Raw genomic sequence first — 65,755 nt, forward strand, 5'->3', positions numbered from 1 at the left:
GCTCTTTCAGGGCAGAATTTGAAATAAGTGGAGCTGATTAAGTAGAGAGAGCATCTAGGAGTCAAGAGTTCTAGCATGACTAGGCCAGCACTCAAATTTGTCAATTTGTTATACTGTAGTGGCTTTGGTGCTGTTGAGATGCTGGAAGCTATTCCATCAGTATTTCAAATACCAGCAATTGTCACCCCCAGTGGACAGCGTTAGTAGATCTTTCAGACTAAAACAGACTAGAAAGAAACTATAGACAACTGTTGGCAGCAGCACATCAACAGATGATTGCTAGAAATTCAAGCCTGATTCAGAAGCGAATGTGGAATAAGCAATATCACTGCTGATATCAGAAGAATCTTGGCTAAAAGCAGAGAACACCAGAGAGATGTTTAGTTGTGTTTTATAGACTAAGCAAAGCTATCTGGCTATATGGATCATGGATAATAACAAAGTATAGATAACATTATTAAAGAATGGGAATTCCAGACTACTTAATTGTATTCAAGTACAAACGTTACATAGCTAAAGAAGCAGTTCTCCAAACAGAACAAAGGGATACTGATGGTTTAAACTCAGGAAAGGTGTGCATTCAGGTTGTTCCCCTTGACCATACTTGTCAATCTATAGGATGATAAAACACATGAGAAAATGGGCTATCTGAAGAGGAACATGGCGGCGAGATTAGAGGAAGACTTACCACAGCCTTCAATATGCGGGCGATAGAACCTTGATGAAAGAGAAGAGGACTTGAGCACTTACTGGTGATCAAAACTGAGGACGATCAAGGACACTCGCCTTCCTTATGGATTACCTTCAACATCAAGAAAGGCAAAATCCTCACAACTGGACCAAGAAGCAACGATAAACGGAGAAAAGATTGAAGTTGTCAAGGATTTCATCCTGCTTACATTCACAATCCAAGCCCTTGAACACAACAGAAAAGAAATAAAATTATGGACTCAATTGGACAGATATGCCGCAAGAGATTTCTTTAAAGCAAAGGGGTCACCGATTTACCATGATGTCTTCAATTGTCTCAAATGCATATGAAAACTGGACAATGAAAAAGAAGGATCAAAGAAGAAATTGATGTCTTTGACGTAAGGTGTTGGCGAAGAATAAATTGTGGGGTGCAAGAAGAATGAACAGATCTATTGAGGAAGAAATACACCCAGAGTACTCCTTAGAAGCCATGATGGTGAGTTCTCATTTTTCTTACATACTTTGGACATGTTATTAGGAGGGGTCAGTCCTTGAAAGAAGACGTGCTTGGTAAAGTAGAGGTTCATGGAAAGGTTCAGGAAGACACTCAGCAAGAAGGGCTGACATGGTGGCTACAGTAGTGTGATAAACATGGCGATGCTTGTGAGGATCGTGCAAAGGCAATGATATTTCATTCTATTGTACAGGGTAACTATGAGTTGAAGCTCACACGAGACACGCAACAACAACCGCAACAACAAAAATGTCACTAGTGGAAGAATCCTAATCTTACTGGTTGCACATTTGTGCCACACTCCCCAATAAAGAGGCTGGCAGCAGATTCCTAGTGCGTGCCACAACGGATCCTGATGAAAGAGGGGCAAACCCAAGCCGCAGTCACATTAACCAGCCACTGATTCGCAGAAAGGGCGGTAAGCCCGACCTGCGCTGTTGCCACAGCTTCATGTTAACCCTAAGCCCTTGCCTTTCTTCTTCTTTTTTCTTATAGACGAGGTGGCGTGGAAAATGATTTCCTTCCTTAGACTGCGCTATTATTCTCACAAAAACAGTCAGTATTTAATTCCCAGAGGGTACATATGTTTGTAATTCCATTTATTCAGCAGTTCTGGGAAAAGTGAGAACTTTGCGTTTCATATATTACACTGTAACATCCAATATACATACACATGGAACCAAACCAGAACTGCTGTGATTTCATTTTCTCCAACTATTTCTCCTACAATGAAAGAATACGTTTATCCTTTACTTAATTTGCATCCTTTTCTCCTTCAATCCTGTTAAATAATTCATCAGAAGGCAATAACTTCGTGGTAAACAACATACCGTTTCCCCTTGTTGGTACTTAGTAAACTTTAGCTTCTGCAATCTGTTCTCATAAAGTGAAGCCTGTAATTCCTGTAATCATTTTAGTCACTCTTCCCTGGCTCCATTCAATTAGATTACATCTTTTTGGCAGGAGAAGCACTTGAGTTTCAACAGTTCTCCCATATGTTGTCTCAAAAGAGTGACATGGGGAAGACTTGACTCTGAGATTCATGGCTCAATGACTAGAATAATTTTGACTTATAAAGTCCTCTAAACAGAGTAGGTATTAAACAAATGCTTGTGAATAGAAAGTATTAATATGAACTTTTGGACAATTTATTATGTTTTCTATTTCTTAAATCCTTTATTAACATTTCATTTCTCCTCTGAAAAAAACCTGATTTTAATAGTCGGATTTTCAATGTTTCTGACCCTAATATTATGATTGATTACATCTTGCATCCAAGTACAATAAGTGACCACTGTAGTTACCTTCATAGTTAACCTGTGATACAACTGCAGCCAGGTTTAGCCTCGTTTTCGGTGATACTTTATTTCAGTGCTGAAATGTATTTCACATGTTGAAGACCAGGACATGCATAAAGAATGGCTAAACAAACACAAAGAAAGAAATGAGTAGGGGAATTAACAAAGCACCAAAACTTTCCAAAAGGACAATAAAATAACATGCACAAAGATATACAAGAGAATAATTTCATTATAGATACCATTCATTTTAAAAATTTATTTCAGTACCGATGAATTATTCTAGGAAATGTATTAATTTCTTAGGCTCTGTGAAAATTAAGATTTATTGTGCCAACCTGACTGATAAACACATGTGGGATTATCATACATACTCGAGTATAAGCCGAGTTTTTCAATACATTTTAATGTAGTGTTTTTGGTAAAATTAGGTGCCTCGGCGGATATTTGGGTTAGCTTACACTTGTGTATATAGCCTCTCCTTTCTAGTGCTCTTGTCTCTTGCTCTCACACTGGTCAGACAGTGTGTGGCTACCTTAGCTAGTTCTCAGCCTCAGCTGGCTAGGCTCACTTCCCGAGAGACATCCCTGAGGAGAAGCCACATGGACCTACCCTGATGCAGCCATGGGTGCTGGAGAAGACCCATGGAGACCCCTACCAGCACTGAGATGCTTACACCGCTACTGGATTCAAAGACTTTCTACGCACTGGCCTGGGGTCCTCCTGCATTCGGCGTCAATGAGTGTGTTTTGTGAATTTGAGGAGGACTTTATAGATCGGTGTCGGGCACACGGGCTGTTGTACTTATGGGTTTGAATTAGACAGGGTTGGGATGCTTTCTGAATGTATACTTACCCTTTATATAAAATAGTCTCTTCTACATATATGGGATTCTTTGGATTTGTTTCCCTAGTTTACCCAGACTAATACAGGCTCTAAATGATATATTTTCAATTTATATATAAGTCACCTTGAAGAAAAAGTATACTTCCTAAAGACAGAACATACAAGAGAAGTGAAATCTTATTAAACTAATAGTATTTGTTTGGGCCTTTGCTGACACTAACCAGACTAGGAGACAATGTGCTAAATAATGCGACCAGGTATGCATATCTGATGAAAGAAGAGTTTCCAAAAGCAAAATAACTTATTTGCTCATATGCTTTTTCTAAATGTTTTACATTTCTTTTTAAAAGTTATGTAATAGACATAAATGGCTTTTTAAATTTGTTTTTTCATGGAAAAAAATCAGAAAATCTCTCAAGGGATTAACAAAGGATAAATGCATGTATTTATTCATCAAATTCTCTTGATCAGAGGTCACTAAGCCTATGCTAATCAAGAAGCCTGTGACCTGATTTTGTCAATAAAGTTTCACTGAAACACCCAAATAAAACAAATCCACTCCTATCGAGTCCATTCTGACTCGTGGTGATCCTGTAGGACTGAGCAGAACTGCCCCTGCGGGTTTCTGAGGTTATAACTCTTTACTCGAGTAGACAGCCATGCTGTCCTCCCTTGGCTTGGGTGGTGCCCAACACAAAACCAGTATGTTCCCAGGGCTACTCACTGAAATACAGCCATGGCCATTGGTTTGCCTACTGTCTAAGGCTGTTTTTGTGCTGCAATAGCAGAGCAGTGTAGCTATAACAAGGATGATAGAATACACATAGTCTAAAATATTTATTTTCTGGTCCTCTACAGAAAAGTTCACTGCATTATTCTTTATTAAAAATGCAAGGGTACTCTTTAAGTGTGTGCATATCTGTTGACTGTTGTCCAATCGTTGAAGTATTTCTTATCTTCAAAAATGTCTCCTTTTGTTGATGCGTTGAGAAAAAAATTAAAAACACAGTTTCTGACAGAAGAGACACAAAAATATGTGAATATGTTATTTTCAAATTATTTATATATGTCATTCTAATCTCCTCCCCTAGCCCTTCAACTAAACTTATTATCACTCACCTTCTACAAGTGAAAGAAGCACCTGTTTTTCTCTGAAGACTAAGACCATCTGGATTCTTTAAAATCTAGGAATGCTATTACATCGGGCATCAAACATCAATCCTGGAAAGGAAAATGTTTCATTGAATCCCCTATGTCTTCCTAAAATGGATTAACAGCTTGATTCTTGTTTTAAGTGGCCAATTAAATAAGATTCCCTCAAGTGAGATAAATTAAGTTCAAATAAGGGCTTTCAACCACATTTTATTTAACCAGTACACTACCATCTAGCTTCTCAAAAGTGTGAAGTTAGTGAAATACCATCCCTTTGACATTTCTGAGTTTATCTATGCTTCCTCATGTGCTACATGTGAAAAAGGAGTTCTTTCCCATCTTATCCTGGTGGTTGAGTGTGGTTTAGGGATTCAGGTCCTGGTTGGCCACTTACTAGCGATGGAGCATTTGGTAACATGCTTACGATTTCTGCATCTCAGTTGTCCTATCTATAAAGTGGACGGATTAATGCTTCATTGGGTGTACTACCTCACTCGTTGTTGGGGAAGTGAGTACTTGTACACACTTAGAAGTGTACCTGTACACACTCAGAGCAATATGATACATGCTGTTATTCAGCTCTTATAAACTATACTAGTACAACAGTGGTAAATTGTAGTTCAATTCCTGAGGGTTTTATTGCAACCACAGAATTTTACAGATGGAGTAGAATAGCCTGTGTGAACACTTAAGTTCAAGTGGGTCACAATTCCAATGCAAAATAACTAAAGTACACAGTGTAGAGACTGAGATTTTTATTGAGAAACTCAATTAATGAACCTATGGAGAAAGAAATCTTTTGTTTTTGTTTTGAAGAAAGGTATCTTTGGTAGATTTTATTTTGTTTCTTTTAGTAAAGTATGTTTTTTGTATAAAAATGTATTATTTATGATTATGCAATTCTTCTCGACATGTTTGAACTATTGAATTGTATGATGTCGATATGTGCCAATAAAACTGGAAAAAATGATTTACTTTAAAATTATGACATCTTCAAAAATTCACTTATTTTTTACTAAAACACAATGGGTGTAAAATATACACACTAATTGATCATCACATACTATCCTTTATAATAGTCCAGTACACTTGGTAACTATATTATTTTCCCCTAAATCAGTGGTTTTTAATCTGCCTAATGCCATGGCCCTTTTATACAGTTTCTCATGCTGTGGTGACCCCAACCATAAAATTATTTTTGTTGATTCTTTATAATTGTAATTTTGCTCCTGTTGTGAATTGTGCAACCACTGTGAAAGGGTCGTGTGACCCCCAAAGGTGTTGCAACACACAGGTTGAGAACTGCTGCCCTAAGTGATATTAAGTTTCAATATTTTTGAGTTAAGTATCTTTGTTTTTCTTTTTGTAGGTTTTTTTTGGTATATAGATCTTAATTTTCTCTGTGTTGCAGAAAATCTTTTCCCAAATTATTTGGCTTCAAGTAGAAACAAATTATCTTTAACTTCGTCAACACATATAAGAAGCAATGTCTGGGAACACTGTGTTCAGTGTGTGAATCAGATTTAGTGGAGTGGAACCCTCGACAAACTTGAAACAGGAGCAAATAATAGAGACTACGTTTTCAACTCAATAAGCGAGGTCTTTGTAATCAGCATCCTAAGGTACACTTAAATGTTTGGGATATAAATTATGTGGCAGGCTCTGACTTTGCCTAAAAAAAATCATGACTATAAATTGTTACTTATGGGTGAAGTGTTAGATACCAGATTTTCTCGGTTTTCTATGGAACAGAAAGAAAGCACTCATGGTAACTTCATGGCTACTGTGAATCATGGGAGCATAGAGGATGTTATTTGAATCCAAGTCATTCTAGAATTTGATTTAGAACGACTCAAGAGACTATTTGCTCTTTGGTAATGTATACCTGATACTCATTATATGAGAGAGAAATATTTTTCCCTCAGATAAATTCAATCCCATGTATCATCCACTCATTCATTCAGTGAAAATATATTGATCTCCTATTGTAAACAGGCAGTGTTCCTGGTGATCCAGTTACAATGTGGAATCTAAGCCCTCTAGGAATTCACAGATTAAGTGGAATATATAAAGGTGGCAAAATATAGGATAATATAATAAGCCCTAACTAACAGGCACCAGAAGACCCCAAACAAACCAACAAAAACATATTGTTGAGAACGTAGAGGTTGGAGCAGAGATCCCAAAATAGGGCACCCCCTCACAGAAGGGTCTCAAAGAAGAGATGAGGTAACCAGGGAGCAGTATAGCATCAATGAAACAAACAATATTCCTCTAGTTCTTTGAGGCTTCCTCACCCCCCACTATCATGACCCCAGTCCTACCTTTCAGTTCTAGCTAGTGTGGAACATATACAGCGGTACAGATAAGAGCTCAGGACACACAGCATCCAGGTCAGATAAACCGCTCAGGAACAGAAATGGGAGTAGTGACACCAGGAGGGTAGGGGAAGGTGGCGGGAGGAGGGGAGGAAGGGGGGAACAGAGGGAAATGATGGAAGCATAACCCTCCCCCACTCCCATGCCCAGGGTATGAACAACAGAAATGTGGGTAAGGGAGACAGCGTTCTGTGTAAGATATGAAAGCAATAATAATTTATAATTTATTAAGGGGTCATGAGGGTGGGAGGGGGAAGTGAAAAAAGAGGAGCTGATATCCAGGGCTCAAATAGAAAGTAAATGTTTAGAAAATGATGATGGCAACATATGTACAAATATGCTTGATACAATTGATGTATGGAATGTTATAAAAGCTGTAAGAGCCCTAATAAAATTATTTTTTAAAAAAAGAGTTGGGTAAAGAGTCACCCACTGGGCTAAATGCCACGAGGAAAACACATAAAATAAAAGGCATCTATAAACATAGAAATCCCAAGGATTGCCACCAGCTACTAGATGCTGACATATAAAATTGTGGCTTTTTCTTTTATCCATTTTATTTTATTTTGTCGTGTACTCACAGCATCTCTCGCCTCTCCTCTGCTCTCCTTTCCCTGGCAGGTCACAGGATAAATTAAAAATAAAATCTACAAGGAAAATTATTGAGAAAAGCACAGCCCCACTTTAGCTAGCCTTCTGGCCTGGCCGCAAGCGGAGCTTCCCCTCACCAACTCCTGCTGCTCTTCGGCCCAGTCTTCCCAGGCCAGGGCCAGGCAGGGCCGGAGAGGTTATACATTTACATACACTATCCCTGGAACCAGCTAGCAAGCTTGGAGCTCCCTCCTGCTCCCACCCCACCAACCCACTGTCCCCAAGGTGGAGGCGCCTGTTGCTGTGCACCTGGAGGCGCCTGGAGGTGGGGTGCTCTCATTCTTTAAGAAAGAAACCCAGAAAAGAGAGCAGAGCAAGACCTTGGACAGAGGAGAAAAACCCTGTGTTCACATAGTTATACGGAGTCTTTATGGCAAAGAGAACATTTAGCCAGGTTGAATATTGGGGCATCTCCTGTTTAACGCAGCACAAGCATTCTAGACCCTATCCGTGAAAAAGGACTCATTGACTCATGACCCTACAAAAACCAAAGTGCCACATGATGAGCCACATGGCTCAGATGCAGTGTAATCAACTCCGTAATGGAATCTGCGTTGACTAGGTAAACAGTTGTGAGAGATTTGGGGTGTAGTGAAATCCCCTTGTGCAGGTCACAATACTGATACAATTGAATGAAACCTTCATCAGGGGTGTGGGCTACTACCTAGCAAAATACAGAGCCAGCTTATAGCATATAACTCTTCAAAATCCTCTTCCCAAAGAGAACTGGGCATAAGGACGTCCTCTGCATGCCCCCGTACAATCAGGTGAAAATTAATTTAGGTTTCTAAAATGTTCTGCAGGGCTTTGGAAGTCCCCTTTTGTAATTCAGAATCTTAAAGCCATCAAGTCGATTTGAACTCTTAGCGTTTCTGTAGAACAGAGCAGAACGGCTCCTGTGAGTTTCTGAGGCGGTTTCTCTTCACGGGACTAGAAAATCCATCTTTGTCCCCAGGAGTGGCTGGTCATTCAAGTGCTCATCTTGTGGTTGGCAGCCCAACTCGTAACCAAGCACAGAGAAAAACGTCTGTCAGCAAATTAGTAACTATTGTAGACATGTTTGAATTGTATATTTTCGTTTGAGAAATAGACGAAGTGCCACTAAAATGATATTGTATATAAAGTAGAAAAGAGGGAAATTTGAAAAAGAAACAAAGGAAAATAGGGAGTTAATTATACAAATGAAGATGGAATTACAGGAAAATTATTTCAAGATACAAAAACCACAAAGCTTTGAGTTTGTTAAAGCTCTTAAATACTTATGTAAAAGGGGTCATAGGTAGTAGTATATTGATATGAAATCAAGGATATAGAAAGGATACTAGAGGAAACCCATATATTGAGAAGATAAGACTGTCAACATAAGATGAAGACAATCAAATATCATATCCAATAGTGGTAAAAGTTTGCCCACTGCCAGCAAGTCAATCGGACAGAGTAAAACTTCCTCTTTGGGTTTCTGAGATTCTAAGGGGGCAGACAGCTTCGTCTTTCTCCTGCAAAGCAGCTGGTGGGTTCAAACCACTGACTTTGTGGTTACTTCTGGGATGGCCCCATTATTTCAGCAGGGCTCCTTAAAATTTTGTTAGGCAGCATTATGAAGTATTAGCACTTGTCTGTCAGTTTGTCACACTGCGATGGCTGTGTGTTGCTGTGACGCTGGAAGCCAACCACGGGCATAAGAAGTACTGTAACAGCAAGGTACTCAGTGGTGAGCAGATTTCCGTTAGCAACTAGACTAACAGACTGGAAGGGAGAAAGAAGCTGAACACTCCTAAGAGATTAGTCACGACAACCTTATGCGGAACAACTGAAAAAGGGTCACTTACAGCACTAGAGTATACGCTCTCATTTTGGAAGACCCTCAATATCTGCCTGGAGAAGTGCTGACTCCTTGGAGTATGTTGCTGTTGGTAGGTGCCGTGGAGTTGCTTCTGACCCATCCCAAGCCTCTGCACAACAGCATGAAACACTGCCGGGCCCTGCGCCATCCTCCCCACTGTAGCTATGATTGAGCCCATGGTTGCAGCCACTGTGTCAATCCATCTTGCCAAGGATGTTCCTCTTTTTCACTGTCCTGCTATTTTAACTGCCAAGGAATTTGACGGTGTGAACTGGAGGAAAGCTTGCTAACCACTTGTGATATACAGATGACACAGCCTTGCTTGCTGAAAGTGGGGAGCGCTTGAAGCACTTGCTGAGGAAGATCAAGGACTGCAACCTCCTGTATGGACTACAACTCCATGTAAAGAAGATCCAAATCCTCACGACTGAACCAATAAGTAACATCATGACAAATGGAGAAAATGTTGACATTGTCAAAGACTTCCTCTCTCTTGAATTCACAACAAATACTCAAGCAAGCAGCAGTCAAAAGATCAAATGATGCTTTGCATTGGGTAAATCTGCTGCAAAAGACTTCTTAGAATACTGAAAATCAAGGATGTTATTTCTAGGATTAAGATTTGTCTGACCCCTGTCATGATACTTTCAGTTGCTTCATGTATATGTGAAAGTTGGACATTGAATAAAGGAGACTGAAGAAGAATTGATGCATTAAATTTTGGTGCTAGTGAAGAATATTGAAAGGACTGCCAAAAGGACACGGAATCTATTTGGCCCTGGTGCTCCTTAGAGGCAAGAATGGGGAGACTTTGTCTTACCTACTTTGGACAAGTTGTCAGAGACAACAGTCCCTGGAGAAGGACACCATGTTTGGTAAAGTAGAGGGTATGTGGAGGACAGGAAGACACTCTAGGAGATGGATTGACATCATAGCTGGAACAAAGGGCTTAAACTTAGGAACAACTGTTAAGCTGGCACAAGACTTGGCAGTATTTCATTCTGTTGTGCACAGGGTCACTGTGGTTCAGAACCAACTTAATGGCACCGAACAACATCATTACTCAATCTTATATTTTAGGCCTTATGCACTTGCTTTAATTTTCTTTAGCTTCAAACTGAACTTACATATGAGCAATTGACAATTTGTTTTACAGTTGGCCCCTGACCTGATTTTAGTTTCTGATATTGGGTTTCTCCATAACGGATATAATCAATTTGACTTCTGTATGTTCCACCTGGAGAAGTCCAACATGTATAACCGCCATTGTGTTACTGAAAAATATTTGTGATGAAGTGGTTGGCCTTGCAAAATCCTATCATATGTTCTCCAGCTTCATTTCTATCACCAAGACTGTATTTTCGAACTACTGTTCCTTACTATTTGTTTCAAACGTTTGCATTCCAATTTCCAATAATTATTGATACATTTTGATTGATTAATTTCAGACAGAAAAAGTAGAATTCTTCAATATCTGCATATCTAACTTTTGTTGTTGGTACATTCATTTGAATAGTTGTATTGTTTGAATATCTTTGAATATGGATAGATATAATCCTATCACAGATAGCAATATACATCAAGAAAGATCTTGAGACATCCTTCTTGATGAATTCAAAACCAGTCCTCTAATATCTGTCATTCCTGGAAAATAAACCATATAATTTTCTAATTTAAAATTGCCAATCCCATTTAATTTCATCCAACTAATATCTAGGATATTGATCTTTATGCCTTCCATTTAAATTTTGATAACTTCCAATTTACCTAGATTCATACTTTGTACATCCCATCTTCTGATTATTGATTGGTATTTGTGGCTGTTTATTTTTCCTTTTGAATGGCGTCCCATCACAATTGAAGGGTCCTGACGCTTGTACTCCTACAGGTCTTATTTCATTCACATCAGTATAGTTAACTCTACTTTGAGGAGGCAGCTCTTAGTCATATTTTGAGTGCTTTCTGTCTTGAGGAGTTGATATTCTATCACTAACTCTGACAGTGTTTTGCTTCTATTCATGAAATTTTTAGTATCTGACAATGTTTTGGTACATCTATAAGGTTTTCAGTGGCTATTTACTCAAAAGTAAATAGCACAGTAAACCTTAATAACATTTAGAGGCAGTGAATGATCGAATATGACTCTTTTAGTCAAAAACTCTAAACTTTCACCAAAGTACCTTTTCTTGCACAGGTCTGAGTAGGAAAATGAGAGAAGAATTATTGTTAATGGTGTGATTTGAGTGCTATATTTGGGCATAAAAGCAGGAGGGGTGGAGTATAATCTTACTCCCAGCAAGAGCCAGGAGTGGGAAACATCCTCTGGAACCCAAAGTCTATGCATAGTGAACCTTCTTGATTCAGAAGAGAACTTTGAAATATGAGAGTGGCAGAAGCAGTTACTAGAGCATGAGACAGAGGTGAACTTCCCAACCCAAAGAACAAGTAAAGAGGAGTGCTTTGGGACTGGGTGCCTCCGGGCACTTAATAGGGGAAGCTGGGCTTGCTGACCCACAGAGGTGGATCTTAGTGCCTTCAGGTTGAAGCTTACTGGAGTGGTGAGGTAGTTAGTTTATTGTGCCAACCTGGCCAATAAATACATATGGCTTTAATTGAAGGACAGAGGGATAAATGACTCAGTAAGTCTCACATTTCTTGTTCTCGGTCTCTTGCTTTGTGATGGTCGGGCCAGGGTGCAGCTGCCTTAGCCAGTTCCCTGCTTCAGCTGGCAAGGCTCACTTCCTGCAAGGCATCCCCAAAGAGAAGGCACATGGACCTACCCTGATGAAGCCCTGGGTGTTGGAGCAGTTGTGTAGAGACCCCTGCAGTGCTGAGATGCTTACACACTTATTGATTCGGCTTTCCTCCTATAGTCGGATCATTGTGTGTGCTCTGTGAGATGGAGGACTTTGTGGATTGGTGTCAGACATATGGATTAATGTTGGATTTGTGGGCTTGGGAAGCACTGGATTGGGATGTTTTCTTGATGTGCACTTAACCTTTAAATAAAACTCTATCTTATACATGAGTTTTTGTGGATTTGTTTCTCTAAAGTACGCAGACTAACACAAGTGGGGTGCCTATGGGCACATAATTTGGGGAGCTGGGTTTGCTGATACTCAGAATGTGAGCTGAATGACTTCAAGATGAGGTTTACAGAGGAGTGTCCTGCCTTTTAGGCATTTATGCTGTCTGTGATAGGAGAATATTTATATGACTACAAGGAAGTCCAGCTAGCACAACAATTCTTAAAATTTATATCCAGTCAAGTAAATCTAGTGATGAAGAAATTGAAGACCTCTACCAAATTCTTCTGTCTGAAATTGATCTAACATTCTATCTTTACCCATTGATAAACATTAACAATTGGAATGAAAAAACTAGAAACAGTAGCTGGAAATTATGGTTTTGGTGAGAGAAATTAATCTGGCTATCATGTGATGGAATTTTGAAAACCCTATAACTTTTTCATTTCAATTACCCTTATTTAACAAATAAACAAGTATGCACCAGGACCTTACTAGACAGAACATACAGGAATCAAACTTACTACTTATGTGGGAAGAAAAAATGGTGAAAAAACTCAATATCATCAGCCCAACGAGACCAAAACCCAACTGTGGAACAGACCATCAATAACTTGTATGAAAGTTTACGTTGAAGTTGAAGAAAATGAAAAAGTGTCATGACAGCCAAAAGTTAGCCATGAGTATATTCCACCTGAATATAAAGAATATCTCAAGAACAGATTGGACAAATTGAATACTAATGACAGAACTGAAAAGTTATGAGAAAACATCAAGTATATGATTCATGAGGAAACCTAATGGTAATTAAAAAGACACAAAAAAAAGTAAAGTCCAAAGTGAATATCATAAGGCACTCTGAAACTTGCTTTTGAACACAGAGTAGCTGAAGAAAATGGGGGGGAAATTAAGAAAAAGAATTGATTAGAAAATTTCAAAAAATGGGGACTTCTGGGAAGATGGTAACTGAGCATCCCAGAGGGACTCCACAGATATCAGCCCAGGAGAGTTACTAAGAGGTAAATTACACACTGCCGTGTTATAGGGAGAGCATCATCAAGATAAGTAGGCACAGATCCACTAGGTTTTGAGGAGCTGGGGGCTTTGGTCTTAGCACAGTGGAGGCCAGCTATGTTTGACCTTAGGCCCACCACTGTCTCAGCTGGAGCTGAGATTATTTGGAGCCGGTGCAGGGGCTTTATCTCAATAGAGCCACAGCTTGCCACCACCTTGAGACAGGGTTTAAATCCCTCCACTCCCACTGTTTGGGATTAGGGCTCAGCTATATTGTTACTGTTGTTTCCCTTTCTTCTTTCTGTCCCTCCCAATCTTAGTGGGCTTAGTTTTTATCTGATTTTGCTTTCTTTTCTTTGTCTCTTCCCTTTTTTCTCACACGCCACTGCTGACCTTCAGACCACTCCCCTTAGTCTAGGGCTTTTATGCCTGACTTCCACCCAGATGGGAGAACTCCATACTTCAGCATAACCTGAGGCTGTGGAAAGCCCACCCACCCTCCACATTTTCGGGGAAAATTCTGCCCGCATGCCCCCTGCAGTGCTTAACATGTGGGTGGGCAAATCACGTCCACCTTCTTCAGGTGACATCCTGCCTGCATGGTTCGGGGAGCTCCTACCTGTCCTCTGTGGTCCCATGTGACTGAGGAAACTTCTTCCCACCTGCCATAGTGCCTCACACAGCCCAAGACGGCTCTGCCAACACTCGCCAAAGCTTCATGCTGCTGTGGGAAGCTCTTGCCAACCTCCATAATGATCTACTAGACCAGGACAATTCTGCCCACCATTTGCAGTACTCTACACTAAATAGGGCAACCCACCAGCCTTCTGTGGCACTCCCATTACAGCAGGAACCCCTGAACATCCTCTGCAGTACCCCTAGCTGCTGTGGGCCACACCATCACGGTTTCTTGTGAGATCACCCAGTACAGCACCATCCTCGTGGGTCCACAACCACCTAATCAGCATCCCCTGAGAGGAACATGCAACTTGCCCTCCAATTAACAGAATACTGGTTGACTAGGGAAGGAGTGAAGCCATAGGAGGATAAAGTGTTAAAAACCAATTCCATAGTGAGATTAACTACTGACAATTTGAAGAAGCATTCCTACAAGTCTCCCACAGAAAGCCAGTACTCTTTGACTCCCTAGAAAATGGTACCTGACTCCTCTAAAACAATGCAATGCAAACAGCAATCAGACCCAATGACCTCAACAAAAAACCAGGAAAAACAAAAAGAAATGGCAGAAGATGTCCTCAATGTAACAACATGCATAGAAGAAGCAGACATTTATCTGCCACGGAAAGAAATTTTCAGAATTCTGCTTGGAGTCAGACAGTATATGAGGGAAACAATACAGAAAAAGGAAAATACAAGAGCTTAGAGATGAGATAGCAAAATCTAGTGGCAGACTTATGGACTTCGCCAATTGACTGGAGGAGGCAGAGAACTGCATCAGTAACCTAGAGGACAGACAAGAAGACTTTAACAAACATGAACAAAATTTTAATAAGATCATCAGAGAAGCTGAAGAAAATCTATGTCTGATGCTATGCTTGACGCTATGTCTGAAGCTATACTATAGCTATGTCTGATGTTACGAGGAGGACAAACATCAGAATAATTGGATTACTGGAGGAAGACATGGCAAGGAAGACATCTGCAATAATAGTGAGAGAATTCTTGAAGGAAAACTTCCCCAGCATAATGAAGGAAAACCAGGCAACCATTCAGGAGGCTGAAAGAACATCAGCTAGAGTGAATCTCAAGAAGAAGTCACCATGGCACATAATAGTTCAACTATCCAACTATGAGGAAAGGGGGAAAATCATGAGAGCAGGTAGGGAAAAGCAAGCAATCACATATAAAGGTTCCCAAATAAGAATGTGCTCAGACCTATCAGTAGACAGTATGAAGAAGAGAAAGGAGTGGAGTAACATATTTTAAAAATTGAAGGAAAATAACACAAACCCAAGAATACTCTATCCAGCCAAATTATCTATCAAGATAGATGGAGAAATAAGAGTCTTCCCAGACAAGGAAAAATTCAAAGAATATGTCAGAAGAAACCAGCCCTACAAAAGATCTTTGCCGACCCATTATGGGAAGAATAGCACTCACCAAGAATAAATAAGAGACCACCACTTAGAACAACCCCAATCAAAGGGCAATAAAGATAAAACAGTCCCTAAGATAGCATTGGCTTAAGGGCTGAAAAAGTCAATAAAGAACCACATACACACATGAACCACATACCTGTAAGAAAAAGATGTAGGAAAACATCCAGCACCAAAGATATAAGACGACATCACAGACTCCACAGATGGAGATAATAACCCAGAATATCAATGGACTGAATTCATGCATTAAAAGAGTGAGGCTAGTAGACTGGCTTAGAAAACACAACAATCAATCTGTTGCCTCTGGGAGACCCATCTCAATACTACAGACAAAAATAGGATGAGAATCAAAGACTGGAAAAAAACATATCAAGCAAATAGCAATTAAAAAAAAAGCAGGGGTTACAATCCTAATCTCCGATAAAATTGACTTCAATGTAAAAACCATAAAAATTAAGGAGGGGCTCTGTATAATGCTGAAGGGAATGGTAGACAAAGAACCACTTTGCATTTTAAACATATATTCCCTGAACGAGAGACCTGCAGAATACGTTAACCAAACACTCCAAAAGATGAAACAAGAAATCACAGACTCAACAATTATAGATGGTGACTTCAATATACCGCTCTCTAAGAAAGATAGATCACAGGGAAAGAAATTCAACAAGGAGGCTAGAGATTTAAACACTGCAATTAGACAATTTGATCTGATAGATATTTACAGAGCTCTTCGTGAAAATACCAAAAAATTCATATTCTTTTCAAGACCATATGGCTCATATTCAAAGATAGATTGCATGTTGGGGCTTAAAGTGAATCTACATAAATTTAAGCACATTGATATCATACAGACTTCCCTCTTTGACCACTGTGCCATAAGGCTGGAAATCAACAGAAGGGAGATGTAGAAAACAAGGGAAAACAATTGGGGGATAAATAACTCTATTGCAAAAGGAGTGTGTACTGGGCCAGATCAGAGATGAAATTGGGAAATTTCTTGAAACAAATGAGAATGTGAACATGACATACCATAACTTATGGGGCACAGCAAAGGAAGTTACCATAGGAAGCTTCATAGCAATGCATGCACATATGAAAAAGGTAGAGAGACTTGTGATTGATATGCTGGCACAAAATTTTCAGCAACTAGAGCAGAGTCACAGGACAATCCTACTAAGAGCAAAAGAAAAGAAATAATAAAAATAATGGCTGAGATTCAGGAGAGGGAAAATAAAACTGTGGAGTATATGGGAGAGAAGGAGGCGGGGGTGGGGGGTGGGGTGGAGGAAGTGGGTGTTAACAAACATAGGGTAAAGGGAATAACAAGTGATCCACAACTGGTGGAGGGTGTAGGATGCCTGGTAGGGCTTGATCAAGGACAATGTAACTGTGAGAAATTACTGAAACCCAAATGAAGGTTGAACATGATAGTGGGACAAGAGGAAAGTAAAAGGAAATAGAGGAAAGACTAGGAGAAAAAAAGGCATTTATAGAGGTCTAAAAAAGGCTTGTACGTATGTAAATATATTTATATATGATGTTGGAAAAATAGATCTATGTGCATATATTTATGGGTTTAATATTAAGGTAGCAGATGGACATTGGTTCTCCATTGAAGTACTCCATCAATGCAAGAATACTTTCTTCTATTAAACTGGCATTCCATGATGCTCACCTTCCCGGCACAATCACTGAAGACAAAGCGGGTGCATAAGCAAATGTGGCGCAGAAAGCTGATGGTGCCCGGCTATCAAAAGATATAACATCTAGGGTCTTAAAGGCTTGAAGGCAAACAAGCGGCCATATAGGTCAGAAACAACAAAGTCCACATGGAAGAAGTCTGCGTGATCATAAGGAGTCGATGGGATCAGGTATCAAGGATCAAAGAACAAAAAATTCTATCATTTTGAATGAGGGGGAGTGTGGAGTGGGGATCCAAAACCCATCTGTAGTGAACTGGACATTCCCTTACAGAAGGGTCGCAGAGAGGAGATGAGTCAGTCAGGGTGTAGTGTAGCAATGAGGAAACATACAACTTTTCTCTAGTTCTTTAATGCTTCTTCCCCGCCACTATCATGATCCCAATTCTACCTTACAAACCTGGCTAGACCAGAAGATGTACACTGCTAGAGATAGGAACTGGAAACAGAGAATCCAGGACAGATGAACCCCTCAGGACCAGTGGTGAGAGTGGTGATACCCGGAGGGTAGAGGTAAGGTGGGGTAGCAAGGGGGAGCCAATCACAAGGATCTACATGTGACCTCCTCCCTGGGGGATGGACAACAGAAAAGTGCGTGTAGGGAGACATTGGACAGTGTAAGACATGGCAAAATAATAATTATTTATAATTTACGAAGGGTGTGTGAAGGAGGGGGACAGGAAGGGAGGGGAAAATGAGGAGCTGATACCAAGGATTCAAGTAGAAAGAAAATGTTTTGAGAATGATGATGGTAACAAATATACAAATGTGCTTGACATAATGGATCATGTATTGATTGTGATAAGAGTTCTATGAGTCCACAATAATATGATTTGAAAAAGAAAAGAAAAATTCAAAAAGCAGATTAAAAAGACAAAATAAAATATTCTAATGAAAATCTATAAGGCCTAGGATGAGGAAACCAACGTAGAAGAATACACTCAGCATATCTCATGCTGAAAGAAAGAAGGAAGAATTGAAGCCTCACTTTTTAATACCTATGAATTCTATGGGGAAATATTGAAGTGGTCAGGAAGCATCAAAAGAAGATGGAAGGGACACACAGTCAGTGTGTTAAAAAGAATTAGTTGATAATCAACCATTCAAGAGGTAGCAGATGATCAAAATCCAATGGTAATGAAGGAAGAAATCCAAGTTCCCCTGAAGAAATTAGCAAAAACAAGGCTCTAAGAATTGGCAGAATACCAACTGAAATGTCTTTACAAGCTGAGAGCACACTGGAAGCACTCACTCGTCTATGCCAATCAACTAGAAGAGACCCGTATTTGTATCCATGCCAAAGAAAAGTGAACAAGCACATTGCAGAAATTATAGAATAATATCATTAATAAACATGCAAGTAATTTTTTTCCTGAAGATCATTTGAGAACAGTTGCGGCAGTATATCAACAGAGAGCTGCCAGAAATTAAAGCTGGATTCAGCAGAGGATTGACAAACAAGAAGTATCATTGCTGACATCAGATTTTTCTTAGTTGAAAATAGAAAATACCAGAAAGATGCCTATCCTTGATCATCTCTGCAAAGGCATTACACTGTGTGATCATAACAAACTATGGTTAACATTAAGAAGAATGGAAATTCTAGAACACTACACCGTGCTCATGAGGAACCTGCCACAGACCCAAAGGCAGTCATTTGCACAGAACAAGGGAATATTGGGTGTTGTGTTCAGGTGGAAACCCTTCACCATATTTATTCAACCTGTATGATCAACAAATAGAAAAGTTGGATTATCTGAAGAAGAATGTGGCAGCAGGATTGGAGAAAGGCTATTGACAACCTTTGATATGCAGCTGATACAATCTTGCTTGCTGATAATAAGAGAACTTGAATGACTTGATGAAAATCAAAGATGCTGCTTTTTGCATGGATTGCAACTCAATGTAATAAAAACAACACTCCATACAACAGAGTTAACAAGCAACATCATTGTAAACTGACAACAAATTAAAGTCAAGGGTTTCATTTTGCTGGATCCATGGGACTTTTTTTTTTTTTGGTTAGGTTCATGAGGATTAGGCAATCTTTCTCTGATAAAGAGTCAACTTGGAGGTGAAGATTACAGGATGAATTTGACATCTCCAGCCTTGTGTGGTTCACATCTTTCTTCAACAAGAATTCAAAGGAAAGAGCTGAGCAGACTGGGCACCATCAGGAAACAACAGTGGGGAGAATCGAATCCCAGGAAATGAAGGTCCTTGATTGGGAACTTTGGGGCTCAGTGGAACATGGATGCCAAGATACCTGGAAATCTCCAAGGAATGAAGGCGCCCCAGATGCTGAAAACAAATCAGTCCCTCCCCCTCCACCAACCAACTGAACCCCCCTTTTTAATAGCCGTGGCTACATTTCATTTTCCTGTCACCTATACTATGAGAAAATAAATGTCTTTGTAAAGCCAAAAAAAAAAACCCCAAAAAACAAGAAAAAGAAATTAAAAGGCATATCGCATGTCTGGGAAAATCTGTGTAAGACCTCTTTGAAGTGTTGAAGTGAAAAGATGTCACTTTGAGGAACACGGAGCACTGTAACCCAAGGCCTGGTATTTTCAATCGCCTCATGCACACAAAAGCTGGACCATGAAGGAGGAAGACCAGAGAAGAATTGATGAATTTGAATTATGGTACTTTGGACTAATATGGAAAGAATATTGTGACCTGCCAAAAGAATGAACAAATCTGTCTTGGAGGAAATAGAGCCAGAATGCCCTTTAATTGCAAGGATGGTGAGACTTTGCTTCATATACTTCAGATATATTGTAATGTACTATCAATGCCTCGCCAAAGAGAAGATCAGCAAAAGAGAGGAGGACCTTTCATGAGCTAGATTGACACAGCAGCTGCAATGATGAACCCAAATACAGCAACCATTGTGAGGCTGCCACAGTATTAGGAAGTGTTTCTTTCTTTTGCATAGAGTCTCAACGAGTTGGAACCTATTGGATGGCACCTCACAACATAATACAAAAGCAATTTTGTTCATAACGCCTCATAATATGTAACCTAGCTGGGAAGTTCTTTTCTCTAATGTAAAATGGAAGCATTTCAACAATGCAATCAATCTTTTTTCACCAAAGGGTTTTTCCTAGAGCACACTGACAGATATTTTACATGGGAAATGGCATGTGTTTGAAAAAGTTGCATGAATGGAAGGAAATGTGGCAGCAGAGGATTAACAAAATCCCGCTACAAGAATGCTCTGCCACAAGATTCCTGGGAATTAGACATCTTAGGAAAACGAGGAGAGAAGCAACAAGAACAAATCAAACAGGAGGCTGTCAGATCTGGTCTTCTGCCTAAGGGCGGCGGTCTCAGAGGTCATAATAGCTATGTCAGCAATGAGGTTTCAGATGGGCATCTACATTAGAGCAGCTAAATTCAGTACTTCAATGCAAATCAGTCACAGAGAACAGAAGCATTGGAGTTAGTTATGGAATAACCAGTGCTTACACAATGGACATAGGAGCAGTTCAGAGGCAGTCTTTTGGAAATGGGACTTTTACATATAGGACCAGAGAGTCAGTCTTGCTTAACTCCCATAGTTTAAGAACTGTCTGGGTTGAGTACTTTCTTGGGCTCAGAGATCCTAGTTAGAAGAGGTGGGGTGCCTGGCCCTTGTACATGGGAAATGTTTGGAGTGTTTATGATCTAATTCAGAAGGATCTCCCCTTCTTCTGCACTAAATGTACTTGGGGTCCCAGCGGATAGAGCAAAAGCTGTATCTCAAGCACCATTTACTAGGGAAAAGAAAGCATTTCCGGCTTCCTAGGACCATAGTAGGGTTGTTTCTAGGACTGTGGGGGGGGGCAGCCTACACATAATGTCATGTTCATTATGCATAGCTGGAGTGGGCTGGGGTTTGACAAAGACTGACTGTAGGGAATTGGAGTGCCTAAATAAAATGGTCACAATTACACAATTAAAACCAAAACACCAAAACTACTGCCACTGAGTTGATTCCTATTCATATAGACCGTATTAGATAGTCAAACTCCTCCATAGGCTTTCTAAGACTGTCAGTCTTTATGGGAATGGACAGTTCCATCTTTCCCCAACATAGCTGGTAGGCATGGACCACTGACTTTTCACTTAGCTGCCAATGCTTAACCTGCTGAGCCATCAGGGTTGCTCTATGTAAGAATGGGTCAGAGTTCATCTGCAGGATGGCAAGGACCCTCAAAAAGAAAATAAAAAACCGTGTGACAAATACATGGATTTTGTTATTGGTAAAATATCTGGGTCACTAGAAGTTGTATTTTTCCATTTGCGTTTTTGTCTGTGGGCTTTTGAGAGTATACCTGTTTGATAAATGTTTGATCACTTGGGAGTCTAATAATAGCTTTCATTCCAGAATACAATGATTCTATAACAGAATTCTGTATATTGGAGAAAAAAAAGTCAAACCAAGGCAGTTCTTTGCTTTTTGGTACGTCCTTTGTTTGCAGGCAGTCAGGCGTAAACTAGCACTTGTCATTTGACTCTTCTCGTGATTTCCTAGCACACTGTGCCTTGGGCATGACACATCAGAGTCTGGTGTTGATCTTTTATTACCTGCCAGACCCCTCTGGATAGATCCTCTATGGAATTCATCATCCACAGTCTTTGTTGAAGTTAGGCATATAAATACATGTTGAGAGCATTTGTTGGGGGGGGGGTATTGTGGTTTCTGAACCTGACTTAAATAAGAATTGCTGTGATGAGTGATGAAGGGGACCTTCTGCAGGAGGTATGAAGTTAATAATTCAAATGTTATTTACCAAAATCCTGACAGCAAAGTCTTTCGTTATTGTATGCCACTAGTCGAGAGCCAGCGGTGCCAGTATGACTACAGGCAACACGATGCTGCTGCTGCATGCATGTTTGTGAAGAAGCTCTGCTCTGAACTACACATTGAGTTTGCAGATATTCATGTAGCAAAAAGGAAGCAATTAATAACTGCTCACTGAAGGCAGCTCACTTAGCTTGAAAAGTCATTTGAAATAACTTCATTAAGCATTGTATTTCAGAAGCATAGCTACGCTCCCAAAATTCATGCCTGTTTTAGTTTTTATTGAGAGCATGCCATTTTTTGTTTGTTTGTTTTTTCATAGCTTTCTCTCATTCTACTAAAAGTGCCTCGCATTTAAATGACAAAGATGAGACCCATTTTCAAATTATATTTAAAGTAGCGTTTCATATAGGGACAGTCTCTCGTCTGCTTCAGAATAGGTTAAAATTGACCCATTTCTTAGTAGTGCTTAATGCATATGGACCTGACTTCCTGTGTTTCTGACTGCTCATTCTGAAGGATGGAAGTATAGATTGGGTTGCATTACTGGTATCAAATTTGAGAGAACGTGGGTTTTCTTTAAATTAAGAAAATATTACTTTAAAGGTGCACCTTTTTACTAGGGGGGGCTTTGAAAACTTCACAATAAAAGTTCCACTATGCATTAATTCAAGTGTTTTCATGAACTGTTTGAAACCAAAATGAAAACACACTCACTGCCACCGCGTCGATTCTGACTCGCAGTGTCCCTATGGGAGAGAGCAGATATTTCCCCGGTGCTTTCCAAGGGCCAAGTGTGGTTGGCAGCCTCACATACAACCCACCATGCTGCCAGGGGTCCTGGGTGGCCATTTTGAAGGCCCCTCATTTGCAAGATATAAGGGTAGATCAGTGCGTTGTGCATGATGGAGTGACATGTCGAGAAAGACTTAGCGTCCACTTCTTCTCCATCTAGGATTGCTATAATCTCAGGAAGGAGGTTCCTGCATGTATAGGGCACTGTGCTTTCCAATGGAGAGAAGAATACATCCAAGCCAGGAAATTAGGGAAGGCTATGTAATAAAAAGGGCTAACTCAGGAGCAGTTATGGTCTATTCAGAACTTTGTCCTGTCACTATCAGAGGATCCAAAACTCCATGTGCTTGTCTAAGAGAGTTTATCTGAAAGTAAATTTATACTTGCAAATGATGTTTTAGAGAAAGAAAGTAAATGCAATTGTATGTACATTCTTTGGTTTCTGAAATTTGGATTTCTCTCTAACTTATCTTAGTTTCATGACTTCCAAGCCTGTGTCAGACTGTCTCTTCTCCACCTCCTGCAATTTCTGTCAAAGATTCCACATGTTTCAGCTTAACCATTCAGAGATATACCTTCTCCAAGACTAACGCATTGCTATTGAGTCCATCTGACTTACAGATACCTTTATAACACGAGAAGAACTTCCCTGTGGGATTCCCAGGGCTGCATAATCTTATGGGAACAGGCCAACTTGTCAGTTAGGAGCTGTGATAGTTAAGGTTTTTTGGTGCCAATCTGGCTGGAAAACACATGAGGGATTAATTGAAGGATGGAGAGATAAATGGCTTGGTGAGCCTTGCCTTTCTTATTCTCTGATGGTCAAACCAGTGGGTGGCTGCCTAAGCCAGTTCCTTGCTTCAGCTGGCAAGGATCACTTCCTGCAAGACATCCATGAGGAATAACCACCTGGACCCACCTTGATGCAGCCTTGCGTGCTAGAACAGCTGCATGGAGACCCCTGCCAGTGCTGAGATGCTTATATGCTCACTGATTTGGCTTTCCTCTTGCATTTGGTGTTATTGTGTGTGCTTTACGGGTTTGAGGAGGACTTTACAGATTGGTGTTGGACATATGGGCTTTGACTGGACTGGGTTGGGATGCTTTCTTAATGTACACTTGCCTTTTATATAAAATTCTCTCTTATATACCTTAGAGTTTCTGGGGATTTGTTTCTCTAGTCTACCCAGACTAATACAAGAGCCAAGTGCTTAACTACAATGCCACCAAGTGCTTAACCACAATGCCACTCTTTTCTATAAGAACATTATTGTCCAAATGTTGATAGTTTCCTCTTGAGAATAGAAAATTGGACAATATGATTTTTTCCAAGTCTTGATACAAGCTCCTGCTTTCCTCCCTCCCTCACCCACCTTCCCTCCCTTCCTCATGAACCCTTGATAATTTACAAATTATTATTTTTTTATATCTTACACCAACAGCTGTTTCCCTTCACCCACATTTCTGTTGTTTGGCCCCCTTGAGGGAGGGGGCAATTAGATGTCAATCATCGTGATCGATTCACACTTCCTCTCCCCCACCTTCCTCCTACCCTCATAGTGTCATTACTCCCATTATTATTCCTGAGGGGTTTATCTGTCCTGGGTTCTGTGTGTCTAGAGTTCTTATCTGTACCAGTGCACATGCTCTGGTCTAGTTGGGTTTGTAAGGTAGAATTGTGGTCATGATAGTGAGAGGATGCATCAAAGAACTTGAGAAATGTCTGTTTCATTGGCTCATCCCTTCCTTGTGACCCTTCTGTGCGGGAAAGTCCAACTGTACACAGATGGGCTTTGTGTCTCCACTCTGCCTTCCCTTGTTCACATCAATATGATTGTTTGTTCAGGTCTTCTGGTACCTGATATTTGATCCCATCGACACCTCATGTCATGATCACACAGGTTGGTGTGCTTCTTCCATGTGGGCTTTGTTGCTTCCCTGATAGATGGCTGCTTGTTTTTCTTCAAGCCTTTAAGACTCCCTCCCCACCCTTGGCACTGTATCTTTTGATGGCCGGGCACCATCAGTTTTCTTCACCACACTTGCTTATGCACCTGCATTGTCTTCAGTGACTGTGCAGGGGAGGTGAGCATGAGGGAATGCCAGGTTATTAGAACAAAGTGTTCTTGCATTGAGGGAGTACTTGAGTAGAGGCCCAATGTCTGTCTGCTCCTTTGATATTTAATATATAATACATGTACATAGATCCATGTCCCTATCATTATATATAAATATATTTACATATGTACATGCCTATATTTATACCTCTATAAATGCTCATTGCCAAAATTATTTTTAAAGTACATTATCTTGGGGGGTCTTAATAACTTGCATAAACCATTTTATTTAATAAATATAATAAAGGGAAGTATTGTACTTGGCCCAACCCTCCACTGATGAACCTTCTCTGCACCTTTTCATGAGATTGTATTTTGAGAAAAAGAAATAATATGGGAAGGAGGAAGACAGTGTATAACATTCCTTTTAAAATTAATTAATGACTGGAGAGGGACAATGAATGTGTCTAATGCCAGATGCTTTGGAAATGGGGCCAACCGCAGCAGCAGCAGCATGAGGCTAACTGTAAAACCATGACAGACTAACCAAGGCTCTCCCACATAAAGGGCAGATTATGCGCATGAAGAAAATCTCTCAGTATGATCACTTTGGCAGCATCTTTAGTGAAAATGAACAGTTATTAATCTTAGATACAGTACTTTCCCCAAAGAATATTTTATTGATTCCCTCTTCAAAACAATGTTGTAAAGTCATGCATTCAGCCAAATTCTTAGCAGTAGTGAGCAGAAAATAGATTAAAAAACATAATGATATTCTCTAGAGCGGACCCTATGGGTATATGAAGTTGAGAATTGAGGAATGGAAAGCATCATTGTAATTAAAATCTATTTATCAAGAACCTTGCATACTGAGCCGAGTGATATGCCAAGTAGGGCAAGTAAGACATGTTCTCTTCCCTGTAGATGCTTATTACTTAGAGAAAATGCTAGTAGAGATAGACAACACAGAAGGAACAGATGTTATTTGTAGCAAGACTATTAGTTTGTCATGCTGTGAAGTCTGTATCTGTTATGGGTGACTAAGTAAAGTCTTGTGGGAGAAGAGAGCTGACCTTTTAGAGCCAGCTTCGAGAGAATGGAGACGTATACACTTTTGCTTCCCAGTTGTTTGTCAATTTCTAGGAAGTAAAGTTTTCTTTATTCTATTTTTATACTTTCAATGTGTTTTTATCTCTTAAGATTAAGAAGTTTTGTTTTTTAGATTTCTAGGTTTATAACTTATACATTAACTTTTATTTACAGCAAATCTATCTTTTATGAAGAATCTCTAAAATATCATGATAAAATGTCTATATTTCGATCTTGGCTCCATTACTTATTTTTTAAATTAATTGGGACTCATACATATATCAAATCATTCCATAGTTCAGTCATGGCTACATTTGCTACCACATTGTTTCCAAACATTCTTTTCTTATACAGACCCCTTGTTATCATCACCCCTTCACTCTGCCACTACCTCTGTATCCTTCTCCCCAAAAGCCCCTTTCCACTTGTTGATTCTATAGGTTCATCAGTCCTAATTTTCATATTCCAAAATATAGACAAACACATACCGCTATTACTTATTAGCCGCATGACATGGGATAAGTGATTGTACTTCTCTGTAGTTCATCTAGTAACATTGATAGTGCCTGCTTGAAAAGATGTTGCCATGTTCGAATGAGTTAGTACACGTTAGTTGCTTAGCACTGTGTTAGGACATATTGAACACGCAATAAATTGCTGTTGTGGTTAGGTGCTATTGAGCCAACAACGCCATTGGTATCTAATAACAGCAACCCACAGCGACCCTATGCACAACGGTCCAAAACACCGTGTGGTCCTGCTCCATCCTCACGATGGTTCCTATGCTTGCGCCCATTTTTGCAGCCCCTGTGTCACTTCATGTAGTTGAGGGCCTTCCTCTTTTGCACTGCCCCTTTACTTTATCAAGCAGGATGTCCTTCTCCAGGGACTGGTCTCTCCTGACATGCCCAAAGTAGGTAAGATGAAGTCTCACCATCCTTGCCTCTAAGGAACACTCTGGCTGTACTTCTTCCAAGACAGATTCATTTGTCATTTTGGCAGTCTCTGATATTTTGATATTCTTTGCCAGTATGACAATTAAAATGCACCAATTGTTTTAAATTTTCACATCGATATTTTCAATTATTTCATATACATGTAAAAGTTGAACACTAAATAAGGAAGACCAAAGAAGAACTGATGTGCTTGAATCTTCTTCTACACTATTAATAGGAATTACTAGTTATAGATTCTTTATCATGTATAGCCTGACCAGAAGTATCAAGTTTTACTTATTCATTAGCTATATTTTATATAGTTTTTATTTATATGGCATTTAAAGAATTTTTAATTTACATGATAAAACTTCCAATAATTGTAATATTTTTCTATTTTTCTCCATGGTGATAATAATTATAGAATGATAAGAATGTGCTGGTTATACTAATGATTGAGTTATATATTTATACAGATGTGTCAGGCACACTCATATATAAACCCATATCTCATTGTTAACTCATTTTCAACTCTTAGTGACCTCATGTGTTCCAGATGGGAACTGAACTCTGATGTTTTCTTGGCTGTCATCTTTATAAATAAGATTGAAAATCTTCCTTCCAAACCCAAGTACATTCAAACCATCATCCTTTCAGTTAGTAGCTGAGTTCAATCAATTTCTACCTCCCCATTGACATTTTAAGCTCAGACATTGAGGGGCACTCCCCTCCATACACCTGGATTTTTTTCGAAGATATGTTTAAATTTTTTTTACAAAACAACCTTATCATCTTCAAAGTACTCTCCATTACATTTAAAACATTTGTCAAATCTGTGATTTCAATCTTAGAAACCTTTTTCAAAGTCATCTGTTTGGATGACTGTCAGTCCCTCCTTCATTTTAAATTTTTTCACCTCTGCTAGACTTTGTCAAATTGCTGTCATTTTGCGTACCCTCTTCATTTTCAGAAACGAAAAGAAATTGCACTGAGTGAGGTCAGGAGAGTAAGGTGCATGGAGCCAGAGAGGCATCTTGTGTTTTTCCAAAAACTGGCGCATGGAGATGGCTGCGTAAGCAGGTGCATTGTCATGGTGGCAAAACCAGTCCCTTGTCTGCCACAAAGCAGACCTTTTTGGTTGCACCTATTACTCATCTTTTCAAAACCTATAAAGAGAAACCTTAATCAACAGTCTGACCTGGTGGAAGAACTCCAAATGCACTAAACTGCTCATATAAAAAAAATAAACGAGCATCAGGCTTTCGGGGGGTAACCTCTCATATACCTATTATTAATTCACTAAGATTTTTCTAAGTTCAATGACTAGAACTGTGTTTAGACTTTTGGGATAGGCACATCACATTATTTTTTTAGGGTAGTAAGAATTTGACAAATTTAGGGTACTTTTTATGAGACCCACTTTTAAAGATTGCAGTAGTCAACTAGTTGATATCTTCTGTGAAAACTCTATAATGTACTTGGATCTTTATCTGTACTCTATTACAGTCTATTACCATAAATGCATTTAATATTATACATATATAATAATTTCATACTATTTTTAAGATCTTCGAGTCACATATATTGCTTTTTTATCCACCCACAAAAACTTTGGAAATTATTTTTTGCCTGTGTCCACAGACAAATATATTTTCACCTGTAAAATCCTAACTTCTTTTTAAGTTCATGTTTGAAAATGCTTGATAGGACTGGTATTGCCTCTGAGCTCAAAGAAGTGGCCACACTTGTTGCTTCCTTTATTTAAATTAGCTTCATAGAATGAAAATTTCAGTGTTAGACATTTACAATTTCCTCCCTTCTCCACTAAAGTTATAGTTTACAGACATTTTTACATATGGTAGTTGTGTGTGCAGATTTTGCATTTCCTTGCTCCCATAAGCCCTAGTGGCATTTTGATTTAGAGGTTGGACTGCTAACTGTAAGGTCAGCGGTTCAAACACACCAGCTACTTTTCAGGAGAAAGACGAGGCTGCTCTTATAAATATTGTAAACATTTACATGCTGAGTTGACAAGATTTGTTTATAGACTTCACGCTCCCTAAACCAAACTCACTACCATCACTACTGTAGGTTTCCAAGACTAACCTTCTATGCGAGTGGAAAGTCCCATCTTTCTCCTTCAGAGAAGCTGATGGTTTAGAACTGCTGACTTAAGCGTTCACAGCCCAACATGTCACCCACGATGCCACCAACACTCGCTTCTTAGACTGGATGCTCCTGTTCTCTATTTCATCAGCTTTTTGTATGGCATGAAATCCGCAGTCTTCACATTGGGAGCAGTCACACACAGAAGGTCTTGATGCTATTAATCTACATGGCAAAAGACAAGCAGCACGGCATCTCGATAGTTTTGTAGAGTTGTTTTAGGTTTACAGAAAACTTGTGCACAAAACAGAGATCTAGCCCATCTGCTGCTTCTGTCCTATTGTTATCATCAACAGTCTAGAAACCAGTGTTTTTTCAATAGTGAATCCATTCCCTGAAGTGCCACAATGTATTTAACTCTTCTTACTTTATTTTAGGGTGCATTCAAGTTTTCATTCTTATAAAGATGGTTGCATTGAGTATGCATGCAACTGTGAACGTGTGCAGGAGCCCCTGTGCTGCGATGGGTTACACAGACGGGCCCAACTACAGGTGGGCAGTGTAAACCCAGTAGCGGCGGTGTGGGAAAAGGGAGCATTTTCTGCTCCCGTAAGGTTCACAGTCTCCGAAACCCTATATATGGTTGTCATGTGTCACAATTGACTAGATAGCAATGGGTTTCATGTTGTTTTTGCTGGTGGGGGCTGTAATTTTTCCAGGTTATTTTCATAGACCAAGTTACCAAATAAGAATATTAGACAAAGAGTATAAATATTTTTAAAGGAGTTGATATAAATTTATGAGGTATTCTTTGAAATATTTCTTCTGTAAATATTTTAAATACATTTTCTCCCTTTGTCTTTGAAGGACATAGTTTGAGGAAATTGAAGGCACATTCATTTGTCTTTAATGTGTTCCTTTAAATTTGATAACCATTGATCCCTCTTCCATGATTTCTAACAGCATTTAAAACTTAATGAGATTTTTCACTTGCTTGCTTTTTTCATGCACATCTATTATTAATAAAATCAAAGTGTTTATAAATACATGAATAATATATCAAACTATAGTCACTATACATGGGTCAAAACAAAGGGTTTTAAGGTCTTGACATTCAAAAGGTAACTGTTAATGAAAATTAAAAGTAAATGAATAAAATCAGTGATATTTAGAATCTAAATAGCACTGGTTATTATATTAGAAGGGAATTGAATAGGTCAAATTAAGGTCTATATTTAATGCTTGGCAGATTTCCTTTAGGTTAAGCCTCTTTTAGTTAATTTGATCAAGCCACTGAATTAGAATGCAAAAGCCAGAAAAACAATTTTCAAAAGAAGCAGTATAATAAGGAAAAAAGGAATTATGAACATTTGTCAATATCAAATGTTCTTTTAAAGCGATTTCAGCATACAAGTAATCCCTGATTTAAGACATATGCAGGTAGAAGGCAGAAAGTTCTAATTTTTAAAAAGTGGAGGAGTTTCTAGGCAAGGATATAAAGATGAAGATCATTAAGGTTTATAATACTGGAAGGAAGGAAAGCCTGTGAGTTGGCAGTGGAGGAGGATTGTCTCATTCTATTTTGAGAATCATTACAGATAAGAATTGAAGTTCAAGTGAAAAAGCAATTGGCATAAAATACACAATTGAAGTGACAAGTGCCCGTCTGCGAAATGGGGAAACTTTTGGAGATGAGCTGGGTAGAAGACCAAAGCCAGAAGACGATTCCTGTGAGTTTATGGGCGATTCCAATGAGACGACACGATCTTTTTGAAAACCAGAAAGAACAGCAGCAGGTGGCTGTGAGCGCGTAAACGATACCAAGGGCTGGTTTCATTGCTCCAAATGCAGGTTTGGCTTATACATACTGACAAGGGGAGACTGTGATGTTGAAGGTGCCCAAAATTCAATGATTTGCTGGACAAGATACTACAAGGGGAATAATATCCACCAGAACAGATTTTCAACAATAACGAAATAGATTTGCTTTGGAAAACGATGCCAGAAGAGAGTTATACTCACAAAAAAGGCAAAATCAATGCCTGGTTTCAAGGTATTTAGAGACAGACTCGCATTACTACTTAGAGGAAACACTGTTGGATTTAAGGGAAAATGTTTTCTAGTTTGCTCTTCTGAAGCCCGAGCATTTACAAGCATTGACAAGAATAAGCTGCCTGTCTGCTCTAGAAGTAACTCCAAGGTTTGGATAATGCTGTGTGATCGTAGGGCTCCCTTCAAGATTCTGCTGCTGCCTCATAAGGTCCTAGGTCCTCCTCCTCCCATCGGTGAGCTAAATCAAGCAGTGAACGTGGTATCATTACATTCCCAAGCCAAAGGCCCATAGATCACAGTACAATAGGTACCTTTAAGGCATATTACATATGGACTACCTTTGTGACAGATGGAGGTATGGTAATATTATGTAATTTCTAGAAGAATTAGGAGAACTTGCTACTGCTGATATGGAACAGCAGGTGGATCACAAAGAAGAATTGACAGATTAGGGAATTTCTGAACAGAAAAAAATAATTGCCGAAGTGGAAAGACAATGAAGAAGAGGGAGGAAAGAAGTTGTCCAAAAGATACAATAAAAAGATTAGCTGAATATTTTCTAAACTGCATCAGTTCCTTGAAGGTATGGACCCAAACACTGACAGATTTGCTACAGTTGATAGATTCAGAAAGCAACGAGATGTTATTGTGAACTACCTTAAGAAAAAAATGAAATCATTAAACTAACAGTTCTCACTCATTTTTAGGCCCATTGCTAGGGAAAATTCAGTTGACTCAGAACTTTTCACAGGGACAGTTACTAGCACAAATGACAAGATGCCACTGTCCCCAACTTTTCAATCCTTGGTATACATTTTTATGATTCGTATATTTTAATGTGTGCATTAAAATATGTATATGTGTTCATGTAATATTTTCCACCCACAAAGGCAAATAAAGATTAATATTTAAACATATTAATAACAAAAGGCAATAATAATGAAAACTTTTAAAAAGTAAGGAAGAGACACATTTGACTTATGTCCAAACCAATTTACAGGAGCCATCAGAATTCTGTTGTAATATGTGAAAAAAAACCATCTTAAATCTTACCAATCACTGTGATCCTGAGCATAATAGAAAGTCTTAGACAGAGAAGGAGAAAAATGTAGAAAAATTCAAAAACATATAAAATATTCAATTTCCTGGTCTGGTGGAGACTAGTGGGTGAAGCTTTCTACTCTCTCAGCGAGGGACAGCTTCAGAAATCCTCATGGGCAGTGCCACCGCGTCCTACGGGGATCCTGTGAGCTAGAAAAGAATCGGTGGCACTGAATTTGATTGTTTAAACTGATGCCACATTTCTCCCCCTATCATCAGGCTTCTCTGATAATTTAATCAGCATTCAGATTAAGTACTGTGAGAGGATACAATGCTGATGCGCACCTTTCCTGATTTTAAGCCACCAGCATTACCTTGTATTAGTCACACAACTGGTGGTAATCATGGCTAGCATATATTTAGCATTTACTATGTGCCAGGCACTACTTTGAATGTTTAATGCGTATTAGCTCATCTCAAAACCCAAACCATCTATGAAGTGCTTTCGAATGAAGCAGACTGAGGAAGAGGCAATTTAAGGAACTTATTCCAGGCCACACAGGTATAAATAATAAAGACAATTTTAACTAAGGCAGCCTTGTATCAAAGACCACACTATTAATCACCATACAGTTCCACTTTATATGACTGGATGAGTCAATTTGCATTTCCCTCCAGGTGGCTCATTTACTAGAAGGAGGACTTTACCTAGACTAATTGGCTGTGGAGAGGTCGGGCGCTAGACCGGATCTTAGCGCTTGCGTTGTCCATTTCCTTTAAGAGCAGAGAGTATCTATAGAGAGCTGTGGTGGCACATAGGATTATGTCTTTGAACCCTGCAGCTGCTCAATGAGACAAAGATTAGCCATGGGTTCCTGTAAAGATTGACAGCCTCAGAAAACAGCAGGGTGTGGTTCTACTCTGTCATATAGCGGAAGGGGGCAAACTGTTGACATGGAAAAGCCAATCCTGTTCTCACAACATTAAAAATATTATTTGAGAGTGAGCCATAAGTATATTTTTACAGAAAAGTGAAATTGCCTTTATCTGAATTATATTCTTAAATCTTTTTTTTCAATTTTACTTCAGAGCCATATGCACATACGGAAAGAATCATATAGCTCACATATCTATCTATCTATCTATCTATCTATCTATCTATCTATCTATCAATCATCTCCACTCCCTATTGAGAAACACTAAAGAAATGTATGTGAGTGTGGCCAGACTTCTTTAATATCTATATACTTGGTCAAGTCTTTCATTTTCTAAACAAACTTCTTTAAAAGACAAGACACACAGAAGGTCAAAACCACGCAACCAACTTGATGTGAAGGGGCATGGATGCAATGGACACCCAAAACTCACCTGCAAGGTAATTGGACGGTCCCTTCAGAAGGGCCACACGAATGGATTATAAATCCAGGGTGTGCTATGTCATTGATGAATCACAAAAATTACCTAAGGTTCTTTAATATTTCCTCACTACTAAGGTTTTCATTTGTTTTACCACATTAATTAAGTTTGATTTGCATATATTCATTTACATGTTTAAGATTGTTCAGTTCATGAAAATTAAGATAGATAACTCTTATAACAGGAACAAGAGTAACAGTTCCCTGAGCAGATGGGAAGGGGGAAGAGGGAACAGGGAGGTGATAGGATTGATGATTATTTAACTCCACTTGATGGGGTTGAAGAAAAGAATTGTACGTGAATGGATAAAGTGGATTGTGTAAGATGTGTCAATAAAACTATAATTTAAAAAAAGATCAGATATATAAAAGGCATGTATATAAGGGGGCTTCAGAAAGTTTATGAAAAAAAGTAATTTAAAGGTAATGGATTTTTTTCTATTACCAGTAACTTTTGTAGCTGCTTTTTTTATAGAAACAGATATCCAAAATAAAATTAGATACTATATATTTCTGGCAAAATAAAATGATATACTATATATTCACTATATATAATGAATACAAAAGCTAATTTATTACTGCTAGAAATCGGTCAGAAGTGTATTGCAAAAATTTTTGCAAACATTTGAAAAAAAAATGACTATTAGAAAAAGCCAGATTACTATATCACACAGTAAATACCATATGATCCAAATATAAGCTTGTCTGAAATAAAAGAGGCCACTATTTTTAAATACTTGAAAAAATAAAGTTATTGTCATAGCTATCTCGTGCTATTCTAAGAGAAAGAGCTCTGGTGGTGTAGTGGTTATGCATTGGGCTGTTAACCACAGGTTGGCAGTTTGAAATGCCTAGCTGCTCTGTGGGTGATAGAAGAGGCTTTCTGATCCTGTAGAGAGTTACTCTTGGAAATCCACAAGAGCAGGTTCTACCTTGCCCTACAGGGTCACCGTGAGTAAGAATCAACTGGATAGCAGTGAGTAGCAGTGTTATAAGTGAAATACCACAAATGGATACTTTAACAAACGGGATTTTTCCCCACAGTTTCGGGGGCTAGAGGGTATGATTTAGGGTGCCAACTACAGGGAAGGCTTTCTCTCCTTGTCCACTCTGAAAAAGCTCTCGTCCTCCGTCTTCAATACCAGAACCTGTACTGGTGGGAGGTCCTTCGCTCGCCTTGGATCTCCTGTAAGAGAAAAGGTGGTGCTTCCCATTCAATTCCCCTTACAATCAATTGACTGACAGATGGCCTTAGATCACAGGATGGTGGATGAGCAAGTTACATGAGTTCTGAATTACATCATCACAGAACTGACCAGCCACTGTGACTCATGGCGCAGCTAAGTTGAGACATTGTTTTTGGAGACAATTCACTCCATGACAGGTACCAAAGAAACTTTATTTCTTAATGTATTCTGTCTATGTGTATAGATAATACAGAGCTCTCTTATTTTTTTATTTTTCTTCCTTCTTATCCCCCCTTCCCTCTAAGCCTCTAGGTAGCCTTCAAAGTATACTGGTTTTTTGCTGTGTGAGTTAGTTTATTGTGCCAACCTGGCTGATAAACACATGTGAGGTTAAGTGAAGGGCGGAGGGATAAATGGCTCAGTGAGCCTCACCTTTCTAGTTCTCGGGTCTCTTGTTTCTGATGGTCAGACCAGGGTGCAGCTGCCTTAGCAGTTCCCTGCTTCAGCTGGCAAGGCTCACTTCCTGCGATGACATCCCCAAGGAGAAGCCACATGGGACATGGACCTACCCCGATGCAGCCCTAGGTGCTGGGGCACCCTTGTGGAGACCCCTGCCAGCGCTGAGATGCTTACACATTCACTGACTCGGCTTTCCTCCTGCAGTTGGCATCATTGTGTCTGTTTTGTGAGATGGAGGAGGACTTTATGGACTGGTGTTGGACATATGGGTTAATATTGGACTTGTGGGTTTTGGCAGCACTGGGTTGGGATGTTTACTTGATGCACACTTAACCTTAATATAAAACTCTCTCTTATATACAAGTTTCTGTGAATTTGTTTCTCTAAAGTACCCAGACCAATCCACTGTGAAAACCATGTTTCTTGATTTTTTAAAGTAACAGTGGTCTGATCCAGTGTTTGTCTTGGTGAGGTTGACTCACTTTGCTAGCATAATGTCAGCCAAATTAATCCGTGCTCTGGGGTCTTGGACAGTCTCGTCACGGTTAGGGCTGCAGACTATTCCATTATATGTAGGCACTGGGGTTCATTTTTCCATTACTGCACAGATGCGCGTGTTAGTTATTTCCATCCAAGAAAGACTTTACTTTATGAACTATATTTTGGCTAATATGGTAATAATATAACAATAAATCATAATTGCACATAAATACATAAAAACCCTGAAAATAGAACTTCTCCTGTTTTGTCTTTGGAGGAAATTGATGCAGCTGTTCTCCAGGGACCCCGTTGGGCTCACACAAGCATATGCATGCACGGGGTTATTCCAAGTAAAACCTGTTGTCAAGTGGAAGTGCCCTGGGCAGAGTGGAGTTTTGTAGCACACCTTCTTCCCAGGAGACCAGCCTGGAGCAAGCTCTGAGTCCGTGCACCCCGTGCTGCCGCCTGGAAAGGCTCTCTCTAGTCACCGGGAATTTTTTAATAAAAGCAGTTTCACTCAAACCTCTGATCGACCATCAGAGGTTTTTTTTTCTGGGGGGTAACCCCTCGTTTGTCTCTGTGACCAGTGGATGTCTGAATACAAGTTCCTTCAATAGTATGTTTGTTTTAATCTCATTAGGGTGACTTAAAAAAAAGAATCATTGAAGTCAATGGCTTATGAGACCTGCTGGGCCAGTTAAAGTCAGGGCAGGCAGGTTAGGTAAGAAGGTCAGGGTGATTGTTTGGGGGATTCTAATGAGGTAATTTTAACAATTTTTTGAAGGACCTAGTGATGGTCATGGGAGCTTAAACGGAAGTTTTCAGCAAATTGAAAACTGTATTGGTGGAACAAAGGCCATGTGGACTGAGGAATTATTTTCTGCTCGTCACAATGATCTACCTGCTCTTTCTTTAAGGGCAGCAGGGCTACTTAAGAGAATTTTGTTAAAAACTTTACCACATTCTCCTTAAAGCCATCATCTTGCTCCTTCATCCTCTAAGCTCATTGAGCATGTAAACGTAGGATTTGAACCACCAAGGTTGCCCAAAGTGTCATTCTCATAAGGTGTGAAAGTGAAGAGAGCAGATGTTTGGGGGAGAAGGGAGCGAGAGATGGAAGTACCTTCTTCGGAAATGTGTAGACCTAAATGGAGGCTATGCGGAGAACCAATCGCTTCACATCCTGATGTTTCTGTTTAATAAACGTTTCCGTGACTTTCATACGTAACGGAGCTGTCCATTTGTCCTACTGTGATGGCCTGTGTGTTTCTGTGGTGCTGGAAGCCACGTCCCTGGCGTTTCCAATTCCAGCAGGGTCACCCACAGTGAACACGAGTCAGCAGTACTCCAGGCCTACCCAGAAGGACCAGACGATCTACTTCTGAGGAATAACTACTGAAAACCAGATGAACAACGTGGAACTTGTCAAATCTGCAAACCTCATTAGTAGAAGTGGAACATTGTCAGAGATCGTGCCAGAAACGAGCCCCTCAAGTCAGGCTCAGAACATGACTGAGGAAGAGTTGCTTTCTCAAAGCAGAGTCGACTAGAGTGGCGTGGATGGAGTAACATTTGCACATCTTTTAAAAAATGAGAAGAAATAGCTGCAACTATCTATTAATAATTGAAACTTGACAGGTATCAGTATGAATCTAGAAAAAAGTATGAATCCAGTCATCAAGAATGAACTCCATAAACACTGATATCCTAGGCAGTAGTGATCTGCCATGGACAGACATTACCCATTTTGAATCAGACAATAGTAATAGTGTAGAACTGACAAATGTGAACACATTGTAAAATACAGATGTTACCCCTGATCCTGTCATTTTCTCTTTCCCTCAACCATCATGTGGGGTTTTCCAAAACCCTTCATGAGCCAGTGCAAGCCTTTGTGCCTAGGGCTGGAGAGGAAATTACACAGCGGTCAGTGTTGAGGCACCTGCCCCCCAGCCCCTGCCGCACTGCCCAGCTCCCGGCAGGGATGATCGTTTGGCATCTTGACATCTCTGTCAAGGATTATAACTACTATACTGTAAAACTAGGTTACTTTGTTATAAAATTGTGTCTCGGTTTTCCCAAACTGTACAACAATTTCAGTATGAAATTTGCTCCACACATGTAAACATCAGTCACCAATAACATTTTATTAATAGAAAATAAAGTATATAAAATATTTGCTTAGTATAAATACATTTAATTGATATTAATACTGAAGTTTTAAAGGTGAGGTAGGGAAAATGGAAGAAGAGCATCTAATTCTTGGGTAATGTATGTGTCTGACTTAAAAGGTTAGAGAGCCTTTAAAAAAGGTAAAAATCAAGTGGAAGGTGAATTTTAAGAATGACGAGGGCAACAAATGTATAAGGGTGCTTTGCTCAATTGATGTATGTATGGATTGTGATAAGAGTTGTATGAGCCCCAATAAAAATATTTATTCATTAAAAAAAGATAAAAATCATCAAAAGGGTCTTCTTAGCTGAAATAACTTTGTAAAAGTAATATAAAAGATCCTAAGGTGAAAAATAAAGATAAAAATCTTGGCTAGCTGGATAAAATCTGGATGTATTTAGCAATCATTTATGCTTCCATCTCAAAGCGGTTATAGGAAATTTGACATGTGAGCAGAATGTCTTGCTGTTTGGTTTTGAACTGTCCAAGCAGACAGTAGAGAGAGAAAGAGGTGCCTCCTCTGCTCACTTTACATTCTGGTCAGACATTCAGACACTGATATTCAAATTTAGTTACACGCATGCTTGACTGTTTTACTTTTTGTTTGGTAATTATTTCCGGATGCAAAAAGAGATGATGATAATGAGGCTGCAGCCTGCAGAACGAGCGCATTAAGGAAAACAAGAAAGCAAGCCACTGCTCCACGCATTTCTGCAACCGCAGTAGGAGCTATGGATGGGTCCATCACAGAAGGTGTCGTAGCTAGTATGGTCTCTCCCAAAATGTGTGGTCAAAGACAAACTGTAGCTTGTCTTCCTTTTCAGAAAGTATTTTCTTCTTTTGTTTCAGAGAGGCAAAACAGCAAAGGATTATTTTTCCTCACACAGGCGAAGTAAAAGATGGTAAATATGAGACTACCAGGTGGTGCAGTGGTTACTCCTTGGGCTACAATCCACATGGTCAGCAGTTTGAAACCACCTGCCGCTCCATGGGAGAAAGATCAGGCTTTCTACGCCCATAAACATTAGTCTTGGGAACCCTTGTGGGGGTGCAGTGGGGGTGGGGAGGAGTGTTTGGTGTCAGTTGTCACGGAGTCATTTTGAGTGGGATATGTGAAGAACAGCGTTGCACCGTGTCACCTAGCAGCCCAAAACGTAACCATGGACACTTAATGATTTACATCGCCCGGTGATCAAATAAGACTACTGCGTACATGACAATGTAAGTATCTGAAAATAACCTATCAAAATATTCAAGATTTGCAGGGGCAGAACTCTATCAACAGTTGAGACAAGAGAACCAAGCAGAAAGAAAGTGTCAGCAGGACGGGAAACACATTTCTGCCGAGAATGAGCACAAACATCATTACTGAGGACTTGGGAGATCATGAGAAAGGAGTTGAGCAAGTTTCTGCACCACTGTTGGCATTTCAAGCAGAGTCACAGTACTTCAACTAGTTAGTACTTAAAGAGAACTTAGTTTAGACAGCGGGCGCAAACCTGAGAACACCGGTATGCCAACCCAGGGGCAGTTGAAATGGCCACTGCAGGGTAAGAACAAAAAGCAGCATTTTAAAGCTTTGATTGTTTTCATGTTCTTTGCAGACAATGCACCCTTTGTGGCCGAGACTAGTGTGGACTACTTTCACTGCTCCTTCCTAGGGCAGCTTCTGCTGTCAAGTGCTCTTTGTTTTATCCCCTTACGGCAGTGGAAACACAGAAAGTATCGCATCCTTTGCCTTTCTTCCTTATTGCAGAGAGGACCCGAGAAGCAATGCTGGGTGACAAATTGAGGGATGCAAGCCAGACAGTTGTGGGACCCGACTCTGCTGAGCGCGATCAGCCCCGTGATGACAAGACTTCCAAGCAGCAGATGACAGCGCGAAAACCATCACTGTGTAGAACATCAGCCCGTACTTCTGGCAGACAATCGAATCTGAACTCCAGTCGCAGTGGTGAGGATGGGAAGGCCGCCGAAGCTAAGTGACGTTCGGGTCAAGTCCCTACCTAATTCCAAGTTTGTTTTTAAGAGACAACGTGACGCTGGCGGAGGAGTGCTGGGCTGGCAATCACCCCTTGCAGAAGAATTACGAACCTGTAGCTTATCCAGTGCTTTCCAGTGAGGTGCTCACTGCAGTGCTTCGCTGGGCGCAGAGGGATGCAGTAGATCGTCTCTGACGTTTTCCTGGCAGGGAAACCAGTGTTGTTTTAAGTCTGTCATTTGTTTATTGGTAGTGTTTTGGTATGTGTGTTGATATTTTGTTATTATTTTCCTTGTCTTTGATCACAAATGATGGAAACTAGTGAAAAAGCGATAGCTATTGGTTCATAGGATCCATGATGAAAGAGCTGAAGAAACAAGTGTTAGAAAGCCAGAGCTGTAGCAAAGACCCAGGGACCCTGGTGATGTCCTGCGCTCAACTGTTGAGCAGAAGTCTGGCATTTTGAACAACTTCTCCACCCCAGTGGGAGAAAAGGCATACAGACATATATGTGCTCTGTCGGACAGTCTGGGAAATGCTGAGACAGTTCTTTCTGCCCTGTGGGGTTTCTCTGAGGAGGGACTACTAGACGATACACAGCAAGGAACGGCTGGAGACCTGGAAGGAAATTCGGTTTGAACGCCATTTGTATTTAATTTCTATGGCTGCCTTAACACGTTTCCACACAGTTGGTGCTCAAAACAACACAAATGTATCACTTCATAATTCTGCGTGTCAGCAATGTAGGTTGACTTGTCTGGTTTCTCTGCTCTAGGTCTTAAGTGAGGCTGAAACCAAGATGTTGACGGTCTGGGTTCTACTCTGGAGACTAGATTAGAATCAACTTTCCCGGAGATTAGCAGAATTCATTTGGCTGAAAGAGTGAGGTTTCTGCTCTCACTCATGGTCAGTTACGGCTACTTTTAGATCTGAGAGGGCTCTTTTCCATCCTCTATCTCAGAGCCAGCAGAGATTGGAACTCTTCTCCAGTTTTGCATCTCTCAGAATTCCCCTCCAGTAAATTCCTTGCTTTTAGGGATCACCTGGATAATCTTTTTCTGCTAAAGTCCATAACCTTCATTGCATCTACGAAGCCTATTTTCACATGTACTTTGACAGGGTGACAGGTGTGAACTCACCAACATTTCTGCGGGAGAAGGATGCGGCAGTCAGCTTCTCTCTATATAGACTGCCGTCTTAGAAAATTTATTCTGTTTCTACAGGGATTTTATCAGTCAGAATTGACAGCACTGAGCTTGGTTTGGTTAGGAACATTTTTGAAGCCCAATCCGTTTACCATACCATCTCTCATCTCTGAATTTCTCTGTCCTTTATTTCACGATTTCTCCATGAAGTAGGGCCCATGAGCACTGACCTTCCTAAACATTTGGGGCTGTATACACAAGTACCTAGAGGGGCCAGGCAGATAATACAAACGAGTGAGGTGGGCTGGGGTTAAGAAAACAGGAAGTGGTTCTGTCGAAAGAGACAACAGCACGGTTAACAATCTATAGTCCATGGACCATATCTGCTGGATTGGACTTGTGAATACATTTTCATTTGCCATGTCTGTGTCTGCTTTCGTGTTTTTAGGTGCCGTTGAGTTGTATCTGACTCACAGCGACCCCGGGCACAGCGGAATGAAGCATGGCCGAGTCCTGCACCATCCTCACAATTGCTCCTATGCTTGCGCTCATTGCTGCAGCCCCTTGTCAACCCATCTCATTAAAGGCCTTGCCCCGCGTTCATGCTACAGGGCAGGATTAAGAAGCTGTGACAGAGACAAGAGAGCTCATTGAGTAGTAACTGTTTACCATCTGGCTGTTTACGGGAAAAAAAAGTCAACTGCTGAATTAGAGGATACATACCTGTGTTAGGTCGGGTTCTCTAGAGAAGCAAAACCAGTGACATATAGAATACATATTATGTGCATAGATATGACATATAGACACATATACAGACATATATGTATATAATATTAGGTGTACTTGTGGTGATGGTGAAAAATAATGAAGGTACCGTGGACTGTCAAAAGAACAAACAAATGGCTCAGAAGAAGTTCAACCAGAATGTTCCTTAGAGGCAAGGATGGCAAAACATCGTCTCACACACTTTGGACACGCTATCAGATGTCCTGAGAAAAGGACAGCTTCCTTGGTAACGTAGAGGGCAGCAAAAAAGAGGAAGACTCACAAGGTGGAGCGGCACAGTGGCTGCAACAATGATGGCGCTCCTATACGAACAATGGTGAAGACGTCGAAGGATCAGGTGGTGTTTTGTCCTGTTGCACGTAGGGTCACTATGAGTTAGAACACACCTATTGTCAACAATCTATCCATGTCTGTCTCTATCTATCAAGTGTGTGTGTAAAGGAATGTAAATCAAGAAAGTGGCCATGAGCCAGATGCAGGATCCGGATCAGCAAGAACAGAACTTTCCCACAGCATTTACTTATGGATACAGTAAGCCTCACTGAGGAGATGTCAGAATCGTCCCAATCGTCCCACACTGCTTGGCTGCTCCGAGCAGATTCCATCATAGAGTTGCTTACATTATGTTACATCACATCATGGGAGAGGCCTTAACTGCCAAACTATTCAAAGTCCTGCCTGAGCCATGTTGACACAAAACCTACATAACTATCACAGTGCCCCACTCAAGGTTGCTTTAGATAAAGGTTTCTATAGAGAAATATCGACCCTATGTTGAATGAAGCAGCTACAATGAGGCATTCAATTGTATTGCTGTAACAGTATTTAAAGGTGCATCGGTACATTGCCAGAGATCAGGCAGAAGTTCAGGCTGGATTCAGAAGAGCATGTACAACACAGCTTATCATTGCTGTTGTCAGATGGATCTTGTCTCAAAGCTGGAACAACAGAAAGAAGCTTGTTTACTTATGTTTTATTGACTGTGAAAAGACATTCGACTGTGTAGATCAGCATAAACTATGGATAGCTTTGAGAAGAATGGGAATTACGGAACACTTAATTGTGGTCATGGGGAAATTTTACATGGATCAAGAGGCAGCTGTGCAAAGAGAACCAGGGAATATATTGCATTGTTTAAAATGGTCGTCAGCACTGCATCCTCTCACCATATTTATTCAGTCAGAGAAGCTGAATTATAGGAAGAAGAATGTGCTATCAGGATTGGAGGAAGGCTTATTTAAAAAACAAATATGCATATGACATCAAGTGAGGAGAACTTGAATCACTTGCTGATGAAGTTCAAGGATTGCAGCCTTCACTATGGATTCGAACTCCATGTCAAGAAGACTACATTCCTCACAACGGAACCAATAGAAAACCTCAGGATAAATGCAGGAAAGACTGGAGTTGTCGAGGATATTGTCTTGCTTGGATCCATATCAATGTTCATAGAAGCAAAGTCAAGAGAGCAATAGTTGCATCGCATTGGGTCAATCTGCTGCACTAAACTTCTTGACAGTGTTGAAAACAGGAATGCCACTTTGAGGAGTAAGTTACACCTGACCCAAACCATGGTATTTTCACTGGTCGCATAGGCAAGGGAAGGTTGGACGTGGCATAGGGAGGCTGAAGAAGAAGCAATGCATCTGCGTGGTGGTGCTGGGGAAGAAGATGAAAAGGACCATGAACTGCTAAGAAGACGAGCACATCTGTCTGGGAAGAAGGATGGCCACATGCTCCACAGAGGCAGGGGTGGTGAGATGCTGTGTTACGTGCTTGAGACATGCTGTCAGGGGAGAAGGACATCATGCTCGCTAAAGTAAAGGAGCAGCGGAAAGGAGGAAATCCCTTAAAGAAACGGGCGGACATAGTGGTGCAGCAATGGCTCCAGCACAGGAACAAAGGTGCGGACGGTGAAGGCCTGGGCAGTGCTGCTTTTTTTGTGCTTAGGGTCTCTGTGGATTGGTACCGACTAGATGGGAGCCAACAACAATCATAGGTATTCTGTTTAATATCATTAGTTCAGAAGCTTTTTCTATGGCCCAAGACTGAATTAAGTACATGCCCTACGTTAAATGCCCAAACCACCACCAGACTGTCAGTCATACTGTGACGGCTTGCATATTGCTAAGATACTGAAGCTATGAGACTGACATGTTAAATACTAGGGTCATCAGTAGAATTTTCAGATGAAGCCAGGCTAGAAAAAAAGTCCTGAAAATCTACTTCTGAAAAATAAGCCAATAAAAAACTTATAGACCACAAGAGAGCATTGTCCAACTTACTTGGTTTGGCCACCTCATTAGGAGGGATAGGGGTATCACTCTTGGTGATAGAGAAGGCTTTTGAGGATGAGGGAGACTGTTGATGAGATGCATTTGCAAAATAGCCACAACAATGAAATTGAACATACTGGTGATTGTGAAGATGCTGAATGACCCAACAGTGTACACAAGGTTCCTATAAATTAGAGTTGCTACGCTGTCCATAAGGTTTCTTTGATTTGACGGTAACTAACAATGACAAAGAATGAAAAGCTTATAACTTGCCTCAAAACACCAACATGCAATTTAAAATAGAATATGAAAATCAGTCTCCAAAAATAGTTGTAAAACAATCTCAAGGTAGGTGCTTATTTTCTCCTCTGTGACAATGACGGGATTTCACAGGGTTTTTTTTCCCCAAAGAAAAGCTCCTTTATAACTTCTTATTGTTTCTATTTCTATCTAGAACCCGAGCTTTCTAAGTGTGCCTAGTCTAACTTGATATGGCTAGATGGTCGAGTCACATCTATACCAACAGGGAGCTCTCACTGTAGCCAGGTGGATACGGGAAGGCAGGCCTTGGGCAGGCGTATGGCGTGTGCTCCCAGGTGTGAGATCGCTCCTTTAATAAACAGTGTACTCTTGAATGTGCTTTGCTGTTTTTGAATTGCTATTTCTGAAAGCCCAACTGACTACTTCAGTCTGCCTTTTATCAGTGAACGGGGCTTGTTCACTGTAACTAGACTATTTCCTCACTGTTACTGAATATAGACAACATTTCCCCGAGGTCACTGAGTTGCTATAGAGCTTTGATAGTGTTTAAAAAGGTTTTCTTATTTTTTTCCCTTAAATGCTCACACCAATAAAACTTTCTTCGTAAAAGTACGTTGATTTAATGTATTAGTCCTCTGAGGGGATGGGGAAGGAGCACACCTCCCATGACCTGCACTGTAAGAAAAACAAATGAGGATCTGAACCAGTAATTATCTGCCTGCTATTCGTCATGTGCTGCTGGGAAGGGCTGACCACAAGATTTAATTGTAACTAACAAGCATGATTTATTTGAAGGAAAGTATTCAGATAACGATGTAGTAAAATTAGTCGATGCTTCAAAAGTGAAATTAGATTGGCTATGGCTCTCATATTTGGTCAGAGAATTGCACTTCTAAATGTAAAATTGATGCCTCGTATTCATATATCAAAATATGTGATGCCAATTTCCACTCGTTAGTCTCAATTGACCTGACAGCAGTGGGCTTGAGGTCTGGGGGTTAGACAAGGTCATATCGCACGGAACATATTCATTCACCCATTCACACACTCTCTGAATTGAAAGCATTTAACTGAGTGCCTAGAATAAGACAGCACTGCTACAGATGCCAGGGAGACCGCACAATAAAGCTCGACCTCTGGTTTTACAGAACTGGCACCCTAGAGGGGGCAGTAAACATGTGATGATAAAGCATGGACTGTGGTGACAAGGGCTCTGGAGAAAATGAAAACAGAATGACATGCTCACTGTTCAGTCACACTGCAACCTGGTGACCTCAGAGTGCACCAGGGGTTGCCACGTCATGCTGAGACCCGGTTTCATAGCATCGGTAGTCTAGGTGATTCGGGTTCATTATTTTGGCGCTATGCAGCATCTGAAATGATCACATCTCAGTACATGGGTGTGCTACTCTATGGAACAGAAGTTCCAGGAGGATAGGCTTATGATGACTGTTTCCTAAGTTTACACCCAAGTGAGTAGTGCGTGGTGATTAAAAAAATATGTTGAGTGGATGGATATCTTTCCTGTTTTAAAAGCATCTATATTTACCGTAGACACTTCAGAAGATGCAGATGAGCAAAAAAACCAAATATGGCTACCTAACATGACATTACTGATAAACCAACAAAACGACTTTATTTCACAGGAGATGCTTCTTGACCTTTTAAAAATGTCATTACTTTATGTGTCGCTCCTAGATGATTGTTTGAGGAGCTCTCTGGTGGTGCTGTCAGGTAAGTGTTGTTGGTTCCGCTCGTTGGTTACCTTGCTAATGGCAACCAACCCCGGTTCAAACCCTGACCAATTGTTCCAGTTGTTCTGGAGGAGGAATAGGAGGCTATGGCTCCTATACACATATATAGAGCCTTAGTGGCCTACATCTCACCACAATGAGTTGGAATCTATTCAACGACAGTGAGAAATACAATTATCTAATATATTAACATGCTGATTATCTGAAATTTTCACTATATCAAAATGCATACCCATATTATTTTACTTAAGGAGTATTATTCCACTTGAGCAAAACACCCGATATTTCAGAATGGGTTAGGAGCACAGCAAGTGCTAATTTAGCATGAAACATTGTAATTGCTTCAGTTTAATTGTTTGTGTTAAATGGAAGGTGGTTATAAAGCCTGAGGGATCTCAGAGTAGCCAAATGTATCAGTAACAGGACATTATCCCTAATATATTTGTATAGGTGACACTAGTAATTTGTTTTCTTCATTTATCCTGTACTTAAAATCTATTTAATCTAAGTTTTTAACTGTCGAACATTATGCTTATTTTAAAAACTTAATTATAACTTGAGAAAAAGATATGCAGTTATTGTTTAAAATGATAGTTGCTTAAAGTCAGAGAAATGTGACAGATGGATAGGAACTCAGACATTATTAAGTTACCGTAAGAGTAATTATGTTCATTTTATATATTTAAGTAGCATGTTTATGGTACTGTCAAAAACGTTAAATACCATGTTCAATCCTCATAACAATCCTCTGAAGTAATATTTTATTGACGAGCAAGCTAGGGGAAAATAGGATAACCCATTTGCCTTTGCGAATGCAGACCTAGAAGTAGAACAGATCAGCTTTGAGATTTGTTTGGTACCACTGCACGCCGATCAAGAACCGAGAGCACTGAAGGAAGAAACCCGGGTGAAGTAAAGGCACTGCAAAAACAAAGCTCCACGAATCGGCAGGATACTGGAAGAGATGTTCCAAGAGATGGGTGAAACACTGCTTATGCAAAAAAAAAAAAAAAAGAAGAAGAAAAAAAACCCAACCAACCAAAATACTCAGATAATAGCTACTTGGAAAACCAACAGGAAGAAACCTATATTTGTGCCCCTTTCAAAGAGTGGTGTCCGACAGAAGGTGGAAATTATCGAGGGATATCATTCATATCACATGCACACGAAATTTTGTGGAAGGTAATTAAAAATGGGCCCAGCAGTGTATCAGCAGAGAATCGCCAGAAATTCAAGCTGGATACAGCAGCAGATTTGGCACAAGGGTAATCATTGCTGACAGCAGATGAATCTTGGCTGGAAAGAGGGAGTGCTAGAAAGAGGCTCCCTCTGTGTGACCGAACAAGCAGAAGATTACAACTATGTGGATCATAACCAATTACAGTGTTTCACAGAATGGAATTCCAGAACACGTAGTTGTGCTCTTGCAGAACCTGTACCTAGGCCAAGGGACAGCCATTCAAAGCAGAGAAAGGACATGTTGCATGGTTCAAAATAAGGACATATATATATATTCTAGCTGAATGGTGAACAAATTATCTGAGTAGGTGGACTCTATGAAGTAGAATGTGGTATCAGGACTGTCAACAGATGCATTAAAAACCTTCACTATTCAGATGGCACACCCTTGCTTACCGAAAGCGAAGAAGACAGCACTCAGTGATGAAGATCAAAGGCTACAGGCTTCATTACGGATCACGGCTCAACATAAGGAAGACAAAAATCCTTATAACTGGAATAATAAGTAACATCATGATTGATGGGAGAAAATGAATTTGTCCAGGATTTCATTTTATTTTAGTCTATAATCAACAATCATAAAAACACCAGACAACAAATCAAAGAATTTTGGGGTATTAGGAAAATCTGCCGCAAAATCTCTCTTCAGAGTTTTAAATAGCAGAGACAGTACCTTGATGGCTAACAAGTATATGATAATTAAGATATTCCGTATGTACTCGAGTATAAGCCGACATAAATATCAACTGAGGCACCTAATTTTACCACAAACACAGCATTACAAATGTGCTGCAAAAACTAGACTTATACATGCGTATATATGCTATATAAACTTGTCTGGGCCAGGCTTTTTAGTAGGCTGGCAATAATCACTTGGGGTGTGATCAAACATGGGTAGATAATCTACTCCATGATGGAATCTAGCAAAATGCTATCAACTCTGTGAGCAGCTAATACTTACAGCAGTCCTTGTTCAGGTCCTAGCATTGATACAATTAGAAGAAAGACTTCTCAGGGGTGTGACCTAATCGTTTGTAAAGCAGATCCTGTGGGAAAGCTTGCCAGTTCTACTGGATCTGGGTTCAGCATCCGGTTTGTGGACTTTCTGCTGTATTAGCTGCTAATCCCAGGAGCCGCCCGCAGACTGCAAACCTTGGATTCATTTGACTTTGTATCTACCAGCCTGTGGTCTTTCTGTTTCGCATTTCTCCCTGGTTTGTCAGGCCCAACAGCTATGTGAGTTGGGAGGGACATTCGGCTTACCATTTGAGCCACAGACTTGAATCAGACTGGATTTATTCATTTCTAGAACTATGTGAGCCATTTATTTATATAAATATTTTTCTATATACATACATATATAAGCATCTCTGGTTTTGCTTCTCTAGAGAATTCAGTCTAACAAAGTCTGCCTGACACAAGCCATAGGAATTCCAATCGTCTCATATACTCATGAAAGTTAAATGATGAATGGAGAAGATGGAATTAGAATTTATGCATAAGAGCTGTGGAGAAGTTAAGTATACCACAGACTGTGAGATGAACAGAAAAATCAGTCTTGGATTTAAAACAACAACAACAAAACCAGAGCCAGGACACTCCTTAGAAACAAGGATGGTGAAACTTCATCATCTGTATTTTGTACATATTACCCTGAGGGATCAGTCTCTGGAGAAGGACTTCATGCTTGATAAAATAGAGTTTCAATGAAAAAGATGAAGGTGCTCAAGAGATGGAATGACACAATGGCTGCAACGATGGCTCAAATATAGCAACAACTGTGATTGTGAATGTGGCAGCAGGCTTGGCAGTGTCCTAGTGTACATATTTGGTGCTGTTAGGTGCCACTGATTCAGTTCTGACTGATAGTGACCCTATCCACAACAGAATGGAACACTGTCTGGTCCTGAACCATCTTCACAATTGTCCCTGTGCTTGAGCCCATTATTGCAGTCGCTTTGTCAATCCGTCTTGTGAACGCCTTTCTCTTTCCTACTGCCCCTCCATCAAGCATGCTGTTCTTTTCCAGGGAATAGTCTCACCTGAAAATGTGTTCAAAATATGTAACAGGAAGTACTGTCAGTGTACGTATGTTGCCATCATCATTTTCTAAACTATTTGAGCCCTTGGTGTCAGTTCCTCTTTTTTCCCCCTCCCTCCTCTACCCACACCCCATAACCCCTTGATAAATTATAAATTATTATTATTTTCATATCTTACACTGACCAGCTATCTCCCTTCACCCACGTTTTTGTTGTTAATCCCCTGGGGGAATGGGTGTTAATGCATTGATCATTGCAATTGTTTTCTCCTTCTTCCCCACCTCCTACCACCTTCCCTCTACCATCTTGGTATCGCTATTCCCATCTCTGTTTCTGAGGTATTTGATCTGACCTGGATTCGTGTGTCCTGGGCTCTTATCTGTACCAGTGTACATGCTCCAGGCTAGCCAGTACTGAAAAGGACTGGATTCAGGATAGTGGGGAGGGGTGTGTGTGTTAGGAAGCCTCCAAGAACCAGAGGAATATTATGTGTTTCATCAGAGTTATAATGTGCCCTGGTTGACTAATCCCTTCCTTGTGACTCTTCTGTGAAGAGATGTCCTATTCCCTACAGATGGATTTTGGATCTCTGTTCTGACCCCCCTCATTCTCAACAATATATGTTTTTTGTTTGTTTTGGATCTTCTGGTGCCTGTTACCTGATTCTGTTGACATTTCGTGATCGCACAGGCTGGTGTCCTTCTTCCATGTGGGTTTGCTGCTTCTCTGTTTGATGGCCACTTGTTTACCTTCAGGCCCTTAACACTCCAGATGCTTATAGCTTTTGATAACTGGGCACCATCAGCTTTCTTCACCACGTTTGCTTATGCACCCATTTTGTCTTCAGTAATCTTGTTGGGAGAGGGAGCATCTCAGAATGACAAGTTATTAGAACAAAGTACTTTTGCATTGAGGGAGGGCTTGAGCAGAGGCCCCAAATTAAGGGGCATTTTGGGTGTACTTCTTCTAAGACAGATTGGTTTCTCCTTTTAGCAGTCTGTGGTGCTTCCAACATTCTTCTCCAGCACCACTATTCAAATGCATTGAATTTTCTTCCTTCTTCCTTATTCTATGTCCAAATTTCACATGCATATGATGCAATGGCTTGAGTCAGGTTACTAATTTTCAAAGTAACATCCTTGCTTTTCATTATTCTAAAGATATCTTGTGAAGAACATTTTTCTAATGCAACACTGATCTCTTGACTCCTGCTTCCATGAGCATTAATTATGGATCCAAGCAAGACAAAATATTTGACAACTTCAATCTTATCTCCCTTTATTACTGGGTTATGTATTGGTCCAGTTGTAAGGATTTGGGTCTTTATTACATTGAGTTATAATCCACCCTGAAGGCCACAATCCTTGGTCTTCATCGGCAAGTGCGTCAAGTCCTCTTCACTTTCAGCAAGCAAGGCTGTGTCATCTTCATATAAAAAATGTATTAATAAGCCTTCCTCCAATCCTTATACCACATTCATTTTCTTATACTCTAGCATCTTTAATGATTTGTTCCATATATACATTGAATAAGTATGATGAGAGAATGCAACCCTTAAGCACAACTCGCCTGATTTTAAACTGTGCCCTTGTTCTACTCAAATAAATGACTCTTAATTCATGTACACGTTCTGTGTAGGTACAACAGAGTGTTCTGGAGTTCTCATTCTTCTCAAAGTTCTACGTGGTTTGTTATTATTCACACAGTTGAATGACTTTGCATAGTCAATAAAAATCATCTTTCTGGTATTGTCTGTTTTCAGCCAAGGTCCATTTGATATCAGCAAAGCTATTACATGTTACACATCCTCTTCTCAATCCTGCCTGAACCTCTAGTACACAGAATTCATTGAAATTGACTTGAGGCCACTTAACAACAACTACAATAATTGCCTTTCCTAAAAGTTCTAACAGCAGCAAATCGGTAGTGTGTACTACATACTAAGATCTTCTACATGCCTTTGCTATATTAATTCATTTTATAGTAGTGATCTGACCATTAGAATTCCAGCAGACCAGATTCTAGTTTATATGTTGGAAATAAATTAATAGTGTAACTTGGGAGTAAATCATTGTTAGTCTGCGATACCCACACTGTGTTTGTTAGCTAATAGGCTTTATCTCCCAAGTCTCTCCTACCTCTAAAGTTTTATAATTTTTATATTACTTCATTTAGATCTTAGAAATATTATTTCATTCATGTTTATAATTTCAAATTTCTGTATGCTATCTCGATTTCTTCACCTTATTTACTCTCATCCCTGAAAAACACTCATATATTTAAACCCATTTTAAATTTGACAGAGACAGAATTCTTAAGTCCAGATACCATTCTGAAGAAGTAAAGCCGCTTTGGCCAAAAGAGAGAAAAAATCAACAGAGAAAAATAAATTTTAAAAAACCAAAATTGTACCTTTAAATATAGAGAAATTTTTATTCTGGGCTTTAAACTTAGTTTAATTAATAAATTAAAATCTTTTCAATGGTAGTAATTCTTATACAGATATTACCAATGCTGTCCAATTATATTAACATGATAATTTCCATAAGAAGTTTTTACTGGAGGTTTTAAGCACGCACACACACACACACACACACACACACACACACACACGAACCCCGAACCTAATCCATTTTAGAAGGAGCATTGAGTTCCAAATCAATTTTTCCCATAAGAAATAACGGAAAACAGATTAATCCATTTTGACCACTGAGTTTTACCCTAACCTTGCCTTTTTATACAAAACATTACACAGAAATTTCAAAGTAAATAAGTTCAGAGTTAAATAATATAATTTAAATAAGAAACACAACATTAAAAAGTTTTTAACAACCACAGTATGGCCCCTACCTTGAGACGGATGAGGATCTGGATCTGTGGACACGGACGTGGAGAGGAGGGATGGAGAGAGCCATTGTTTGGAAGCGGTATCCCCTTCCATCAAATCAACTGGTAGCTGCTTTTCCATTTTTTCCTTTGCCTCTTTTCACTAGGACCTGCCTGGCTTTCTCTGAAAAAAAAAAAAAATCCGTTGGCATTTCCTCAACTGTTTTCTAAAAGGGTTTACTAAATTATCATAAACAATATCGGCAACAGGATTAACCAGTTCCTTATCATGATGATTCTTTTCAAAATACTTTCGTAGGACCCATGTTGTTTTTTTAAAATCAAAAACAGTATAAAAAGCCACAAAACTAAGAAAATTATAGCAAAATGCTAGCAACACAGCTGCAAAAGGTTTAAACAACGTGTACTCACAACACCAACTAACGCGGAGTGACCGAAACAGGACCTGATTTTGTTAACAAAAATCACATGCGTAGGGTTGGATTCTGATGTTTTGTCTGAACTCAGATGCAAAATTTTCTTGACATTTCATGTCAAAATTCATTTACTGATGCAGTCGAGTACTGGGGTTCTACTGTATATATATGTTTTTGTTATACACTTACATAAATAATGTTAACTTCCAGCTAAATATAAATGAAAAGAACATTGCTGGCCATTGAGGAAAGCACTGGGGGCTGTTAACCACAGGTTGGCAATTAAAAAACATCAGCTGCTACGCAAGAGAAAAAGCTAGCTACCCCGTAACAATTTACAGTCTTGGGAATTCAAAGGAGCAGTTTGAGTGTTTGTTATGAGTTGAAATCGACTCAATGGCAGAAGTTTAGTTTGTGATAATCCGCCTGGTAAGATGTTAGAGCCAATGCTCTTGGGAAGATAATAAAGGACACGATGACAATATGTATAAGATGCTTTCTTTAGAAAGCATAATCAAACTTCCTCTTGGGAATCCTTGAATGGCACAAAATATTAAGGAGCCTGTCTGCTAACCTAAAGGTTAGAGATAACCGAGAGGCCCGTCTTTAAAAAGATCTGCTGAGCTACTTCTGAAAAAGTAGCTAGTAAAACTCTGGAGCACGGCCTACTCTGGCACCTATGGTATGGAGACACTATGTGTTCGAACTGACTGCATTGAAATCCACTCCTGACTCCAAGCCTCTCCCAGTAGTGCTGTGTGTCAAACCCACCAGGATCACTGAGAGAGAAAGAAGAGGTTGTCTGGTCCAATCTTGGAAACCCTAAAGAGGAGTTTTGCTCCGCATTTCCTAAAAGGTGGCCATAAGTCTGAATCAGCTAGATGGCAGTGGGCATTGCGTTTATCGTCTTCTTGTTTTTTAATTAATCACGATCCACTGACTTTTATTTTACAGATCATCCCAGAGACAGCAGTCCATTTCCCACCCTACCTCAACTCTCCTCTAGCATGAAGCACATTAAACAAGAGACGACCAGAAATCACCTCCAGTTTGTGCATTTTGAAGCAACAGATCTCCATGGTGTGTCCAGGTCTAAGAGTGTCCCAGCGCACTTCTTTCAAGTGAGTTTTATTTGCAGAAATATGATTGAATGTAATTTCATGACTGTTAGCAAGTAAATGGTCCTTATTATTCTTTCTTATTTTCTTGTTAGTTATATAGCTATTCAAGCTGAAAACCAATAATTTACTTTGTTTCTTTCCTTGTCCCATGTCAAATACATTATTACTCCCTGAGGAGCTGAACATATTCTGAGCTCCCAAACAGCAATTCCTTTACCCAATAGAAATACAAAACTAATTAAGACTGGTAATTTTAGTCCTCTGCCTTGAATAATTTCCCTCCACAGAATTATCTTTCGTCCCCTACTGCAATTATAAAGATTATATTTTATTTGACACGAGATAATTGCACACGAAGACTCAAGAGCAAATATAAAAGGGAAAAATTAAATAGAAAGAATTTACTAGATAAAAGTATATCTCCTTCAGCTCCTAATTCTGATAAGAAAAGACTCCATTGTTATTAGATGACTTAATGACTAATATTAAGTTTTTGAAAATAATGATACTGAGAAATGCATTTCTGGATGAGTGAGTTTTTTTTAGTTTATCTCATAAACTAAATGATTGATTTGTATGTGTTTATTGAGTAACTTGTCTGATTCAATGATGATTTGTGATGTTATTTATTAAATTCTAGCAAAATGTGTAGGAAAGTACATACAGGAAAGTTAAGCATCTTCCAACTTAACTGCTTTTTGTTTTAGTATGTTCTGTTTTATCGTTTCAATATGAACTTGTAGTTTATTTATTTGCTTTATGTTGGTAAAATCTGGACTTCTTCAAAACACTTCTTAAATAATTCCAATAGATTTATATTTGGTTTAGGAAATTCTTTCAACCTTTCTTATAGATATTGTTTCTCTATATCTAGGCAAGAAAGGTCTTGGCTTATAATTTTTTTCACAAAAAAATATAAAACTTTACTGTGGACATGTTAAAATATAATTCACACAGACCTCCTTTAATCAATAAGAAAATATAATAAGCATAGTAGGTCCTCGTGTGGGCTTTAATATAAAAATGTTTGCTACTTAGTTTTTCTAGAATGCTATTAATTTATTCTACTGATAGTATCAAAAGGAACCCTAACAGCACAGTGGTAAAAGTACTTGGATGCTAAATGAAACCCACTAGCCACTCTGGGGAAGAAAGATGTGTCAGTCAGCCCCTATAAAGATTTTTAGACCTTGTTCATATACAACCAAAACCCTAATGGGACTTGGTTTCAAGATTTAGGGCCCTGGTTTCATGCGACATCCCAGTTAATTGACCTACTAGCATATGCAGTGATGTTGTACCTTCTACTGTTGACATGTAGTAACCCAGTTTTCAAGTGGCCATCCAATCCCAAACAATCAACGAGTCTCCATTAGCTGGAACAACAGAGGAAAAGAGAGAGCCAGTAATCGAAGGCACATATCCAATGTATAAGGAACCCTGGCGGCACTTTTAGGTAAGGGGTTGTTAACCCCGACGTTGGCAGTTCAAATCACCAATATCTCTGACAGAGAAAAATCATGTCATCCATCTGCTCCTATGAATATTGGAAGTGCTTGGGAGCCCCAAATAGGATGGCTAGGTGTTGGAATTGACTTGTGTCCCTCCAGGAACAATTTCTTCTTTTGTTGCGATGCTAGGACTGGGTGGTACACAAGTATCACTACAGAACATTTTGATGAAAGATTCCATAGAAGAATGCTTACCAAAAGGGAACAAAAGGGAACAGAATTTCAAATTCTCATGAACACCAGTCTTTCTGAAGCCATGCAGGTTGGGTAAATCCTTGAAACTGTTGTCCTGGCATCATCTTTAAGCCTCAAATCAAAGATATTCCCTGAACTCTTCTTAAAAGCAAGCAATAGCTAAAAAATAACTAGTGAAAAATATCTATCATGAGTATTATGCTTAAAAAACGATCTATAAGGGATCAAATTGACTAGTGAGTTTATGTTAATGGGGGAGGAACAATTCAATAAAGGTTGCAGCGAATGTTTGCACACTTGAAGCATATAATCAATGCCACTTAATTGTACATGTAAAAAGTACTGCATTGGTGTCTGTCTTGCTGTGTATAGTTTTAACAACAAATATAAATATATAATTAAAAATTTATGTATATGTTTAAATTACAGCCTTTGAAACCCTATGAGTAGTCTTACTCTGTCCTATAAGGTTGGTATGAGTTGAAAATGACTCATGGTAGTGGGTAGCATCATTCGTAGCATCCTAAATCTACATATTTAAATAATTGGGTTTGTTCTCCAATTGAACACCTTTACAAGAACTTATTTTAATATGCTCCCTACATTTACTGAGGATTTATATAAATTGATATAAGGTGACAAGTTCTGCCTTTTTTTTCTAAATTTCTATTAAAAATATTTTCCAATATCTTATTCAATGTATGTATATGTACCACTTTTACTTAAGCTTAGTGTGTTTGAGAAAAGAGATTTTCCATAGTAAGAATTTGGATGCAGCTCTTCATACTTTATCTCAATTGCTGTATTGATTCTTAGCTTCAGCTTTATAGCACAACTGACTTTCTCATTGTTTGCCATTTTTATTTTATTCTCATTGAATGATAATAGACTATATACATACACACACACACACACACATATATATATATATTAACAAAACATTTAGAATTTCCTTTGGATGTTGGGAGGGAATACATGGGAAGGCACATTTACTTCATGAATATTAGCAATTTAAAGTAAAAAACTTTGTTACGGTTAGGCATCACATACCAGTTCATTTATGTAAGCCATTCTATACAGTGTAAATGTATATATAAATGCATCGTCACACTTACACACAATCCTATCTGACAAATTCATTCAGCAAAGAATGGAATCAATACTTTGAGTTTGCCTAGACTTAGTGACAAGTTGATTTCAACCTTTATTAAAGAATTCAAAATTTATACTTCTAGGGAATAAAACACCAACTTGAAAATTACATAATAAGTTAGACTATGAAGCTATAGAAGAGATACTGTAATCCATCTTGTAAAAAAAATGAGCAGTTTTATTGGCATATAATTCACACACCATACAATTCAATAGTTCAATCCTCTTAAGAAGAGTTGTACAGTCAATTTTAGTGTGAGCTATGTCTACTTATAGATAAGGAGACTGAGGACTAGAAACCTGACAGTGACCTTCCTCGGGGTTGTACAGGTGGTTAATGGCCACGCTGGACATCAGTTCGTGAGTTCTCACTTCCAGTTCCGTGCTCTCTTTACTCCACCTACTGTCTCAGGTCCAGCAGTCTCTTTTCTTTTTAGTTCTTCCATTGAATTTGGTATTCTTTCTTTTCTTTTAAAATATATTTATCCTATAACTTTTACTAATTTCACTTTCATCGTGGTGTTCTTCCATGTTAAGTGAAATAGAAATACTGATTTTTATTTCAAAAAGGGGAATATAGGAAAAGAAAGTTATATAATTGGAAAAGGCCAAAGAAAGAACTCATGATTATAACAATAATACCTACTATTTTCAGAGAATTTGCTCTGTGCCTGGCACTCTGCCAAGTGCCTTGTCCACATTTGTTTATCCAAAAGCTGCAAGCTACTGGTATTACTTCTGTTCTGTCAAATAATTAACTTTTATTTAAATAATATGCAGGAGAGTGTTTTGGTTTTTACATCCTGGTTATATTGATATATAGTACCATAGAACTCAAAAAATCAAATAATGCAAAATTGAGTTTTATAGCAGTATAGTTTGGTTTGAACGTATCCAAAAAATAAATAAATAAAGAGCCCTGGTGGTGCATTGAGCTGCTGATCACAGTAGGTGGTTTGGACTCACCAGTGGCCCCTTGGATGGAAGGAGCTGTCTAGTCCTATGAAGGTCTCAGAAGTCCAATGGGGCAGTTCTACGATAGGGTTGCTCTGAGTCAGAGTTGAGTTGATGGCAATAAGGTTATTTTGAGTTTTTTCTTTTTTAAGCATAACCTTTCAGTTTTCATAAAGATTTGTGCTATTCTTCTAGTTTTATTGAGTCAACAGCAAGTTATTCCAGTATGGCATATCTATAATATATATACTCACATATATTTATATATTTGCCACAATTAAAAAATTATATTGAATTCAGAATGAGCCAAACACACAAAAACAACAACAACAAAAAACAAGATTGAAGAGTAATACAGTGTTGGAAAAGCATACTCTGAGAAATGTGAGTTAAAGAGCCTAGAGGGTAAAGTGTGGCTTTATATTAGTTTCCAATTCATGAAGGACTATTAGAATGAAATGGAACCCAGTTTTTCACAACCAAACAAATAAAATATTTAAATTACAGGAATTCCTAGAAGTTTTATGAATAAAACACAAATATCGCTCATTTTAGAAACACACAGATGTAACAAACATTTTGTGTCAAACCAAAAATTGTCAAGTAGGAAAAGATCTTATTTCTTACTGTGAAAATTGGAATTAAAAGATTTTGCAAGACTCACACACTTAATTACCAGTAAGCTTAGTGTTGGACTGGCTAAGTTAACATGACAATTAAAATCCAAAATGAGATGGTAGAGCGTGAAGGACACCATGTTTCATGACCTAAGCAAGGAAGGTAGACTAGTACTTGACCTTTGGAAAATGAACTCGGCTTTGGTAGCCACGTTATTTGGGGAATTTCGCAGCACCTTAGTGAAAAGCCAGGCTTACAGAAGGTTTTATTTAGTTCATGAGGAGCACCAACATCATGGGGACCACACATTATAGTTGGCACTTCCCCCCACATGAAACCTGGCTAGTGTCCCTGTTACGTGGCTTCTTGAATCTGGTTTATGGATCTGTTCAGTTTTACAGCCTTACCACCGGTATGTTATCTGGCACCCAGAAAAGATAAATAAACCTATAGAACCCTGGAGGTATCTGACTAGAAAAGTATCTGGCACCTTTTCAATCATCTAGTCTAACATTTTCAGAGGCGGAAGGTAAGGCAAACAGAGTCCAAACAACCGCGCAACTGCACAAGGACAACGAATAAAAGAACCACAATTAGAAGTTAGGTCGCTGACATCTAGTTCCTGCTGATGCGAAGGACAGAATTTTAGACGTTATAACTTTGGAGATAAGGGTCCACATTATAGGCAAGGTTTCTGAGACTCTGTAAGACAGTGAGGTGGTTCATTTGTAAGTGGCTATAAAAGTGTGTGAAGCAAGGACCGCCCGCTGTCAGCAGATCTGAGCCCTTCGGTCCTATGACAACTGTCCTGGTGTCACAGGACTGGTTACAGCTGGCTCACTGAGCAGGACTGAAGATTCTTCACGGCCAACTTCAGAGATCCTATTACCTACGGGACTTACAGTGAACTAGCCTCAAATAAAACCATATCCTTAAGCATTAGCTACTATATCATCAAATATACATAGTACTTTAAAGATATATTTGCTTATGATACTTTGGAATCATTTCATAAAGCTTTTCTTTTGTCTTTTGAAGAGAAGATATTTTATTATTATGAATGTCAAACATAATACAATGAACCATGGATTATATATTAGATATATACATTACATCCAAAATATTATGATACATTAGGTGTCATATTATATATAATGCATATATAATTTATGACTGCCATATTTTACTTCTCATAGCACATAAAATCTATAAGATTAAAACTATTGACAGCTGTTTATAAAGATGCCTTGAGGGGTTGACTTTTAAATATTTATAAATAGTACCTCAAATTAAGTACATTAACCAACAGGTTTTTTGTGCTCAATATTTTTTGTTTTCTCATTTTAAAACCAAGCTCTCCATCATTTTCTCTGTAGGAAAAAGTGATTCACGGAGTTTGTATGCCTAGAGGTTATCTTGAACTGATGCCAAATCCTAAAAACAATGAAGTCAATCACATGCGAGCAACATGTTTCAATAGTGACATCGTCCTGAGACCGGAGCTGTCCACCTTCCGGGTTCTGCCCTGGGCTGAAAGAACTGCGAGAGTGATATGTGATACCTTCACTGTGACTGGTGGGCCTCTGGTCTCCCAGGTACATTGCAAAGAAGCAGCTCAGCCAGCTGGAGAGCGCTGGCTTTTCCCTGCTCTCTGCCTTCATCTAAGACTTCTGCATCGTTTGTGTGCCTGAAATGATCAAACCCAATACCATCTCCCTTTCTGCTACACCGTTACTAATGAACCACGGAGAGCCCTTTTGCAGGCACTCGTTGACGGGTTGTATCAGACTGGAGCAAATGTTGAGAGCTTTCCTTTCTCTACCAGACCTGGTCAGACAGAAATCTGTTTTCTGCCAGAATTTGGCATCCGTGCAGCCGATAATGCATTTACCCTAAGAACGGCTGTGAAAGAAGTGGCAGGGAAATATAATTACATTGCCAGATTTTTCATCAAGACTGGATTATGCAATTCAGGAATTTTGTCTCACAGTGTCTGCGATGTCACTGGAAAGCAGAACGTGCTCTGCAGCAGCTCCAGAGTGGAACAGCTCACAGTCCTTGGGAAAAAGTGGTTGGCAGGCCTCTTACAGCACACTGTGGCTCTCAGCTGCCTGTTGGCCCCTGCTACCAGCTGCCGGAAGTGCTACTCCAAGGGGGGGCCAGCCCTGAAGGAGACTGTGCCTGCAACATGGGGATTCAATGATAACAGCTGTGCGTTCACTATCAAGTGTCACGGCGAGAAAGGGCCCCGGATAGAAAATAAACTAGGCACAGCGACAGCAAATCCTTACCTGGTGTTGGCTGCCACTGTTGCTGCAGGCTTGGATGGACTTCAAAGCCCTGATGCTGCCTTGACTGATGCAGATGACAGCTCAGACCTTTGTCTGTCAAACCCTTCCAAGATCCCTTTGAAATTGGAAGATGCCCTGGTGGCACTAGAGGAAGATCAATGTCTGAAAGAGGCTCTAGGAGAAACTTTTATTCGGTATTTTGTTGCCATGAAGAAATATGAGTTGGAAAATGAAGAAACGGATGCTGAAAGAAATAAAGTCTTAGAATATTTTATTTAGAATAGTTTGCTTAACTATTTCTTTAGAAATGTGATTATTACTTGAGTAGTTTATTAACCAGAAAGAAAAAAAGGAACATTACAAAAAAAAGACTACCAATACTGTCACTATTTAATTTTGAATCCCCATGGAATATTTGCTGGAAACAAACAATAAAGTTGTTATGAAGCTGCATTATGCAAATTTACCAGACTTTGTCCAATAGTCCTCATTTCCTCTGTGGCTTTGTATATTGACCAAGATAGATGAATTCAGTGTTCTCAGGCAGTATGTACATTCATACATGAAAATATTAAACATTAGAAAGCAAACTTTAATGGCTAAAAAGCAAAAAAAGAAAGTTTAGGTTAAGCTATGTACATGTGAGGGCAAGTCAGAAAGTATTTCAACAAAATCACATCAACCTCTATTAATTAAAAAATATCAAAATGTGAAAAAAAAGCAAGAACGTGAAGCTATTGTTCCTTGGCCTATCCTCCATGTAGGTGTATAGTTTAATGGAGGTGCATATTTCCATCCGTCCACTCTTTGGTTCATACCACATCAGAATGGCAGATTTGTTAGCCAACCATGTGCGCTTTTAAACGTTCTCAGGTTTGGGGAATAAAAAGAAGTATGAAGGGGAAAGCAGAGGGCTGTAGGATAGATGGGGGAAAATTCCCAACAAAATTCTCAGGAGAGTATGTCCTACCCTCAAAGAGAAGATTGAGCGCGTGCTTTGTCAGGATGAAAACGAATTCCTCTGCACGACTTTCGTGGCCTTTTTCTCATTAATGCTGTTTTCAAATTTCTTAAAATTCTTCCTAAGGACCCTTATTATTGTAAGTTGTCCTTCAAGGTGATCTGCCAAGAACATTCCTGGAAAAAAAAAATCAACCAATTCATTGTCATGGAGTTGATTGCAGCTCAAGGTGGCCTGACAGGACACAATGCCCCTGTTGCTGGGCTTATGGGAGTGGAGAGTCTCGTCTTTATCCACTGGAGCAGCGAGTAGTTTTAAACTGTTGGCCTTACACTTATCAGCCCAATATGTAACCATTATGCTACCCGGCTCTTTGTGGGAAAATAAATAGTGTCCATAACCTTAGCTAGCCTATCTACCTTGAATTTAATTGGTTAAGCAAATCCCGTTGGAAACCACTGTTTTGATGGGATCTTGTTCTCTGAATTTTATTGATAAATTCAAGACTCACCACCTCTAGTTATGAATAGTCCAATGAAATTTTCTTCCTTAACTTCCATCTTGGTTAAATGACTGATTGATAGGTCAGCTCTCTTCTGAGCTAGCTGCTCTTTGTGCAATGCCTTTGGCAATGATCGAGACAATAGCTGAATGAGTCTTAATTGTTCACTTAAAATTGAAACTACTAAACCATGTCAGATCCCCACACCAGTAGCTACATCATCAAGTTAATTCTATGACTGTCTTCCACCAGTCTCTGACTCATGTCGCTAAGATCAACACTATTCCCTCTTTTGACTCCCTTAAAACAAATGATTCATCAAAAACTGTCTTTTCATGTCAGGCAACATTTTTCTTAACTTGTGGCAAAGCTTCAAATATTTTGAGAAGATGTCCTCTTGCGTTTGGTTAAAAATTAGATATTAACCCTGACTCAAAATAACTTTTTACCTAGGTACATTTTTTTATCCGAAGGCATCATAACAAGACTAAGTGAGTGTTCTTGAGAAAACTTATTTGAAGTGATCCACTGATTTCACAGACATATTTAAATAGATTTTCTTTAGAATAAACCCATACATTATAAAGTAGCAGTGCTTTTTTGACTTGCCCTTGTAGGTTGAGACAAAAATACTAATTAACATAAACTCACTAATGAAGATAGAAGGGACCCTTGTGCTGTAGTGATTAAGTACCATGGACTCCCAGAACAAAGAATTACAGGCAGATTGCACCTTGGAAGCAAAAATGGCCTGGCTTGTCTCATGTACTCCTGATGATGGCCATATGATCAGGAGACTAGCCCTTGGGAAAAGACATCATGTTTGGAAAAGTGGAGGGGCAGGGACAAAGCGGATGATCCTAGATGAGATGGGTTGACACTGTGGCAGTAACAATGGGCTCAAACATAAAATGACATGGGAGAATGGTGCAGGGCTGGGCAGGGTTTCGTTCTGTCACGCCCAGGATCGCTATGAGTCAGAATCAACTTGGCTGCACCTAACGAAAACAAGCAGTAGTTTTTTTGCATGATTTAGGAGCTTCAAGGCTGTAATCTTTCCCTGAAACAAATCCACAAGGGGTAAGAGTAGAGTTGGGGAGCTCTAAGGACAGCTACTTGAAAGTAATTGTTTTAGCCAGTGCTGCTACCATAGGAGTTTCACAAGGGAGTACCTTTAAGGAGCAGACATTTATTTTCTCACAGTTTAGAAGACTGGAAGTTTGAATTCAGGGGACCAGCTACAGAGGAAGGCTCATTATCAGCTCTGGAGAAAGGTCAATGTCTTGTTTTGCTTTCATAGCTCCGACCTTCCTTGGATTCTTGGATATCTTTTCATGGAATCCGTTCTTCCGCATTGCATAGAAAAATCCTATTTCTGAACAGGTATATATACTCAGGGATTGCGATTGGGATCCCAATGAATATTTAGAAAAGGGATATAGTTCAATCCATGACTATAGTCAAAGCATTTTTAAAAAAAACAATGGCTCAAATAGAAGCTTAATATATAAATTATAGGTAACATGTGGGATGTGGGCGGTAGGAGGATTCGCCTACTTTGGTCTATATATATTTTCTGAAATATCACTTTGAAACCTGCAGTGTTTTATGTAGTGTGAGAACAACTGCCTAGCCAGTCAGGGCAGTGTTTTAAGTTTAAAAATGTATTCAAATCACAGATTCTATTGTCCACAGAGGCCGGTATCTTCCTGAAGAATATGAAAAATTCCAGGTATTTTAAAAAATTGAACAAAGTAATATTGCAACTATTACAAAAGTACAGTGGCTTCCTTTGGGAAGAAGTCCAAATTCCACTTAATAACAAATGAAAACACTGTTCTCCTTAGGATCAAACAGGAGATTTTATGTTCAATTAAAACCGACTGTGGTCTCAATTAGATGAGAAATACACAAGCAGAGGTTTAGAATTTGGCTCAGATCCTTCAATTAAAATCCTTGGTACTCAGTAGCTTTAATAGTGAAGGTCGATTGGTCTTTTACTAGTTGCTCCTCTCCTTTCTCTTTGGAGATGTGTGTTTGAATCTCTTAGAATAAGGTTCTTGGGTAGATTAAGAGATCAGGTGAACACTCAGGAGAGAGAAAAACAGTGTGATGTGGAAGTTACACAAGCCCAGAAACACCACATATAACGTCATGTGGGCCGGAGAGGAACCCCGTGGCAGTTTGCTAGTTGTTTATTCATTCTCCCTAAGGCCTCCACTAATAGAAACGCCAAGTGCTAATAGAAAACACTTACGCAAAATAAATAAGACATTCCTCAGCTTCAGCTTGGATGGATGAGTTCAAGTTCTTAGGTTCAGATCAAAGAGATACTAGTAGCAAAGCTGCCTGGAAGTTTCTAGGAAGCTTTCTCCCTTTTCTTTCCCATGGGATGTTGTTGTTGGTAGGTGCTGGTTCATTTCCGACCCATAGAGAGCCAGTGTACAGCAGAGCAAGACACCTCTCCATCCTGCACCATCCTTGCAATTGTTCCTATTTTTGAGCCCTCTGTTGCATCCACTGTGTTCATCCATCCCTCTGAAGGCCTTCCTCTTCTCTGTTTCTCTATTTTACCTAGCAAGATGTCCGTTTTCAGCAACTGATCTCTCCTGAAAACACTTCCAGAGTAAAGGAGACAAAGTCTCACCGTCCTTGCCTTTAAGGAGCATTCTGCCTGCACTGTTTTTCTACAATACATTTGTGGGTTCTTGTGGCAGTCCATGGTACTTTCAGTGTTCTTCGTCAACACCGTCGTTTAAATGCATTGTTTTTACTTCAGTCTTTCTTATACGATATACCTAACTATTACATGCATGCAAGGTGATTGAAAATACCATGGCCAGAGTCAGGTACACCTCAGTACTTAAAGTAATAACCTTGTTTGTCAACACTTTAAAGAGCAGATTTACTCAAGGCAACCTGTCTTTTGATCTCTTGACTGCTGCTTCCATTGGTGGATCCATGCAAGACAAAATCCTTGACAGTTTCAACGTTGTCTCCATTGACCATGCTGTCATCTAGTGGTTCAGTTGAGAGGGTATTAGCCTTCCTGAGATTGAGTTGTTATCCACACTGAAGGTGCCCATCCTTGATCTTCATCAGCAAGTGCTTCAAGTCCTCCTCACAAAGCAAGCAAGTTTGAGTCATCTGCATATTAAAAATTGCTAACAAGCCTCCCTCCAACCTTGATGTCTCCTTCTTCTTTGTATAGTCCAGCTTCTCTGAGCATTTGCTCAGCATAGCAATTGAATAAGTATGGTGAGAGGACACACGCCTTTCCTGATTTTAAACCTGAAACACACCTTTCCTGATTTTAAACCAGACAGTTTTCCCTTGCTCCTGCTAGTAATCATGAGATCAAAAGACACTCTGAATTCAGTAAATCTGCGGCACAAGATCTTTTTAGAGTATGGAAAAGCAAGAATGTTACTTTGAGGGCTAAGGTGGGCCTGACCCAAGCAATGGTATGTCAATTGCCTCATTTGCCTGTGAAAGTTGGACATTGACTAAGGAAGACCCAAAAGGAACGGAATTGTACTGGAGAAGAACACTGAAAGTACCATGGCCTGCTAAGAGGATAGACAAGTCTATGTTGGAAGACATAAGGTCAGAGTGCTCCTTAGAGGCTAGGATGGTGAGACATCACTTTCCATATTTTGAACATGTTGTCAGGAGAGCCCAGTCCCGGGGAAGGTCATCCTACATGTTAAAATGGAGGGCCAGTGAAAAAGAGGAAGGCCCTCACTCTTTCTGGTATTCTCGGCTTTAAGCCAAGATTGGTCTGACATCAGCAATCATTTCCCTTGTTCCACATCCTCTGAATCCAGCCTGACCCTCTGGCGGTTCTCTGCCAATGTACTGCTGCAATCATTGTTGGATGATCTTCAGCAA

General features: G+C 39.5%; 1 protein-coding gene across 1 annotated transcript; it reads left to right on the forward strand.

Moving 5' to 3' along the window:
• Positions 1-31,004: 31,004 nt before the first annotated feature.
• On the forward strand, positions 31,005-60,680 carry LGSN (lengsin, lens protein with glutamine synthetase domain). Its single transcript, XM_075553763.1, is given in 6 exon segments — positions 31,005-31,059; positions 39,569-39,766; positions 53,514-53,680; positions 59,487-59,695; positions 59,697-59,866; positions 59,869-60,680. Coding segments are annotated over 6 exon segments (1,611 nt in total).
• The last annotated feature ends 5,075 nt before the right edge of the window (positions 60,681-65,755 follow it).

Source organism: Tenrec ecaudatus, chromosome 7 (assembly GCF_050624435.1).
Source record: "Tenrec ecaudatus isolate mTenEca1 chromosome 7, mTenEca1.hap1, whole genome shotgun sequence".
In the NCBI taxonomy this organism is placed as follows: Eukaryota; Metazoa; Chordata; class Mammalia; order Afrosoricida; family Tenrecidae; genus Tenrec; species Tenrec ecaudatus.